Genomic DNA, 72089 nt, shown 5'->3' with positions numbered 1-72089 from the left:
CTGGCTAGACCTTTCCTGGATCTGTTCCACCTGCCAAAATAAAGATAGTAATCAGATTAAAGCAACTTTAGGATCGTTAGCACCTAGATGAGCATTTGGGGCACAGGAGGTACTGGGGCCTCCACAGAATGGAGTAGGTGCTGACTGTTCTTGTTAATGTGGGACAGCAATGATTCAGAGAAGATTCCCCCAAACTCCTAGGTAAAGGAAATATCAGAGGGCTTTACATTGTTGGCAAGCAGAGAAAAAGACAAGCAGACCTTTCGAATGACAGAGCACTAAACCCAGGACTCCAAGGCTCTGTCCTGAAGTCATAGCAAGCAAGTTGGAAATTTCATGGCGGAGTTCTTGAAAAGGCAAGGTTTCTCGCAATGGTCAAGCTGATATTTGAAAAAGACCACGCCCATGGGCAGCAAATGTTCCTTGGAGTCTGAGAGTGATGGCAGGCTAACCGGGAAGACCCAAAGGTGGTGGCAAATGTTGCCTTGGGCTATGCATCTTTTGCTGTGCCCCGCCCCACCTGCTTCTCCAGGGTTCTCTCTTTCCTTTTGTCATGCAAACAGATTGTATCTACCTGACTTTATTTTCCTTTGGAATCTGAACTGTTCTCGACAGAAGAAAAAAAATCCCTTAAGCTAGGGTTAATTCCTAACACAAAATAGACACTTCATAATCAGTTATGGAATCACTGGACTAATGAATGACTACAGGAGGACACTAACCTTTGACCTTAGTCTCACAGAAGCTCTCTCAGGGAAAGAAAACATCCTGAACGCCATCTTGAACTGAAGTCTACTGAAAAGAATCATTGCTCTTACAAGATACCAGCCAGCTCACAAGGGAATCTAAAGTGAAATGGTTTTTACATGCAAAGAGGAAGGTGTGTTGTGACAATGAGTGTTGCGACCGCTTTTCCTATGTTTCTTGATTTATAGACTGGGGTAAAGTTCAGGGATTAAGTAGTTTAGTGTCATAGAGAACAGACAGGCTAAGGATTGTGATTTGTAGGCTGGTTTCTTTGCTTTATGTTTAAAAACTATTTATGAGTGAGTACATATAACTGTCTTTCTGGGTCTGGATTACCTTACTCAATATGATGTTTTCTAGCTCCACCCATTTTCCTGCAAATTTCAAGATGTCATTTTTTTCTGCTCTGTAGTGCTCCATTGGGTAAGTGTACATTTTCCTTATCTATTCTACAGTTGTGGGGTATTTAGGTTGTTTCCCGGTTCTGGCTATGACAAACAATGTTGCTATGAACATAGTTGAGCACATGTCCTTGTGGCATGATTGAGTATCCTTTGTACATATACCCAAAAGTGATATGGTTGGGTCCTGAGAAAGGTTGCTTCCTAATTTTCTGAGAAATCACCATATTGATATACAAAGGGGCTGTACCAATTTGCACTCCCACCAGCAATGCAGAAGTGTTTCCTTTACCCCACAACCTCTCCAGCATAAGTTGTCATCAGTGTTTCTGATCTTGACTATTCTTACAGGTGTAAGATGGAATCTCAGAGTTGTTTTCATTTGCATTTGTCTGATAGCTAAGAATGATGAGCATTTCCTTAAGTGTCTTTCAGCCATTTTAGATTCCTCTGTTGAGTGTTCTCTGTTTAGGTCTGTACTTCACTTTTTTTTTAAAATCGGACTGTTTGTTCTTTTGATGACCAATTTCTTGAGTTCTTTGTATATTTTAAAGATCAGACCTCTGTCCTTTGAATATGACTTGGTGGCTCTAGATCCAGTCCTTGTTATGGACCTCTGATCAGGAGTTGAGACCAGGTCCAAGTTTCATTGCAGGAGTCTTGGTGGAATTCCAACAACACCAAGAGAAAGCCAGTGCTATTTCTGTGAAGTAGAGAACACATTGTGAGTCAGAAGTCAGCACTTTAGAGTCATTGGCTTAAATCGGGAAGGTCTAAACTTTACCTCCAGACTTCTCTTTGCCCAATGTCATCTTTATGGGTCCTCAGCTCAGCTCTAACTGTTCCCAGACAGCATAAATGTTAAGCAGGATGGGAGTGCACCTACTCTGGAGACAACTCACTGTCCTCACTCTTTATTCTGACTCCAGTGTCCCCTGCCAGCATGACCCCATATCTCCAAGGCTCAGTTTCCTCTCCCATGTACTTAGAGAACTAATATGGATCACACTGAGTTTCCATGAGAATTAAATTAACCTGTAAATTAATTAACTTAGTCTCCACCTTGTTCCCAAAAGCATTCAAGGTGGTATACAAGGGCATGATAGTATAATTTAAGAATAAGGCAAAAAGACATAAGAACAAGGTAGACAGAAAGGGGAGTCAAGCCAGGGCAACGGTTAAGAATAGGTGACCTGTTTTTCCCAAAGCTGTCCTGTTGCCAACCTCAAAAAAGAAACTTTGGCGTTTATGATGCTTGCCATATTCATGAGGTTATAGAAAACCTGTGACTAAAAGGGAATCCGATGTTTAAGAGAGAGGGTGGGTTTCAAGTTTCTCCCTCTGAGGTATAAGATACACTTCTGTTAGTCCCAGGTTCCAGGTACCACACAAGGTGATGTTGGTCTATGTGTAGCATAGGCAAGCAGAATCCCTCCATTGTCGAGGCGGTCATCTTTACAAGGAGGACACAACAATAGAATGGACTACTTTAAGGAATGCATCTTTACGTAAAATGAAATAAAGCTATAACACATAATTAAACTATAATATCCTGGTCATTATCTTTTCTATGTCCTAGGGATACACAGTACATGGAGCAGTCAAAAATCCCTATCGATATTCTGTTTGAGGAGAGCAATGGCAAAGAAGATTATTGAATGAGATATATTACATATTGACAGAGAAGTGACAAAGAGGGGGATGAAGGGCTTTAAGAGGAAGACTAAGGGAAAAACCAAAGGCTAACAGGAACTTTGCAATGCCTTGCCTCTCCCCAGTATAATGAGGTTCTTTGTCCACTAGAATAGCAGAAATTCGAGTTAAATCAGTTTGGAGTAATGGATAAGACTTAGGTGGTTCAAAAAACCCAGAGCTGAAATTAGGGAGGACAAGGAACCTGAACTCTGCAGTCAGGCACATTCTCACAGTTCTGCAGACTGAAAGAGAATAAGATTGAAACTTTCCCCTGCCTGCTCTTGTGCTTTTAAAAAAAATTTCTAAGCACAAGGTCACTGAGTACACTGGGCAGGACACTATGTGATTGGGTCATCCTGAGTCATGTACCCACTCAATGATCTCCTGAGAAAAATCTTTCATTGCCATCAGATAAAGAAAAGGTAGCCAATATCACTAAAACCATAGCGATTAAAAGTCCTGAGTGGAGCAAACAACCTTCCCAAAGACCAAGAGTTCATAGACACCAAAAGCAGACACCGCATCTTTCTATGAGGCTGGAAATCACTGACGTATTGTTAATTTGACATATGGATACAACCTTGGATAATTCTATTGTTTTTCTGATTCCCAACAGATGTTTCGTGGCTTCCTTTGTTTATACAAAGGGCATTTTTTTTTTTTGCTGCTGTCTTGCGCATCTAAAGACCTTATATCTAAAATGCTTTAGGCTAAGGATCTTGAATGGTTTGCTGTGATTTCCCCACTTCTTGTTGTCATTATAATTTTTATGAGACTTCAAAGAAGATGGAATAGGCCACAAACACACATAATATCATACAGTCATGCACTCATTAAGCTTATTCATGGTCAGCCTTTAAGACTCAATGACTATAATTGAAAAGAAGTACAAAAGAAATGTCCAAACTATAGTGAAGAGATTTATGCGAGATATTCTTGATGAAGTAGCTCTGGATATGTGAGTTTCTGATAAATGTTCAGGAGTATGCCAACAATGTGCCTGTTTTAATCAATGCATAGTTGTGCCCACAAGCATAGTTGCGTTAGTGTACACACAAACTGTAGAAATAAAGGAAGATGCTGGCGAGATGCTAGGAAGGAAAGGGAGTGGCACATGAGGTCACTCAGAACACTTCCGATTTCCGACGTTTGTCTTTGAGATACTCCTTTTTTATATCTTCTCTCTCTGGAATCCACTGTCTCCTTCATGGGCTATGGCATTCAGAGGGAGTCTAACGGTTTCAGGTCTTATGAGCTCTAGAGTATTGTGCATCCCTTGCCCAAACCTTTGTCAATGGCATTGTTTCCCAGCAGAAATCACTCTCCCATGTCACAACTGGAAACACCAGACACATCTCACTAACATAGTAACTCATATGAAAAGCCAACAATGGTGGCATTTATTTTGCTCAGCTTAAATCAGTTTGTCATTTTATCTGTCATCTTGTTTCCTTATGACCTATGAAACTTGGTAACATGCTCAATTCCCGTCTAGAGTGCTGAACCTCCAACTCTGTCTTCGTTCCTCATTATTTAACGACTTCCTCTTAGTTACTACAACCTCCTATGGAAGTCTTACCTCTTACAGGAGACTTTGCCAGTTCTCCCAACCAGAAACAAACTGCTTGCTGTGGAATTCCGAGGCTCTTGATTTAACTTTTGCCGTGGCCCTAACTTCTACTTTGGATGACTTTTTGTTTGACACATATCTCATCCTCTTTAACTAGGCACAGGCCTTCTCATTAACTAGAAAGCTAGACTCATCCCTTCAATATTTTGCTTCCCAACAAGAAATGATCAGGACTCCTAGCAATTATGATGCTTTCAGAAACTAGCATTTGAATGAAAGGATGATAGACAGAAAAAACAGTGGATAGTTGAGAGACATCATTTTAGAGCCATCCTTATTAACATTTATAGAGGACCTCCTGGATTCAAATAATTTTAAAGGGCAATAGTTTAGTGTCAGATTCTCATATCCTGCACAGCTTGGCCCTAGAAACCTGACCGAGACAGCAAAGGAATGAGGAAAGGACAGAGGCATAGGCACACGTACAGCAAACTGGGATCAGGTGAACTGCATTTTCTCTGATGGAGGATAATGACTATAAAGCAACTCTGAATGTCAGTGCATTCATTTTGTATAGCATGGCGTGGGGTGGGAGGAATTAACCTCACAGGAGGTGTCTATATCTGAGCAGTCCTAGACTGTGAGCATCCAGAAGGAGGGAGCTGAAGCTGCTGTGCTCAGCCATTCGTAAACACTCATATTTGCACGCACTGTCTACAGTCTTTCTTATATCAGCAGAAGGTTTTGCCATCCCCAAGGGTTTGAGGTATTTGGGTCTCTTGCATGCCCACGTCAATTTTTGCTCAGGACTTCACCCACATTTTAGACATTCACTCGCGGCATCTTCAGCTCCACATATCAGATAAGAATTATGTTTGTTGATGATATTCACTTCTGAAAACAGCTCCTATTGATTTTACCTATATAAAATACATGGGGATGGGTTTGTAGTAAATCTTTAATAACCTCCCATGATGGTTTCTATAGCATCGAAGTAATTCTTCATTCTTAATCATCTTCAGAGTAAAATCAGTTTTGTGTGTGCATGTGCAATGTGTGTGCATGTACAAATGTGTGTAAATACATACATGTATGTGTATGGGTGGGTACATGTGTGTCATTAAATGTGTTGAGGTTAAAGAACAGCCTCAATATCAGCCCTCATCTTCCTTGTTTGAGACAGAGTCTCCTTGTAGTGTGCCACTCTATGAGACCAGCTGGATGGTCCCTGAATTTCTGGGCATCCTTGTATTTCCTACTTTCTTCTTCCATGGCAGCTCTGGCATTAACACTCTACCTACTGAGCCATTGCCCAAACCATGTCTTCATCTTAGTAGTTTTATAGTAAACTCAATTTAAGTGCAGTTTGTACACATATAGAGATACGAGACCCAGCTTTACTGTTGCTAACACAGTCACAGAGAGACTTTAAAATATAGGTAGACTCTAGTTAATGTAAGTTTCTCCTTTCACCATAGGCATGTGTGGTTGGCATTGGGTTGGCAGGGCTGACTGATTTGAAGTCTACATGTTCACTATTGCCTTTGTTGCTGCTGCTCTATTTGTACTCTGCTAATTACTAACTTGTTCAAGAATTCATGCTCAGAAGACACTACTTTAAAATATATTTTCTTCCTAAACAATCCCTGAAAGAGGTGGAGGGAAGCTTTTGTGTGTTTAATAGGTAAGAAAATGAACTTTTCAAACTCGTAAGTCAATGGGAAAGATAAATGAGTGAGTGGCTAAATAAACAACACACGCAAGCACAAATATGAAAGCTGCGTGAGTGTATTGAAAGACATGTCTAATCCTGTACAGCAGCAAAGGAGACTAGAGAAAGGCAGACCCTCTGGGGCCCTTGGGAGCCCTGACTTAACCACACTACCTGGAATGTCTTACCATATGAGAGATAAAGGAAACAAGGCCTCCCTAGAAGAGCAGCAGCTAGCATCAGTCAGTGGAGTAGGAAGACATGTGTCAGTCATTCAGTATAGTCTGTTCCCTCAGGTCAGCATGGCACCATGAGGAGTAAACATCCATCTAGAAGCTTCTCTCCAGAGAGGAAAAAGAAAATCAAAACCTATCCACCACGAAGACGTTGTGCTGGGGTTGTTAGATAGTCACAGTTTTATTCACCTAAAATAAGAAAATTCTAAAGACCTGCTTCTAGCAGTGTGCACGGAGTTAACATTTTGCAATGTGTTTGAGACTCTGAGAAGATAAAACTCATGTGTTTTTACTAGAATTACAAAAATAATATGTTCATGGGGCTGGAGAGGTGGTGCAGCAGGTGAGAGCGGATACTGTTCTTACAGATGACCTAAATTCAGTTCCTAGAACCCATGTTGGGAAGCTCACAACTTCCTGTAATTCCAGGTCCAGGGAACCTCATCTCTCTGGTCTCTGTGAGCAGCTGTCCTCATAAGCACATACCCATACACAAAATTAAAAGTGATGTAAATAACTATATTAACATGTGTTTTATAGTGTTAGTAGTCATGGAAATATCAAGTAAGACCATGTGGAGGTGTTAACTGATACATAAAATATTAGCAACAAGTCAGAAATCAGGTCTACCAAGAATAGGAACAGGTAGGGTTCAACATGATTCACATATATTCCGCTATGGGAGAGTACACTGGTTTAGACATTTGCAGCACAATTTGACAACACTCCATAAAGAAACTTTGCATCCCATCAAATCCAGCAACTCTTAATCTAAGTGTATATATATATATATATATATATATATATGTTCTCTAATAGGCACCAAAACACATGTACTTCAAAGAAGGCATATGCAAGGTTTTTTTTTTTTTTTTTTTTTTTTTTTTTTTGGTTTTTTGGTTTTTTGAGACAGGGTTTCTCTGTGGTTTTGGAGCCTGTCCTGGAACTAGCTCTTGTAGACCAGGCTGGTCTCGAACTCACAGAGATCCACCTGCCTCTGCCTCCCGAGTGCTGGGATTAAAGGCGTGCGCCACCACCGCCCGGCCGCAAGGTTGTTAATAGCAATTGCAAGGTGAAACAATCTACCTAAAAATCAACAGGAAAGTCTTTTTTATATATTGCATTTTCTTCACATGATGAGAAATTATCCATCAGACAAAACAAGACATTTTCAGCTATTTCAGTAAAAGAAGTACCTCAAGAACATGTTGAATATCTCTTATTGCATTACGTTTTTATATGGCACAAACAAGCAAACAGATATTTACATGTATAACAGTATATATTTTCTTTTTTCAATTTTTTATTAAATATAATTATATACTTTTCCCCTTCTTTTTCCTTCCCCCAATACTTCACAACTCCCCCATTGCTCCCTCTCAAAGACATGACTTTCTTTTTCTTTAATTGGTATTGATACACACACACAAATGATGTGGGATTTCCCTCTATATGCTGTGAATACCATTGATAAATAAAGGAACTGCTTTGGGTCTACAGCAGAGCTATAGGGGAACAGAGCTAGGAGGGGGAAACTAAACTGAATGCTGGGAGAAAGGAGGCAAAGTCAGAAGAGAAGCCTTGTAGTCCTGTTGGAGCCAGATGGGAACTTTACCTGGTAAGCCACAGCCATGTGGCGATACACAGATAACTAGAAATACATTAAATTAAGATATAAGAGTTAGCCATTAAGAAACTAGAGCTAATGGCCCAAGCAGAAATTTAATTAATGCAGTATCTGTGTGGTTATTTCGGTTCTGGGTGGTCAGGATGAACAATCAGCTCCCCGCAACACACAAATATATAAATACATCCTGTTCCATATATTTAATGTTACATGTGAGTATATGATTTCAAAAATGACTACTTGGTACTGAGTAAACAATTAGTATACTCATCCCTGGGGTAGATTATTTATCCTGCTCTTGGCTTTCTTTAGTTACCTGTGGTTCTCTGTCTATGGGTGAAGCTGATGAGAATTTCCTCTTCCACATCACCATATCCTTTGGTGTCATGCTTGCTCAGGTTTGATTAGGCTGCCATAATGCTGAGGTGCGCTGGTAAAACTCCCCTCTCATTTCTGGAAGACATAGTCTCACTGCAGATTTCCTGGTTGGTTTTCTGGCTCTTAGGATGTTTATGCTCCACAGTGTGAGTTGGACCTGCTTACTCCTTTGTGATCACTTGCTCTCTGCATTTGAACCAGCTGTGTGGCCCTGTCTGCTGCAACAAGAAAGGTCTTTGATAGCCCATCTGTTGGAGAAAGTGGAGTATTGCAGTCACTTACTATTAAAGGGTTGAAGTTAATCTATGTCTTTAATTCTGTTAGCAAACTTTTTGTGAAATTGGATAGAGACTAGTACATACAAGTTTAGGATTTTAATATCTTCTTTTTCTTCCTTTTATTGAAAAGAGATTTCTTTCACATATATGTCTTGATTATGATTTCCCCTCCCTCTACTCCTCCGAGTTTGTCCCCACCTACCCTCCCAGCCAGATAATAAAATAAAAAATAGAAAATAAAAAAGCTTCTAATGGATAATAATGAAATAAAACAAAATATTATAATAAAACAAAAAGTAACACATCAGAATAAGACAGTGAAAACATACAGCAAGAAAAATGCCCAAGAAAAGGCTCAAAAAGGAGGTATGGGAACAGAAAACCGGTTGTTTACACACTCAGAATTATATACAAAGCTAGGTGGAAATCTTTACCTGTAAGAATGGTGCTATAAGGATCCGTGACTTAAATGTAGTTGAGCATACTCACACATCAATGTTTCTAGTTCTTAAACAGGGGGTGCATTCATTAGCGTTTGTTACCTTAAGATATACATTTACCTATGTATTATTAATTCCAAGTGTGAAGAAGACTCTGTGTGTGTGTGTGTGTCTCACATTGTCACCAAGGAGAACGGTGACACTGCAAGGTAATGGTGAATGTTCCAGCCTATGATCCTGAAAGAGAGTGTGGGCTCTTTGCCAAAACATAAGAAAGAAAAATTATTACTCCAAAACCTTCTCTGAAGGTAATTTTGGCATCCCCGAGGACGGCAGGAAAAAACATGGAGACTATTGCAGTGCTTTTGTTGAGAAATGGCGCTCGGAGACAGCTGCTGAATGTGCTGATGTGTGAAAGTTCTCTTTTCTGATAAATTAAAGATGCTGTGGTATTGATGAGGTGGCGACGTCTAGGAGAACCAATAATTGGAATGTTTCAAACTATTTTTGGAAATACAAGACTTAAGAGTCTATAGTTTAACTAGGCAATTGGTTATCTACATTTTAAGAATCCATGCAGGTAACTGGGCAGGGATTTAAAGCATGGGTGTATTCCTCTACTTGTTGAAGACTGGGAAGTAAATAAATAGTGGTACAGTCCAGTCCTTTCTCATAAGCTATTTGTCCAGTCTCCGTGGGTCTACAAGGAATTGTGGGGAAAAATAGTGAAATTGTGGTCAAAGAATAGGGATCTAATTTCAGTTCCCATTCTCCACTTATCCCAATTATCACTTAATTGACATTTATAAATTAATTGAATTTTCTTCTGTCTTAGAATTCTCAACTGAAATTGGTCAAGGGAATTTGAAACTAGTATAATATAACATTTTTGACTTGATATTTCGCATGAATTATTACAGTCTTCTCCAAAAGCAAATAGTGCTTTTTAATCCGTCTTTTATTGATAAAGAAGTCAAGTCCATGAGTTTAGTAGCTGGAATGAAGCTATATAATTAGATTCTTGGTCCCCTGATTTCTGTAAATAGTCAGTAAGTGACTCTAAAACTTAACTTCCTGGACAAACAACGTCAACATCACCCAGAAAAGTGATGGAAATGAAAATCTCTTTCCTTTTCCCAGACCTACTGAAACAATAACACACAGGGCCCTAATGTTTATGAAGTTCCCAGAAGATTATGATAGGCCACTGACTCTTCCAAAGCATGGGCAAAGCAGACTACTCTTGTGCCTTCACTCTTTTCCCTGTGATTTACCCTGTTGGAGGGGCAATATTAGAAAAGTGAAATACCATTAAACTTGCTATCAGGTAGAACAAAGTGCAAAATCACCAGGTAGCTGTGCTAATAACTAGCTACTAAAAATACACAGAATCAATGGCTTGTCAATGGTGACAATTACTTTGTTTTCCTGAAGTTGCTTTTGATCTCTTTTTCCTATGTAAATGGTAATTGTGAAATTGAATTCCCATGAGAGTGACTGAAAAAGTGGCGGTGCATGTTTGTTTTGTGTGGGAAGAATATCTGGCTACAGAATAGAAACATTTCTCTGGGCTAATTAATTCTGTGGGACTTTTGTATTTCCTCAGATACTCCCATTCCAGAGACTCCCAAAGTAGAGGTTGGCTTTTCTTCGTTCATTTCAGTTGAGGTCTTTGCCAAACCCATAGAAAAATGTGGGACAGATAAATTTAATATCTAACCAAGAAACAGACTGGGAGAGGCAAGTTCAAAAATTCTTTTACTTATGCAGAGTTCATCCTAAGTCATTCCTTGCCTACCATCCTTCCAAAGTCCTTCTACACTACCATCTCGATGTTCTTTGTGGGTTATGACCACCTTCCTGGGCCTTCCCACATACATAAGAGATACCTGATACTTAGCTCATGTTTTATTCTAACTTTCTAATTTTAATATAACACCAAATTTGTAAAAATGCAAATATATGTCTTCATGGGTGATTCACACAGTCACATTATCCTACCTTTCACACCTCTGGATTCTGATGGCTTTTGAGCTGCTCAGCTTCAGGTTCCAATTATGTGGCTGCCCTCTGGGCAAGGTTGTTCCTGGGGCTTCTTTAATCTTTTACATCTACTGCAGATGCTGTACTTTCTTCCCCACTCCCCAGGCTTTTCAGTTCTCATACTGAGTGGTTCCCACTATCTACTCCCATAAAACCCTTGACAGCCCAGGGGTTTGTAACCAATTAATTCCTCTATCTGGACAACGTTATCTATTCCTTATGGTGCCTAAGAATCATCTTACATAGCTTTGTGCATCTTACAGAGGAGGTGGGACTTAATGAAACTTTAAGTGGTGAGCTTAGTAGTGGAACACGCTAGATGAACTGTGATCTAAGGGCAGGTCTATTAGTTGATTTACTAATTGCTGCGACAAATACCTCGGAAGAAGCAACAGGAAAGAGGAAAGGGTCACAGTGGCTCCTGGTTTGAGGGCAGCCGTCCTAGCAGAGGCTGGTACGTTGTGCCTATCCTAGTACATTGTGTGAATAGTCTAGAAGCAGGGGGAGATAAATACTGATGCTTGGTTCACTCCTAACAGCTCCGCAACTTCTCCAACATCTAGTCACCTGCTGGGAAACACGCATTCAAAACATCAAGCTGGATGACGTTTTGTGTTTTAATACTTAAAATAGTAAGGTTACTTTTATATTTATTATTCATTATTTGTCATTTTGTTGCTTATATTTTGTTTTGTTTTTGAGACAAATTCTCCCTCTGTAGTCGAGGGTGACCTCAGATTCACAATCCTCTTGCCCTAGCCTCCCCAGTACTAGCATGGCGCACGTGTATCACCGTGCCAAGCTAACTACTTGTTGTGCCCTCGTTACATGAGTGCTTTCTCAAGCATGACCACTTTCCCCCTGATTTAGCCCACGGGTTTCATAAAAACATGAATAGAATGGAATGGAGGTTATGGAAAGCTTCATGAAAAAGAGTATCCTAAGAAATCAGGTCACAAGTGAATTTTGTATATAGAAATGCTTCAAAACTGGGGCTGTGGAAATGAGAAGACCTAGTCTGAGAAGCCAAAATGTCCAGGATCATTATCAGTCAACAATGTGGTCACAAGGTTTCTAAATTTCCAGACAGATGTTTTTTGATTTTATTTTATATGGCGTAGAATTCATAGCAGAACCCCCAAGAAACTCATAGGGCCTTCTTATATCCGAAAGTGGAGATCTGTAATAGAGCCACAACACTGCAAACCAGCTTTACTGGGCTAGTTGAGAATATGGACAGCCTTAGATACACTTGAAAATGAATGGGCCATTGTGGGAACTGCCTTTTTTTAATTTTAAAATTAAGTTAAAGTGAAAACAGAACTTATTAGAATAGAACTTCAAATTCAGATTAAGAGCATAACCAGGCATGGCACTACAGTACTGCATGAAGGACAGTCACCCATTGGAATTCCAGCTTGCAGTGAGGTGTTTCAGACATGAGGGTTCATATAATATGGTTCATCCCATCCTGTCTTCAAAACCCCTCTGAACCTATTATGTGACTCTTGAGGGGTTCATCCATTTTGTTGCTGTTGTTGTAACCAGTCTCTCCTCACTGCCCCTGTTCCCATGCCCTGGTCATTGTCTCCCTTCTGAGCAGCTGTCTCCGCCCGGGGACTATCAGCCCTGTCTCCTGCCACATGACACCAGGGCTGGTTATCTTGGAAGAAAATTTGCCCTTGCTCGTCCAAAGATTTGACCACCCAAACTCAAATTGGGTTATTGTTCTTTGGATTAAGGATAGCTTTGATGTTTTTGGTTTTAGCATGAGATGTCTGTTGAAAAATAAATAGATTAAAACTATAAAAGCCATTGATGAGGTAGAATCTGGTCTCACTGGACATTTTTGTCAAACATCCTTGGATGAAGGTGGGGATCTAATTTTTGTGCCACATTTTTCAGGGACACTCTTTCTTTCAACTCGAGCGCAGAATGAGTACAAAAGTCTCCTGCCATACTAGACTGTACTCATAGAGGTGAAGAAACGCCTACTAATGGGGGTAGGAGTAAAGAGAATTTGGTTGAACAGCCAGGAAATCTGGTCTCATTATTAATCTACCTATTGATCATATGATCATGAGTACATCTCATAAGTTTTTAGTCATATTTTCTTCATACTTTGGCATGCCTGCTGATCTGATGCAGATACAGCAAGAATCTTCCATAGACCCTAATCAAGCATCTCAGCTGGGCGAGACCGTGCATTATTAACCATCAACAGCTGTTGCTGGTCCATGTATCTACTTAAAAGTGTAGCTCGAGGTTACCATAGTTTGACTTGGGGAGGAGAAGAGCAGAAAGTATTCATCTTGCTACTTTGAGTTGCCTTCATCACTGTTCACTTTCTGCTGGATGGTTGGGTTGGTGCATGGAAAATAGCTAAGAAAGAAATTAGCGAAGTTCTTCAACTGAGCTCTCTGTGGGTGTGGGGTGAAAAGCAAAGGAGTTCAGAAGAACTGGGAAAGAGTTTTGAAAGCCGGGCAACTGAAAGAAACTCCACAGAGCAGTTCATGTTGATGGTGGACACTGTGGATTGGATGAGGAAGGCTGAGAGATAATGAATTCAAATAGCACTGCACGGAGTGTCACGGTGTTTCCATCTATTTTTGGAAGTACTTAAAGTTCCTTAGAGTTTCTTTAATACAATCCCTCTCTTCTACTCTAAGACGATTTGATTGACATTAGTTTCTAGCGTGAGGAATGGGCAAGGTGCAAAGGTCCTTTGAGCAGCTTGCCAGACAGAAGCCTGATCTCATGCACAGCTGCCTTCTGAGCAAGAGACAAAAAGAAGAGGAGGGCGGCGAAGATTCCTTTAAGCAAAGCGGAGAGAGATACACTCTGGAGGGAGTTTTGAGTTGAGTCACGGTGCCAGTCGTGAACAAGGGGTCTGAAGGGAAATGGAAGAGCAAAAGCAAGGGTCACTCTCAGTTTAAAAAGATGGAAATTGAGCATTAGAAACGTAGAATGCAGAAATCGCAAAAATCGCAGTAAGAGAGTGACAGAATCTGAAACGAAATTTGCTGATACCGAGGCCCAAAGTCTTCTGTTTCCAGCCTTTCTAAAAATCAGATGAGCCCAGAGGCAATAATTATAACAGCACCGCCTCACAAAACACACACTCCAGGGAGCACCCCTCACCTGTGCACACATTACATCACTCCAGCACCACGTAGCCTGCTTCACAGGGAGGATGCACATTGGTAGGCTGGGTAATTTGCCTTTGGTTATACAGCTGGTAAAGTTTTAAATCCCAGCGTGATGGCTCCAGCCTGTGCTTCCAAACAGAGTTAAAGAAAGGAGTACTGAGAGATGATGAGAGAGATGGCTATCTTTTAGATGAGTCAGCTTCTTCCAGGAGAGAGAAGCCGAGAACTTGGGCCAAGCATTCTGGCTTCCTCTGTGTCCTGAGTCTACCTTGGATCAGGAATATGGCCCTCCTTTCCTTATTTCCCTCACTCCTGAAACAGGGAGAGCAGGGAACGAATCCCTAAGCTAAAAAACAAACTGTAATTAGGATCCTTATCTCTGGAATTCAGAACAAAAAAAAATTAAAAAGAAGTTGAAAGGCCTCCTTTGAAATGTAAAGGCAACTATTTCAGATTACAAAAAGTATGCTAATTAAAAATGATTGATATGTTATTTTGCTGGTGACTCTTGTTACCTTGTTTCAGTTTTATTCATTTCTTGTTGACTAATGAGCACATTGAAAGGAAGAGATGGGTTTAGATTGCATTTTAATTTTCTTTAGGATTTCCTGTGTGTTTATATTTTACTTTAGTTGTTAAGCAACCCCTCAAGTTTGCCACTGCGTCCTGATTAATTTGAAACTAGAAAGACAAAGGAAAGAAAGGAACTTCTAATCTGACTGAGACACAGGGCCTTGTTTGTTGGTGCGTGTTGACTGCTCAAATTAATGGAAATTTTCCTCCCTTAATAATAAACAATTATCATCAAGGAAGCAGAATCATCCCTGGCCAAGTGCGATCACTGATGGATGACGGGAAGCGTCCTCAGGACTGAAAGCTTTTCTTATTTCAATTAATTTTTTTTTTCATTTATCAAAACAAGACTGAAGCTAAAAATGCTGGGCCCTGTCTTCTTTGGTCACTTGGCAGGTGTTTGGGCTTGGCCTTGAGACTTGGCATCTCTGAGCCTCCAGTGGCTTTGTTAGGTGTCTGTGCTGCTTTCTTCACCTCAGTGCTGTGAGGTCCCTGAGAGACCACGTGAGGAGTGTGCTCTAGGAAGTGTAACAGGGCACTGGGAGATGGCTCAGAGGTTAAACCAATTGGCCCAGTAATATGAGGACCTGAGTCTAGAGCCCCAGAAATGGGAGTAAAGTGCCACGTGGGTGTGGTTGTACGCCTGGTAGCATGCCCCTATTCCAAACCTGGGAACGTGAAGATGAAGAACAATTCCACAGAGCTCCATAGCCAGCAAGATAGGGAGAGCAGGGCATTTGTCTGAGAGACACTGCCTCCGTGAATAGGGTGAAGGGCTGCAGTGGACAATGAATGCCAGCATCAACATCAGCCTCCACATTCACATGCAGGGATGTGAGTACACACCTACAATTGTGTGAATGCACGCCTACAATTACGTGTCCATGCAAAGGAAAGCATGGATTCAAATACACATGTACATCATACATACAAATGAAAACTGATCAATTAGAAAAGTAAAATGCAATATGTGTGTGTGTTGCATTTTACTTTTACACACACACACACACACACACACATCTCTCTCTATATATATATCCACCTTCTGTGTCAACCAATGAGGAAAACAGTGCAGTATGGTTGACCAATTTTTTTGACATTATGATATAATATTGTCATTTTTGATGGGCCACATGTGTAGCAATTCTGCCACACATGCCTGCAAGCCTCAGGTGGAACAAGCATGCTTGTAGAAATCTGCAGTTTAAGAATGACCCAGTGTTTGCCAGAAGAACCCGAAACAATGCTCCCCACCTACTAAAAGAGCCTGACTACCAACCTAGACCATTGCACCCAACTACACTATCCAGTATCCCTGGCAGACGAAGAAAAGTCACTCGCTGACAGTTTTTACAAACTATTTTCCTAGGAGCTGGAGAGATGGCTTGGTGGTTAAAAACATTAGTTACTCTTGTAGAAAACACAGTTCTGGTTCCAGAACCCATATATAAGCTCATACCTGTCCATAATTTCAGTCCCAGAGAATCTAACATTGTCTTCTGCCCTTCGTAGGTACCAACCACAAATACCGTGTGTGTGTGTGTTTTCAAAAATCAAATACATTTTTGAAAACATTTTCTTTGGGTTGGAGAAATGGTACCATGACTAAGATCAAAGTCCAGAGCATCAAGTTTCAAATCCTAGCAACAACATGGTGACTCACAACTCTCTGTAACTCCATTTCCAAGGCATCCAACACCTCATTTAGCCTCTGAGGGTATCAGGCATAAAAGGCATGCACAGATATACACGCACAAGCAATAATCATATAGATATTTTCTTTTTTTTTTTGTTTTTTTTTTTGTTTTGTTTTTCGAGACAGGGTTTCTCTGTGGTTTTGGAGCCTGTCCTGGAACTAGCTCTTGTAGACCAGGCTGGTCTCGAACTCACAAAGATCCGCCTACCTCTGCCTCCCGAGTGCTGGGATTAAAGGCGTGCACCACCACCGCCCGGCTATATTACTTTTCTTGATCAGAGAGCCTAAGTATTAGCAAATTACTAATGTCTACAAGAAGCTCAGTTTTCTCCTTTTTTTTTTTAAATACTTTCCCCCCTACATATCTTTCACAATTTAGGGTTCTCTGATAGATGTCTGAGGTTCTCAGAAAGCCTAACACTGGATAAGCTATGCTATCCTATGCAGCACCTACCGCATATGCCGAGCAGCCCCACGCAGCTTCTTGCCCATAGCTTGCTTTGCCCTCGGGTAACTGTGTATCACGCCTCAGGTCACTTAAGCCACCACCAGTCTTCACGGCTGTGGGATGAGCTCTCAGTATGCTTTGAATATGCATGCCTTTCATTGGTTAATAATAGAAGTTGCTTTGGCCTATAGCAAGGCAGAACAAAGCTAGGCAGGAAAGCCAATCTGAGAACAGGGAGTAAGAAGGATGGAGTCAAGAGAGACACCAGCTAGCCACCCAAGAAGCAAGAGACTACCAGACCAGTAACAGCTACAACTACGTGGTGATACATACAATAAAAAAAAGGGTTAATTTAAGTTGTAAGAGCTAGTTAGTAATAAGCCTGTGCAATATGTCAAACAATTTGTAACTAATATTAAACCTCTGAGAGATTATTTTAAAAGTGGCTGCAGGACCAGGCAGGACAGAAAAGCCTCTGTTTACACTTCACACTCCTGATATTCGGCCCTGAGCACATTCCTTTTCTTTAGTGTTTTGCCATTCAGTTGTTATACGCTTGTTATACTCTAAGCTTCATAGCTAAAGTGCAGAAGGTTCCCTTAAGCGGAGAGCTCGGCAGCACCTGACTCCGGTTGGCTGCGTGAACACCCACAGAGGACACCACTCTGCTGCTTACTGTCCACTGTCTTTAAAACAGCTTCCTCCTGCATTGTGTCAAGTTTTATATGCTTTTCAAATATTTGTTGCTATTTCTTTGTCAATGGATGAGAAAGTCCAGTACCAGCTACACTCTCCCGTCCAGACAAAAGAACCTTTATCCTTCAAAAAACTGAAAGATTTAGGATCCCAGAACTCAGAGACTTAGATTCTACAGTGTCTGTTCTTTGCTTTATTGATTTATTTGTCTAATTGGTATTATCATCCTCATTTATTTACTCATAAGGTCTTGATGAAGATAAATTTCAAGAGTTGTTACAAAATAGTTTGCAAATTTAAAGTCATATGGTACAATAATAATTAAACATGCTTGTTGTTTCATTCAGCATAGATCTTTTCTAGATATATGTTTTAATTCATTCTTTGAGAATTTCATAATCTATGCAATGTATTCAGATCATATTCACCCCTACCTTTTGCTCCAATTTCTCTGATACCTCTTACATCTGCCTTCCACCTTCATCTCCTTATTAAAATTTTTTATATATCACAATGAATCTTATTAGTACTTCCATACATACATGTGAATATAAGACTGCCCAGGAAAGTATGGTGAACAAACCAGGCCCACCCTAAAGAAAACTGACTCTCTACTCTATAGCAGCCATTACCTATTAGTAGTTCCTCAGCTAATATGAAAGATTCACATGTCCCTACTCCATCCATGCTGGGATGGTGAGTGGCTTGATCTTGGGTTGGTCTTGAAAAGACAGCCGTGGCTGCTGTGAGTTCAGGAACACCAATGGTTATATCATATCCAGAAGACAGTGTTTCATCCCAGTTATCCCCACCCTGTTGCTTTTTCAGTCTTTTCAGCATAAATTCTTAAAGAATGAGTCATCACATGCAATGAAATGGCTCTTTCTGGCACCTCAGAAAAAGGTATCTGAACAGAGGAATAATGTTCATAGTGAATGACTGTGCCCTGAGCTGTGCTTGTTGATGTATTTGTTGGATCCTCTCTATAGTCCTTTATTCCTATTCCAGAAATAAAGAAACAAGGGGGAAAGGAGATAAATTTCTACACAGCCAATAAATCGTTAGTTGAAAGCATAGACGTTCCGGAAATTTAGATCCTTGGTTCAGTGTCTTCGTGGACCTATCAAGTCTGGGTTTCTTAGCCACTGCACAGCACCACCCACTTCGGGACTCTACCACGTATGGTTTTCTTCCCTGTGCTGTGTTGATTTTATTGATTTTTTTAAAATTTTGTTCTTCCTTACATATGATTCCAAAATATGAGCATCATTAGTGATGTAGCACCTTAAAATAGTAGCGCTATATGTGGGTGATGATTAAATTAAAATAGTAAAGTTATTCATGTGTACGTGTGTGTGTGTGATTAAATGTCTTTTTATGTATACTTCTAGAATGGGTTGGAAGTCAGTCACAGAATCATAGACAATTGTTGCTGGGTTTTTTTGTTTTTTTTTTGTTGTTTTTTTTGTTTGTTTGTTTTTTTACTACAGAGGAGTGCCATAAAATATAATTATGGAATTCTGCATAAGCATGAATTAGTAAATTGAGAATGGTAGTATTTAGAAATTGTTTTCTGCCTTTTAATGTGTTTTCCCTGCCTAATTATCATGCTGCTCAATATTTATGTGTTAACATGACCTTTTTATGATTGAATGACTTCAGCTGAGTCTCAAGTGCTAGCAATGTTGTACTTTTTAAATTAAATTACATTATAAAATGATGAGCAGATCACATCCCAAAGAGAAGCAGGGTGGGCAAAGGGGCCACCACATCTGTCAGAAGCTCACAGCTACCACAGAGTCAGAGACCCAAAGAATAAAGCTAGGGCACACATATCCTTTGAATTGTTACCATGTAAATACTACATTTGGAATAACAGTGTGTACATCGTTCAACATTTCACAAATTCAGGTAAGAAAAGAATTGGTGTTCTTGCCTTAAAGAGAAAGCACACTCACGAAATTCAGCATGAAGTCCTAGAGCTTTCTGATTTACCCACTCGAGTCATTCATTGCTTTGGATTGAACATTAAAGGTCTCCTTAGAATCAGAACTTTTACCTGGATTGTGCTGTCATTTGCCTTTAGCTCCAAGAATTGAGAGACAGGAGAAAGTGGATCTCTGTGTGTTTGAGGATAACCTCATCCACACAATGAGTTCCAGGTGAGCTATGGTTATATAGTATGAGCCTAACTCAAAACCAAAACAGAATGAAAGTAGAAAATTTTGATGTCCAACTTTTACAAAGAACTGGAATATATAAAATGTTTCCTTCATGACTATATCACATTGTTACTTAGTCTTGCTTGTGTGGATTGACCCTTTCCTAGCTATTCCATGACCCACCCCAGAGTTACTCAACTTGACTGTCACAATGGTCCTTTAGAGTTCCAAGAGCCTTTCCAAAAGTAAAGTCTACAGCAACAGAATAAATAATGGTTTCTGTTTCAGACTCCAACCAGGACTGATAAAGATAAGAATATCATCTTTAGGACAAGAGTCCAGGGTTCTCACAGTAGTGGTTTCCCTTCATAGTAAACTTGCCAAGCCGTCTACTATGCCACCTTAAAGTCAGTCATATGTGCTACTTCATGTAACACTGGTGGCTCTTCATCATTTATTTCCCAAAGGCAAGTATATTACTGTTGACAAATATGTACTGACCATAATGGCTGGTATTTCCTTGTTACTTACCTGTGGTATCAAATGTCAGAGCAGAAAGAGGACAAGCTTTTAAGTCAAACAAAGTCTGTCTATCTAAACTCTGCCGCCTGCTAACTGCGGGGCTTTGCAAGTCACCTGACTCGGCATTTTCAGTCTCCATTGCATCATAGAAGACATTGAAGTGAAAATAGCTGTCTCAGCAACTTGACATGGAGAACTCGGAGAAACTGTATCTAAAATAGTTGAAAAACAGCTATAACTTGTACCCAATAAAAGCCAGATAAGGAAAATCACTGTTGCACTGAGACTCAGGGTAGTCAAATGTTCCTGTCATTCTGAAACACCTGTTGCCAGGGGTCAGGTACTCGGCAGAAGTCTGAGCTCATGTTCTTTGACCTTTCCTACCCAGTTATATAGCCACATTACCACTTCAACATTCCCTGGCCCATTTCCTGTGGCCTGTCTTGTTGACTCAGGTGTTTCTACATCTTTTTACTCTACAGATCTGTAATACCTTTCTTAATCTGATCCTCATTGTGTTATCTGCCCCATTTGTTTAACAGCAAGCATCTGTGCTGCCTTCTCTTGGAATGTACTGCTTAGGGCTACTTAAGCCTCTCCTTCCCATGGCATTCTCTTTCTCAACTCTGATCCTTCTGCAGTTTTATCATGACCTGCATGGACATCCTCTAGGTACATCCTTCAGCAGAAATGATTTCTTTGGCCTCTTCATTACACAACTGAAAGGGCATGCCCAGGTATACCATTCCTGTACATATCGGAGTCTTCATTTGCCTGACTTCTCTGGGGGAAATGGGAGTTCTGTACACAGTCATTTAAGGAGCCAAGACCATAGAAGTCAGGAACTAAGAACCAGTTTTCACCCACAGACAGCCTTGTTCCTCTTTTCCTCTTAAGGTTAAGATGAAAAGTAAAATTGATGCCCCTCCTTCCTTGCTTCTCAAAGTGCAAGATGGCAGTCACTGGTTCATGTCTCTTAGTTCTCCTAAATTAAAGCTAACTGAAGCTGAGTGATGGTGGTGCACACCTTTAATCCCAGCACTCGGGAGGCAGAGCCAGGTGGATCTCTGTGTGTTCGAGGCCAGCCTGATCTACAAGAGCTACTTCCAGGCAGGACAAAAGCTACAGAGAAACTTTGTCTCAAAAAATAAAAGATAACTGAAGGGTAGAGAGTTTTGTAGGCCAAGAAAACTTTGCTACAGATTATCCAGGTTTCAAACTAGAGGCACTCCAAAGTAACGTTGCTTAACAAAACCTGTTGACAGAGGTTTCTATCCCACTTCATCCCGTGGCCATTCAATTCCAAAGAAACGCACAGAAGCCTACATTAATTATAACTGGTTGGCCTATTAGCTCAGACTTTCTTATAAACTAACTCTTACATCATTCATTAACCCATTATTCCTGTCTGTGTTAGCCATGTGGCTTGGTACCTTTTATCAGCAAGGCATTCATCTTGCTTCCTGTGTCTGGGTGATGACTACAGACTGAGCCTTTCCTCTTCCCAGAATTCTCTTCCAGTTGCCCCATCTCTACTTCCTGCCTGATTACTGGCCAATCAGCATTTTATTAAAGCAATACAAGTGACAAGTCTTTACAGGGTACAAGACCATTGTCCCACAGCACCTGTTAGCTGTGCTTCTGTTGTCATTTAATAGGCCTGTGGCAGTGAAGTCTTTTAAACATTAACACATCATTAATTTAAGAGAGAGAGAAAGGAGAGGGGGAGATGTGGGGAAGTGGAAGAAGGAAGGAAGTGTGTGTGTGTGTGTGTGTGTGTGTGAGAGAGAGAGAGAGAGAGAGAGAGAGAGAGAGAGAGAGAGAGAGAGAGGTGAATATTCAGTAGCAGTTGCCATGTCTCTTGAAGTCATCAGAATCACCTACAGTTTAGTCTGGGAAACTAATAGTGGTGCTGATATCTCCAGAGAAAATGATGCTGTTTGTCTCAAAATTTATCTTTGCTCTACTAAAGCTGATGTTTTCCTTCTCTGGCTTCCTCAGAGTCAAAGCAAAAGAAAATCCTTCTGAATCAGCCTCTGTCGTGTGTACTCTCCTGGCTCCTGTCTGTGCATTAGTTATTGATCTTCATGTGAATAATCTTTCATTTATCAAACTTGGGAATTGATGCCTGTAAGGAGTTCAATAACTAGCTGACTTAAGCTGCAGAGGTCATGTAGGAACCACTTAATGTAGTAATCAGGCAGGCAGCTCTGGCCAGAACTGTAGAGTGCTCAAAATATGATCCATACACTGCAATGATTTGTATTACAGAAGAGCTGGTCAGAAAGGCAGATGATCAGGATCAACACTGAAACTAAAGTGTCGGGTGACTTATGTATTTGCTAAAGTTGGAGAAACCCTGAAAACTAAAGTCAATTTTAGAAAGAGATCAGAAACAGCTTTTAAAATGTGTGGCTAGAGCAGGTTCCCAAACCTCTTGGTCATGCCTCAGCAGATGCAGAAGAGGATAACACCAGAACATTGCATGGGACTTGCATGGACTGGTATTCTTGCCGACGTATAATGACTTCCCTGACACACTGTAAGTGTCTGACGTATGCTGTCTCATTGGCATCTGAGAAGTAGTGTTGACATTAATGCCAGAACTCAGATTTGTTTAAGTTTGATTTCTAAGTCCAATCTTTCATTATACTACAGGTCATTCTGCACCCTGGGAATTCTTCCCTTCCCACACATGAGTTATGAATTTAACAAAGACAACTTTAGCCACTGATGTGGCTTTCCCCTCTGTATACTGTGAATATGTTTTATTACCGTTAGTTAATAAAAATCTGCTTTGGACTTATGGGAAGGCAGAATATAGCCAGGTGGTAAATCCAAACAGACCAAACAGAGATGTTAAGAGAGAGTAGACAGAGTCAAAGACACCATGTAACTGCTTGCCGAAGGAGAAGGACACCAGGACCTTAGGAAACTTACCAGTAGGCCACACCCTTGTGGCAATATACAGATTGATAGAAATGGGTTAAATTAAGATGTAAGAGCTAGCTAGGAATATGCTAGAGTCATTGGCCAAACAGTGTTGTAATTAATGTGGTTTCTGTGTTAGTATTTGGGTCTGGGCAGCTGGAAAACAAACGAGCAGTCTCCACCTAGAAATCACCAGTAATCTAAGGCCAGCTTTACTGATGCTTTTCCTGTTGGTGAGTTTCTCTGTGGACCAGATTGTTTTAAGTCTCAAATGTGTAGTCTATGCCCTTTTCTCTGAGGCAAAAACAACTTCTGCAATTATCATTGGGAACTAAGGTGTGAAATATGGTTTTGCTCAGCTTCTCTGGAGGCACAGCTTCCCCAATGAAAGACATAGTTAGACACATGAGGAAAACCTGGCAACACCAATCAGCTTAGATTGCCCTCTCAGCAGTGCGAGGAAGGAGTGATGGCCCTGGCCACCACATGATAGAACTCAAAACATGATGGTCATGGCGAAACACACATTTTCTCTTCCCCATGTTTCCTGTGTTTGTTCTTAGTCACTCGGCTGTGAACTCAAAACAGGGTAATATTAAAGAATTGAAAATTTCCTGAAGAAAAATAGGGTATGGTTTAGGGACACTTGGGTGTGAAAATGGAGCCAGCAACTGCTATTGGTTGGGTCCCTACTCTGATCCACACACTCCTTTAACACGGTTAACTGCATTACTTACTCTTCCTTGCAAAATCTTTCCTCATCTGAACTTGAACATCTACATCCTAGAAAATGGACAAGGGTATTAATAAATAGCATATAGAAAACAACCCCTGGTAATTTTGCTTTGCTTTATTTATCATAGGAGCTTGAAATACCCCATGAAATGATGAGCACTCAGAGATTTGGAGATGATTTAGTCAGCCAGTATTTCCATACTTGTACACAGAGTTAAAATCTATAATGGTAAAAGACATAACTACTGTCTCTCATTGTGGTTTATTATTGGGTCTGCCTCTGACCAGGATATGATAGGGTATTATTCCTGCACCAAGTCCAACGGGTAGCTGATATTCACACAGTAGAAACATGGCCCTCTCAGGACTTGCGGAGTCCTGGGCCTGAGTCCACCTCTTTACTGATACTTTACACTTATTTATGAACAGCCCGGACCAAAGGCCTGGCTCACATGTTTGTACTGAGATTTAATTCTATTTGGATTTAGCTTCAAAGCTCCTCTTCTTTCTGTAAGAGATGTTAGCTATCAGGGCTTCTTAAACTTTGGCAAGAACATAAATCAACTGACTTCCTCGTTTCAATGCGGACCCAGACATCTGCATTTCTGACCAGCTCCCGAGTGACACAGATCCTCCCAGTCTCTGGATCATATTTGGAGCAGGAAGGCTACGGTACAGTAATTCTGGGCTTAAGCTTCATGGCCAGTAATTCATAGCCACATTTTCATAAATTAAAATTTACGAGTAGATTTCTCCTTAATAATGCACAAGAAAAAGGCAATGACAGGCAGCTTTAATGGAATAAGAGACATATGAGCTTAGGTAAGTGTTTATCCTCGATCCGAGTCTCCTTGCTCATAAAAGGAGTGTCCTGTCCACTTCCTCACCACCATGAGAGCCCAGGCCTATACTAAGATCTTCCTATGCCCAGAGTCTCATCTTTTGTAGGAGCTCTTTCAATAAGGATTGCTAGTGAGTGAAGCAAGGGGCAAGAGGCCATCAGTGGCTTTGATGCTCTGAGCCTCTGCTGTCTTCAGGGTTATTTACACCACAGTACAAGTCTTTGGGAGAAGCCAGGCCTCCAAAAGCCACTGGTAACCAATGTTTCAATTTCAATGTTGCATCTCTGATACATGCCGGTCTTTGTTGCTTTTGTTCTTATTTTATCTTTTCCCCACGACATCTACCATGAGTTCAGGCTTTGAGGTCGGACACATGGTTGGATGTTGGCTAGTTTGTGGATCTAGGCTTTCATGAGGGATATGTCAGGCTGATCATTGAAGTGAGGATCGAGGGAGAGGAAACAATGAAGGAACAAGAGAGAAAGAAAGGAGAAGGAAATACCATCCCTCGGTTTCAAGAAGATAGAATGAAATCAGACACAATGTCTAGTTGTATTTAGAGCTCAGTAAATGATAATTCCTCCGCTTGGCCTGTCTATATCCTCCTTTGTCTCCACTTTCCAATTTTTATCTAATTTTTTTTCCAAGCCCATACTTACATTAACTACATCAGTCAAATATGTGCGGGTATAAAGGAAATGTATTGGCTCAAGACCCCCAAGACCAGGCTCTCAGCACAAAGGAGATTTATTTGCCCTAGAGGAACAAAGCGCAGGGAATAAGAGACAATGACAGGAGAGGACAGGAAGAAGAGGGTGAGAACAAGAGAAAGAGGGTAGGCGTATTTGTCCCTGGGGTACAAAGGATTGCCTCTGGATAAAGGGGAGACAAGACGTGGCATATAGGAAAATGGCAGTTTATAAAGTAAAGGGAAAACCCCATGTAAGGATAATGTGTTTAATTTTAATTGGATAAGTTAATTAGGTGAGCTAAAGGGGGCTTTGATTATTGGATTTCAATACTTGGATAGCTGAAACTTGATAGTCAGCCCCAGGAGGAGGACGTGGACAAATAAAGAAATAGACCATGGTGGACAGCTTTAGGAATGTAATCTAAAGGCTTCGAGCAAGGCAGAGAGAAGAGTAAGGCCTACCAGAGCCTTGTTTGCTGGGCCCTGGCTGACAAGAGTCCCTTCGTGGGTCTACATATGTATATGAAATAAATGAATAGATGGATAAAAATGAGCTTATACTTTATAAAGGTATTTTGCACTTTTCTGTGCTGTTTCTGCCTTTTCAAATCTCTGGAACATTTTCTTCCTTTGGTCTCATGATGTTCATACATTACTTTTAACCATTTCGATAGGCAAATTTGCCTCTATCCATTGTTTGTGTGCTCTTACAACTTATATATGACTGAGAACTTTTCATGGACCAAAGATCGTTCTTATTCTCTCTGAACCAACTGTATAAAAAAAGTTAATAGTGTTCATTGAGGTAACAGAGAGCAGAAGAAAAAGAAGAAAAAGGAAGGAGGAATAAAAGAAGAGACATGAAAATAGCCCTACCTTTACATATTAAGAGTGACCTATCCTGTCTGGCATGCAGGAAGGGGTCAGTACATACTCACCAAACATACTTATCACCAAGCTGTGGGCAGGTTCTCAAATGCAAAACAGACAACAAGGAACATTTCCTTCTGTGGCCTGTGATAACTAACACCAACAGTATCCAGGGAAAGTAGGAAGAGGGAAGCCAAGTTTATTCCAGGCAATGATGTCAAGCTGTCAAGTTAGAGTCTGTCCTGCCTCTGCAGGATAACGGTTGCCAGGGCAACAAGGGTGCCAAGGCTTTGCTTTCATAGAGTTTTCCATTGATAATTGCTAATGTGTGCAAGCACTGCCTTGTACTTTACACCTGTCTGGCTTGTAAGTCTGCTTTAATTGGATGTGCCAAGACTGAGGAAAAAGTAATCTGCCCTTTCAGGACGACTGACAGGGAGATGAAGTGTTGTTTGGGCCTTTATTGTTACAATTTTGCTGACAAAATTACTATGAACTGTCTTCTCTGGATGCATGGCCTGCCTCTGTTGACAGAACCCTGGCATTTCTCTTCTTGGGGTAGTATATTAAGTCAGAAGAAACGGATGAAATGTTGCCAGCAGTTTCGTGGAAATTCACTCTGTTTTATTATCTCACTCTGTTTTATGCTATACAGGTTTTAGAAACAGTGAGAAATAGGGCATTGTAAAAGACCCTCTGTTGGGATGGCCTCCCTACCGCACATGGTCCTCCTCCTCCCAGCAGACACATAGGTGGATGTTTCTGTGTTCAAGCAGGAGACAGAAAACTGGCTCTGGTGCTGGATTCCTTGGTTTAAGTTCTCAGAGAGAAATGACGATGTGTTATAAGCATTGAATTCAGGTCTTCCTGATGATAGGAATTGGTTCCTTTGTCGGTTTCAACCCCTTTCCTCCCAGCAGCATCTTCCCCTTGTGATATTCTTTCTCTCTCTCTCTCTCTCTCTCTCTCTCTCTCTCTCTCTCTCTCTCTCTCTCACACACACACACACACACAATTTCTCTTTCTCTCTCCCTCTGTCCCTCCCTCCGTCCCTCCATCCGTCCCTCCCTCCGTGTCTCTCTCTCTCTCTCTCTTTCTGTGTGTGTGTGTGTTTCTTGCTGTTGGAAGCCATCCTAGAGTATTCTACTCCCTCCTGAGTGACAGTTTCCACTCAGAAAACATCCGGAAAGCAGTTAGGTCTTGTGCTAAGTGCTAAAGAGACAAATAGAGAATTCAGGTGGCTGTGTTCGAGCGACTCATGTAAAGGGCCTTCTAGAAGGTGAGATGAAGATGAAATAAACACGTTCCTTAGGAAGAGCCAGTTTAAGGACAAAAACTCTAGCTGTGTGCACTTTTGAGCATCAAGAAAGAGGAAAACTCAGAGAAGATACTGAAGGATTCCTGGAGGTAAGGGTTGTTTCATTTTGCTGCAAACAGAGTGTACTACCAGGAGAGGACGGCAGACTGTTTGATATTCCAACAGTAAGGGCTGTGTTAGAGACATAGGGCAGAGAGAAGCTTGTGATGTATATAGGGGTGTAGACATAAACCAGAGAAGCAACATGGCATTCTTTATGACCCAAAAGGCCCTCACATGTTCCCGCTTCTGCCGCCTCCCAATGGGACTTCCCGTTCTCCACAAGCAAGATGGCAGCACAGTAAGTCAGGAGCAGCTCTTTGTTTGCTTCTCTTCCCTTCACTGTGTAAACACTCGAATGTTACTGGTCAGTTCATATTGGATCCCGGTGTGATCATCTACCACATTACCCTGGAGACTCTTGTGCCCAGAGACATTTGAGTGGGCACGACTGGGCCCTGTCGTTCAGCCTTCCACCTTCCACTGTGCCCTTCCAGAGTCATGGACTAGGGAATGGGATCAATATGCTCACTGCATTATTGAACAGCTCTAATTGCTGGGGGCAAATCGAATAAATGAAAGAAGCAAACACATGTTCACCACCCACCAGCAATTAGTGTATGTAACCTTATTCTTCAAACGTTTAAGGATAGTCTAGTCTTGTGTTTACTTTACAAACGGGAAAAATTAAGATTCAAGAATATAAACACACACACATATATATTATATATGCACACATATACACATACATACACACATACAAATATACACACATTATGTGAAAATTCCCTCTGTATGCTGTGATTACCATTAATGAATAAATAAACTGCTTTGGACCTATAGCAAGGCAAAACCTAGATAGACAGGGAAAGCTAGGCTGAATGCTGGGAAAAAGAAGGGCGGAGTCAGAGAGAAGCCATGGAGCTGCTGGAGACAGACATGCTGAAACTTTGCTGTTAGGCCACGACCTTGTGGTGATGGAACTGAATTGAAAACCCTGACATAAACCCACAAACCGCTGAACAGGCTCTCCTTCTAAACTCAGTTCCAACTATCTCCTCTTGACACTCTCCACAATGCTCTTGTCTTTCAGAATTTATTTTATCTCCCCCAGGAATGCTAGTTTCACCAATAACAGGAACAATAATTAATGTTCTTTGACTCTGTTTCTTTATCCATAAAATGAGAATCGAGCAACATATTGAAGAGGACTCTTTTGAAATAGTCTTGATCATTCAACCAGTGTCATAATCATAAACACTGGGCAAGTTAGTTCCAGTCATCAAGCTTCTGCTCCTTTCCCCTTCTGCCTAGAAGCATTCACTGAAAATATATGCAAACAAACAGGCAGGATAATGAATATATTCAAGCACTCAACCATTATTTATTAGCTGTTTAGCTCGTATAGCATTTGGTTTTGACATTGAAGGAGCCAAAAGAATATTTCTATACATTATAAAGGAGAAGAATGAGGTGAGTCAGTACGGTATTGGGAATTCTCTAATGTTAAAAAGCTTGGAGTTTCTACTTTCGTGTTACTCTCACACGTCTTTCTTCAATGACTGTTAGTCTTCCATTTGGGTGTTGGATTTTAAAACTTTCCATGATTAAGTATGTGGAGGACACTTAGGAAGTTACCCTCTGGGTGGACTTCAAACCAAAGACTTGGATTCAAATCTTGACATTTTAGGTATCATTATTATTATTACCTAAGATTTAGTTGCTCTGGGGTTTGTTGGTTTTGTTTTTCATACAGAGTGGGATTTACAGTAACTACTTTACATTAGTTATCATTAAAATTAGGTTGCATACGAATCATTGAACTGAATTCCAATCTGCTAAAGGTGACAATTGTTATTGATAGATACGACAGACCTGCATTTTAATACACATACCTCTTTTAGATGGATTTTTACTCTGAGCCAAGAACAAAGGCATTGGTTTCTTTACCTCCATCTTTGTGTGTATATTGTTTTAGAAATTTTCTACAAAACTTTACTATGTTACAGCTGCAATTCACCCATTCATTTGCTCACTCCATTTGTCAGTGTATTCTCAGTCCTCATAGAGTACTAGCTACCTAAGCAGCTTATGGTCTGGAAAAGGAAGCATCGTATAAGCAAAAGATATTTATTTGAATAGCAGGGTAACAACTGTTACTGACCAAGGGCCATATAAACTTCTGTAGGACTCAGAACCCCAATATTCTACCCCACCCTACCCCATCTCCCTCTGCCCCTTTTCTTCTGGCCCCTCTCTTGGGCCTTGCTCTGTTCTTCTGCTCCCATAGTATTTGGTTGTCATGTTGCTTCCCACCGTCCTTCATCCTCCTTAAATGCCATTCTACAAGAGAAACTTGATGCCAGCCATTCGCCTGTGTGCCCTCGGTTTCCTCTCTTCCAGCACCCTCGTCAGTTCCTGCATAGCATAAGCAGAGTGTGTGCTGGTATCGACCTCCATTAGCTGTGAACCTTGAGCAAGGGGGAAAAACCAAGTTCAGTTGTTCTCATCAGTGTTCATCCAACATCTGCCTGCATGTGTCATATGAAGATGCTTCATAAACCAAGTGTTCAGTAAATGAAAGGCAAAGGTGATGCTATTAGGGGCTGCATCTCCCCAAAAGAATCAGGATTCATGATGAGGGACAGGAGTAATTAGTGGTTTGATGTCGCAAATCTGTACACCAGCATACAAATTTGGGAGAGATTCAGATTCAAGTTCAAATCCCAGGTACGAATCAGCTCCACGGATCTGAGCACAAGTCGCCTCATAAGTGCCATACTGATTTGTAAAGTGGAGCCAACGGCGTGGCACTCCAGAGTTGTGAAGAACGGACACAAGCTATGTGCGCCCCGTAGATAAATGGAAAACCAGTGCATTCCCTGTTTATTCTGCTGTAGGAAGGGAATTCGTGTCTGAGCACACCGAGAAGGCTTTATCACAGTGGTTCCCCACATCTCAGCCGGAGAGCAAGAGACAGTGGTGTGACCTGGAGCACTGGGATGCTGGGAGCAAAATTGAACTGTCGTAAAGTCTTTGAAAGTATAAAGTGCCTATAGCAAGTTTCTGGAGGTCAAAGATTTACAGTTTCTCCTTCACACTATCGGGGGCTGTGGAAATAATAGGTGATCCTTATATCAGATACCTGCCTGAATGGTCTAAGATAGCTCTCATAAACTGAAATGTCTATGAGCTATTCATTCTCTGATTTTACAGAGGGGAAACTGAGGCACAGAATGTAAAAATCTTCCATCCGTGTCTCCAAGATTGTGTTTGCTATAGCAGGCTCTTTGAGCCAAACTTTGTGACCACAAAATCCATTTCTACTGCCTGTGTGTAGAGTGAGCCCTGGACGTGGTGAACGCAGAGTCAAATCTCACTCCACTATTTCAAAGTTGCATGGCCTTGAGGAAAATTTCTAGCCCTTCTGAGTCTGTTTCTTCACTTAAAAAGACGGAAACAGAATGATATCTATTTTGAAGGGGGCTGTGACATTCCATGAGTTGGCATATGTTGTGTGCCAGCCTTGTAGCTGATGTTCAATAAAACGCAACAAATGTAATTTCTCTCGGTGGCACTAGTTGATCCACTAGCTGACTAGACAGGGTTGAGGTTTTATAAGACTTGATGGCTTTTAATTGAGAAATATGCATCCATGACAGATAATCAATATGTTCATTTGGCAGCCAGGTTCTAGATGAAATAAATCTAAATGACGGTGTAATTTGAATATACAAAGTAACCCCGGCTGGAGCCAAATACACTTGCCTGCCTGCTCTGTCCTTCTCACTGGGGCTGCTTTTATTTTTTGGAATGGGTCCCTAATACATTTGTTTTCCTCCATGAATCTGAGAACAACTAAACAAACATGACATCTTTCCTGCTTTTGCTCTGTCCTTTTCCTGCTCTCTCCTTGGAGCTCAGTTCCCCTCTGATCAAGAAGCATGGGGAACGTAGGATGTCAGGCAGACTTCAGGCATGAAGGACACTGTGTGGATCTCAGTGACAAATAGAATCCCTGAAATACACTGTGTCTTCTCTTTCCTTATCGTCACATTGAATGACAATGGCTGGTGGTTCTAACAGGGAAACAGCACAAAAAGCAGGCTCTCGACAGGCTCTGACAATTCTTTGTCAGAGGTCTCTCTTCTCAATGGTGAAGTCTGTGAATAACTAACTGACCAGGATGTATTTATGGCTAACCAGCACAGACAGGAACCCTGTCAGTGTTCCTGCCCGGTATTCACAACGATGGTTATTACCTTTAAAATGCAGTCCAAACCCCCACGTGCCTGGGAACATCAGCTGACTCACAGAAAGTTTAGTTGGTTTTAGTTGAAACCATAGATTCCTCGCTCACAGGATCTGTGACTTGGGTAAGAACTCTCAGTATTGTAATAAATTGCACACCTACGCACAGAGGATGACCACAGCATATTTGGGTTCCTGGGAGGAACAGAACACATGTCAACTTGTGACTTTTCTGGCTCTCACATACAATAAGCTAACGCTATAGATTAGTTTTATTATTATTCGTGTAAACTTGAGTCAGACTTCTTATAAATGAACTTAATTTGAATCAATCATTTTTCTATATGCCATTTTCTAGTAGGCATATTTGAATTTTAATTGTAGTTAAAGCCGTCAACTTTCTCTATGAAGCGGTAAGTCTTCTGTGTCCATGAAGATCTCATAGGAGCATGATCTAACATTGCTCTCCAGTCAGTTGTAGGAATGATTAGCTGCAAAGGGTTTTAAGTATCATCTAATTCACTCATTTTACAGAGAAAATATACAGTTTTCAAAGAAATTAAGAGACTATGCTGAGAGGGCATTGCTAAAGGGTTAAAATATAGGTCTGAGCCCTAGAGGAAAGCCCGCTATCCTGCAGTAATGCACAGTTGGTCCTGGTTTATCTAAGGAAAAAAACTATCAAAATAAATAAAACAGTAAAATAAAAGGTTAAAAGACACTGAAGGAAAGGAAAGAGGAAGAAGGAAGAAAATGAGGAAGAGAGGAGGAAGAAGGAAAGAAGAAAGAAAGGGGAAAAAGGAAGGAAAGAAAGGAGATGATAGGAATAAAGAAGCCAAGGAAGGGGAAAAAGAAAACCTGGAAAGGATTCCGCGGCCTCCATGAAGCACTTGGCCATCCTTTGCTGTACGGCACTGTGATGAACATGAAGAACACCAGGCTCCATGGCCTTCCGTACCACTCTGCCTTAGGGGCTGTGCAGTCAGACAAAAGGCTCTTGACTTCTCCATCCTTTATCCTTCTACTGGGGCCTCTGTGAAATATGTCCCTGTGAGGGTAAAAGAAATGATTGGTGTCACATTACAAACTTGCAGTTATTCGTTATGAGTGCATAGACCACACACCTAGAACATCCAAGGTGTGAGCATTCCGATATCTTCGTGTTTCCCACACCTTCAAAGCAGTGGGTTTGAAGTCCCTGAAGGGTTTTTGTTTGTTTGTTTGCTTTTGGTTTTTCTCAGTTAGACATCATGGGGATGTCACTGATGAGAAGCTGAGAGCAAGTGTTGGAGGATGAATGGAGAGATGGGGCACGGAGTGCAGAGGAAACTATTAGGAACATGTGTGTACTGTTTACTGTGAACAGAGCGCTACTGGGGAATTCTGTGCGTTGGCTTAATATTTGTCATAAACCAAAGTTTTATGTTGTTGTTTAGCTGTGATTACCTCCATTTCCTGGATAAGGAAACTTTGGGTAATAATTTTACTAAAATAGTTTAAAGACTAATTCATTTATTTATGTATCCAGATGTGTTTGTTTGTGTGTATGTATGTATGAGTGTTTGTGTGAATATATGTGTATGTGAGTGTTTTATGTGTGTGTGAGTGTGTATACGCATGCTTATACATGCATGGAAGCTGGAAGAGAGTTCAGGTTGTTTCCCTCTACCTATGATTTTGACTTACAGAGGGGCTCTCTGTAACCTTCGATCTTGTGTTTTCTTGGGTAGGCTGGAAGCTAGCAAACCTAAGTGATTCATTTGTTTCTTCCTCCGCAGAATAGGGGCTCCAGGTGTTTGCGTGGATGCCTGGCTCATTACATGTTCTGGGATCTGAACTCTGGTCATCATGATTTAACAGCAAACACGTTTCACTGCTAAGCCATGTGTCCAGTCCTTTGACCAAGTCAGTTTTGGTTTGACCCTTTTTTTCTTGCTCCATGTAAAGGCCCTTCCCTCTAGGAGTCCATTCAATTTCCAGTATGACTATTCTAGATAGCCCAAAATTTTCTATGGAATAATCTTTATGTAATTTGACAGATCAGAAACTCCTGCCTACAACTATCCTTAGAAGGAGAGAAGATGAAGATGGGTAATAGTTGTCTTCATTCTGGGTCAGATGAAGAATCCTTTTCCATTCCCCCACCCTCATTCCCTTCTACACATATAGATCAGCAGATTTTAAGCTCTATGTTGCCTTTTGTTGTTCCCAGGGTAAACAGCAGCACCTGAGACACCTGGATGATGTCGCTCTTCTTAGACACCGGCGGGCTTGTCTAATTAAGGTAAAATACATGTGTCTTTCTTCAGTTAAAAATTTGACTACTTTTTTTATGCTGTTGGTTTTCAAGATTGTGTTTGTCTGCAAGATGGAAGGGAAGCAACCATAGACAGCAGTAGTCATCCTTTCCTGTGTGGCCTTGTGTAAAAGCCTAGAGGGTGGAATGTGCCTATTTCACTGTCTCCCTCGCAGTGGGCTCTGTCCACGTGTGCAGAGGTGGCTGACATCAAATGTGCCAATCTGCTGGGTTTGAGTAGATCCATTTTCTCTCCTGGGAAACACTTTCTTAACCTAAGGCAAAAAAATACTGTCATTTGCTTGCTTTTCCTGAATTTTTCTCCATTAAAAAAAAAATCAAATCCTGTCAAAATATTTCTTTCACAGTAACAGATGAAATTTTATCATTTTAAAACTTCTTCTCTTCAGAATTTGGGACTGTTTCTTATTTGGTCTTCTGTGTGCACCTGCCAATGACCAAATTCATGAAAAAAAAATTAGCCAGCAATGGTAATGGAAAGACTCCAACGGTCAGCCTCCAGCTATGATGTGTGTTTTTACATAGGTTTGGATACTTGATCTGGTTTTCAATTGCACTTATACCTAGCAATATATGCTCATATTTTCTGCTCGTTAAACTCTCACCAAGTTGGGGTTTTGGCATTGTGTTCTTTGTGCTGAGGCTGTGCAAGATCGTGGTGTTTCGTGAAGTCCAGGTGTCCTGCGGAAGCACCACTAGGAATCATACTTTCCATACGTGACTCCAACCCACGGATGCAATGTTTGCTACTGTTCATTCTGTTTCCTAAAAGCTCATTCTGGTGAATTTCATTCAGAATCCAAACATGCAAAACAGGCGCATGACCTTGCTTACCAGGCCGAGCTAGGCTCGTAGATAACCTAAACAGTCAAAAAGAATACAACGGGCTATGCATGATTTGCCCACCATGTTTCTCTCCCTTCTGCCCCCAGGAAAGGGCAAATGGCTTACCCCATACATAGAATACAGAGCCTGTAGCTCAAGATCCTTCATGACTACTTTACTAGGTCTATAAAAAGACAGCAGTTCAAAAACGCTTATTTAGCAGCTTCCCTGTGCTTTAGGCAACTGGGGAGCAGGGTCTCAGGGTCGTCCTTTTGAATTAGAATAGCCAGCTTTTAGGAGAAAGGAGCCAAGATATGAATTAGGTCAAGAACCCACAAACTGATGGTCTATATTCAGTTCTCTACCTCCCACCAGCTGAACCGGGACAGTAAAATCCAGGTGCGGATTCAAAAATGCAGTTTGCCTAAGAGACTAAGGCCAGGCCAAGGTTTTCACAGACAAGTCTTATAGGAGTATCCAAAGCCACAATGTGTCAAGCTAAAGTTCCGGAGAGTTGCCCTGGTACCATTAAACCTAGAGCCCAATAGAAATTGCAGGTCTCAGGGGAAAGGTCTTCCTTTACTTAAGACAGAAAAGCAGAGGCAGGGCCAAAGCTCAGGTATCACAGGACTAATGAATGTGTACAGATTGTCATGTTCCAGGAGTGACTAACAATTTAGACACATGTATGTGTAGATGGGATGCTAATGCAGATGCAACTGGTGCTGATGTAAAGGTCCCTTGCAGGCAATAAAGCTGGTGTGCATGGAGTGTTCAATAAACTCACGTTTGCATAGTGAGGAACTTAGGGAGCAAAAATTTGAACAGGCAATACGGCTCTGCAACATGCTTCTCCATGGACCTCTCCCATTAATGACCCTGCATCGCCATTGCCCTTACATAGGATCTTGTTTGACTTTGGTGTTGAACAAATGAGGAAAATCCAAGATGATGCCCATCTGCGCCAATCACATCTTGAGTCTATGTCTTTGTACTGTGTGTGTGATCCGTATCGGTCAGATGGGTGTAGCTAGAGCAACTGGCTAGAGAAAGCTTGATGAGTAGTTAGGAATTCAGCAGCAAAGGCCAGTCACAGATACGGAGAGTATCACGGTTATAAGTGGGTGAGGTTGTACTCTATGAAGATACCTTCCCTATTTAAATGTTCTTCCCTTGGATTATCTATAGGTGGTATCTATCTATCTATCTATCTATCTATCTATCTATCTATCTATCTATCTATCTATCTATCTATCATCTATCTATCATCTATGTTAGCATACACATTCAAGGTGATGCACATTTGGCTCAGGAAGGAGTTGAACTACATCTCTTTCATGATGACCACCATTCGTGGTTTCGTCTGCTCCAAGTTGCCAGCCCCAGGGACTCGCTGCCAAAAGACACACACCTTTATTCAATCACCTCTGACTTGGTACCAGGTATTTTCATTCTTCAATTTCTTTTATTGGCTCCATACTTGTGCATAGCTGATGAGTTACCGCTCCTCCCTTCCAAGGAACCAAAAAGCACCAGAAAATTTGCCTTATGGTTCAACTTTTAAGAGAGAGAAAGAGAGAGAGAGAGAGAGAGAGAGAGAGAGAGAGAGAGAGAGAGAGAGAGAGAGAGCCCAACTAGAATGCTGTATGCAAGGTTTTGGAATGTCTATTTAAAACAAGTCTGTAGATATTGCAGCTTGCTAACAAAACCTTGGGAAATAAAGCCATGTTACATTTTCCTCACCACCAACTACCTCTTTTATAAATACGGGACGGTTGCCGTTTCTCTCAATCTTCCACACTAGTTTTCTTCCACCCAGAATGCTGGCAGGCATTCTCTTTATCCCAGCATCATCAGGAAAGCACTGGCTGACAGGTGCTGTTATTGCTTCTGATCCCATTGGTCACATCGTGTAACATCTTCACTCCTAACCTAATACGATGGATGCAGCTTGACAGGGCATAGCAAGGATATGGTACTGCTTTCCCTGCGCAGGCTTAAGCTCCTGCCTCCCTACCAGCCCCCAGAGACTGCCTACTGCTCAACTTTAGGGCGTATTTATTGGTTAAAACTGCCATAAACTTAGCATTCTATTCCTAACTGACTATTCCCAGGCTATATTATGTGAAATAACTGAAGTCATTCCTGCCTTCTTGTCAGAAGGAGGCTAATGATCTTAGAGTCATGACAAGAGGGGAGGACATGTTTAAATGGCAGAGGTTATGTTGATCCCCAGGCAAGCATGGAAAATGCTTCATAGTCAATAAAATTCATCAATAGAATGCTACATACCGTCAAGAGAATGCCAATCATATCAATGTCATATCTCCGTGAAAAATAAAGGGGATCAGACAATTTAGTTCGAGTCACCATCTCTTGTCCTGGAGAAGCTGGACTTGATCTCTTGCAGGAAATGGAAGCTAAGAGGAGTTCAGTTCTCTGCCTCAGTCCTGGATGGAAAAGTCTGCGGAGTTCTTGTTGCAGTATGGTTTCATGTGGTAGTGCCCAGGGATGTCCTGTATTAGATTTGACAATGAATATCCACGGAGCCTGCTCCTGCTCCCCAAATGCTCACAGTCTAGGTACAGATGCAGCAAGCAAAGTCAGGCATAGGGATGCACATCTGTGACCTCAGCACCAAGAGTATGGAGACAAGCAGGTTCCGGGAACTCCCTGGCTAGCCCTAGCCAAAGCCCTGTGCTCCACATTCAGTGAGAGACCCCACCTAAAGAATTAGGTGGTCAGCTTTGGAGAAAGACGACAGGGTCAGCCTCTGTCCTCCATACATGTGTACAGTTCTGCCTTGCACAGACAGGCACACATGAGCATAACTTGCACACACACACACATACATGCACACATAACACATACAGACACATCTTCACACACATGCAAAAATCGGTTGCCTGATGAATCAAGAATAATCAGGCAATTATGAAGTCAGTAGTTTACTTTTGTTTGCTTATTTGGGTACTGAAGATTAAACCTGAGTCCTTAGACATACTGATCATATATGGTTTATTCATCTAAACACAGCCCCCGATTACACACACACACACACACACACACACACACGTTTTTCTCCTTTTTGCCTCAGGGGTTACAGTGAAGGCAGGAGGCATATGCTGTCTGACAATGGAAAGCTGGATGAAGGTGCGACCATTACCCGCTGATGGGAAATCAGGTTTTAAACCCAATTTGTTTCCAAGTGTCTCCACGATGTGACTTTAGGAGGTGATGGTTGCAGCTCTGGGAGGCATTCGTCCTGATCATATTCATAAATACACTTTGTTAGGCACTTATGTCGAATCCATCAGGTCTCCACTCCGTCTCTGAAAGCAGGCTGCCTTTCAGCTGCTTCATTTCTCTCACACAAATAGGACGGCGCTGTCAGAATTGGGAACTCGGGCATAAGACATGGAATGTTCGGTCTGTCAGCAGAATATTTGTGTAAGAGGAAAAGCCAAGAGGGGACTCTGGGGGCCCTAGGGGAATTCAAGTTCTGCAGGATAGCATTTGTATTTGAGCCGGCAGGGGTGGAGAGGAGCCACCCAGCAAGTGAGAACGGAGGTTAATTGCTGGCAAGCTTGGGTGGCTGGGGTTTTGTAGTTTAAGCTAGTAGAGATGGGAGAGAACAAGGTGAGATCTGGCAGTCTGCCCATAGGATTCTAAGCTCTTTGGGCCTCAGTTGCTTTGTCTTGTGGGTGAAAATAACCCTACTCACTTTTTGAAATTATTCCAAGACAAAGGGAATCAACTTGGCCTGTTCTGGTTCAGTTTTAGCTATTCATCTTTGGCAGCTCCACAGGTTGGCAGCTCACCTTTGCTCTTCTCCACTGCAAAGGCTGAGTGTAAGAGATGGCTGGTGTAGACCGGCTCGAATGAAGCCTACTTTAGTGCATGGAGGCACACTCCAACGTGCACACGTCTCCCTGGGGAAACTTGTTCAAATTTTTATTATTTTTAAAGGGTCTTAAAGACAGTTTAGGGTTTGCTGCCAGAGACACGGGGCTTGTTCACCAGTGGACCTTACTTTAGATAGGGTTGGGTGATGTATAAGGCAAAGTGGAGTGTATTAACCTCATCAAGCAGCATGCAGTTAAATCAGGCTGCATTCAAAGGATGAATTAGACAAGTCAGGTACAAGATGGGCATATTCCTGTGAGAAAGGAAGTTCCATTCCATGCTTGTAACATGTCTGTGAATATTGTCACCTTGAGATGATCTGGAAGCACGATCTATAACCATGCCAAATGCAATGTCCTCCATCAACTCCCAGCTTCCTTTGCATCACAGTTCAAATTCCTCGACACACTTGGCATGGTCCTCATGCTCACACTGCTGTTGGCCCCTGTCGAGGCTGGCCGGGCTCTTGGCTCCCTTCTGCCAACTCCACCTGCCTAACTCTGGTTCACCTTTCACTTTCCTTTTCAATCTGAGCATCTTTGTGAAAGACACACAACTGTAGATTTCACATATAAAAGTCCGTGCTTACATTTCTACAGTTTGAGAAGGTGCAGTGCTGTGTTTTCATCCCTAGGAACTTTTGAGTGCTAGGTCTTTGCTTGTTAGTTTCCTTTTCATCCTGAGACTCAGCACAGTACTCAACCATACCAGCCACAGCAGCCACTCAGTAAATTGTAGTTAAATGGCCTGGGGGGTGATAGAGGAAATTGGGGGAGGAATGTGTGATGCTTATAACTGCTCTCGAAAAGACCAACAAAGGTGAAGAGCTTTAAACAAGAAGTCTGAAAAAGAGATGACCTAGGGACTTTATCTAAAACAATGGGCTTCTTCTGAAAATTAACTTTCTACTTTCTTCATATGATCGACAACATTATATGAGGTATTTGTTTGTATGTACATGACTTACTTCGCTAAACCCAGTGTCCTATGCATTTATCTGTGTTCCAGCTGATGGCGAGATTTTAACATTTTTGTTATTGAACGGTATTCCATTTCATTTGTGTGCCATATTGTCTTTATGCATTCATGCGTCAACAGAAATTTAAATTAATTTCTTTGTTTATTATGAACAGTGCTGTGTTAAACATAGGAGGACTGATATCTCTTTGATATAATCATTGTATTTAATTTGCAGAATAGCTTTGTTCTCTTAGAAATTGGTTGCAGAATAGAAGGGCCTGGAAAGAAAGAGCTGGGGAAACATGAGATCTAGCCAACTGATGCAAAAATGATAATTAGTAAAGAGAAATAAGTTCTGGTTTACTATTGCATAGTAGAGTGAATGAAGTAATAACTAATATAATATTGTACATGATGACTTAAAATAGACAGAAAAGAGGATTGTAAGTGTTTCACAGCAGCAAGTATTTGTGCTGATAGATATATTAGTTACCTTAATTTGTTACAAGGGAGCGGGCTGCTTGTTCATCCCGGCTGCCCGGCTAGCTTAGCCCCGAAATAACCACACAGAAACTATATTAATTAAATCACTGCTTGGCCCATTATCTGTAGCCTCTTATTGGCTAACTCTCACCTCTTTATTTAAGCCATTTCTATTAATTTGTATATTGCCATGTGGCGGTGGCTTACCAGGAAACATTCTAACTGGCAGCTTCCGTCTCAGGCAGAGGATCTGTAACTCTGCTTTCTTCCTCCTGGAATCCAGCTCTGTTTACCCACCTACCTGAGTTCTTTTCTATCACCAGGCCCAAAGCAGTTTCTTTATTCATCAACCAATGCAAGCAACACATAGAAAGAAGGACCTCCTACATCATTAATTTGTCCATTGCACAATGTAGATATGTAGTGAAACATTAAGACATAATTCATAACTTACAAGGTTAATTAATTAATTAGTTAAAGGGGCATGTCCTAGGCAGAGAAAATTTTGTCAGCAGACTGGGAAATGTACTCTGTGGGGCATCAAGAGGGATCCTACTCTGGATTTAAGGATCTCTCAGTAGGGAAGAGAGTCAATGTTGCTCTGATGTTCTTTAGTGGGGTCCTTGCTGAGCTGACTGCAAACCTTCGGGTTCCTTTTCCAGATCCTGCCCTGTTCATAGGGGAAAAGACCATCACTGAATAACTCATATACCCTTGACATCTTGAGTAAGAAGTCAGTCTGAGTACCTCTGAGTTATCTACAACTTGACTAAAAAAGAAATCAGGGAAAGGAGGACGCTTACCCCTCCCCTGTGGCCGCCCTCCCAGTCCAAGGTTTACGTCCTGAATTTGAATCCTTTGTAAACCTTCTCCCTGACAGATGCTGTTCCAGTTGTGCACTTTCCTCCTCCCTGTCCTGTCCTCATTGTTGGAAAAGTATCATCAGCTTCCGACACACAAGACTCCATGCATCATCTTTGCTATTGTGGTCTTTCCCTACATGAGTCACACTAATAATGGCTGGAAACCCTTATGCACAAGACAGATGAGGGGGTGGCTTCTCACACACCTTAACTTTTGAGTCAGCAAGCTTTTCATTAGTGCTTAGCTCATCTAGGACACACGATATTTTTTTTGCTCATACCATTAGAATTCTCACTCCAAGAAATTATTGTAAAATTAAATAAAATATTATTGTACTCTGGCTCTATGCATTTTGTCAGCTATACCCATATCAACTACTAAAAATCAATTTTTTCTTATTTGCTGAGTTCCTCTTTAGTCTATTTCTACTATACCTCAAAATGTAGTTTCACTGTGGAAAACATCCCAATTCCTGAAATGAAAAGATTATAAATATCAAAACCTTGTAAGAAAAATCCTTCCAAACAGACCTAAAATCTACAACATGTTCTGAAGACCATTAACTATTATAGACCATTTAAAATAAGCCAACCAATGGGGCAGAGATCAATTGAGGAATAAACGGCTGGAGGAGGTCTAAAAAAAGTGAGTCATAGAGACAGAAACACAGCCCAGATGTATCTTGAGCTCTGAATGTCACTCTCAGTGTTATCATCTTACACAGAAGGTCCCTCATCTGCCTGAGATCCCTGAGCAGGGATGGATGAGTACAGTGTGAACCAGCTTTGTCTTCCAGTCACCTGTCCTTCAAAGTCTGCTCAGAGTTTTTCCTAGTTGTTTAGATTTTCCAAATACATATTTTCATCAACCTTTTTTTTTTGCATTTTAAAACTAAGATAAAGTAAAACAAAACACTTATCCCTGTGGACATAGGAAGAAAGATTATGTGAAATTTGTGTCTCTCTTTTCCAAAAGAGAAGATGTAATGGCTTTCTTATTTTCACATTCAGGTATTATTTTAAAAAATAAAATGTGAAAAGGTTTTGTGTCTATGTGTGTGGTGTGTATACGTGTTCACATGTGTGGGTTCAAGTGTTGGAGTCACATGTGTGTACATACACACACCCACACATATATGCCTCTCTCTCTGTGGTTGTGTGTCTATGTGTATGTGTGTGTGTGTCTGTGTGTATAGGATGATGTTAAGAGTCTTCCTTGATTGCATTTTACCTTATTCACCAAGGCAACATCTCTCAGTGGAACTCAGAGATCTCCTATGTGAGTAGTCTAGCTAGCCACTTTTCTGCAAGAAGACCTGCCAGCTTGCTCAGGGGAATCCCCCATTTCCACCTTCCCATTGCTGGAATTGCTGCAGGTCATAATACCCAGCAGCATTAACATGGGAGCTGGGCTTTCCTCACACTGTGCTGCATAAGCTTTATCCACTGATCCATCTCCGCAGGTCCTCGTTTACTCTGTTGTTGTTAGAGACAAAGTCTCACTACGTGGCATAGGCTAGCCTAGATCTCGCTGTGTGGACCAGACCGGCTTCACTCTCATAGAGAAGCCCCTCCTTGTGCCTTCTAAGTACCAGGATCAAAGGTCTACACCATAACATTCAGCATATTTAAATTTTCAAAGATGTCTCTGTTTTCCTTTTCTGTATTAAGCAGTGGTGCCAAGCACAAACGAGCATGAAATGAACAAAGCATAAACCGCATCCAGAACCACTGTATTGGTATAGTGATGAGAGATCTGTAGGCAGCATCAGCCTTTGTTTCCTGACTACAGCTTCTTATATTAAATATCTTGCCCGTTCCAGCTAGTACTGATTTACAAAATGACCTTGCTGTCAAATCATGCCGTCTGCACCTAACAGAGTTGCATAGAAGTTACTGAGGGCTATCTGTTTTTTTCTGTAGAATTTTGAATGTTCACATGAAGGTATATCCACATCTTACAAAATAAAGAATAACAAAGAAAAACTTCATTAATATCTGGAGATGAAACCATCATTATATAGTAATAATTCAAAAGCAGTGAAAACATTCATTCTAACTAGCTGTACGTAAGTCTGGCTGTTTTTGCGTCAAACGAGAGATGCAGGTCATTCTATTTTCACAGTTATGTGGGCTTCAGAATTGTCATCGAGGCTGACAGCCCATGGATCCTGTGTGCCTGTGTGTGTGTGCATGCACACATGAACGTGTGTGTGTGTTGTTTGTGTTTACTTTTTATCTGACTTGAAGTAACTAGAACCACTTGGCTAATATTAAGCAATAGTGAGCACAGTACTCAGACTTGTTTTATTTCAAATTGAGGGACCCGTGTAGCTAGCGTCATTTTCTGGAAGCTTAAAATAAGAATATTTATCATCTTAAGACACGGTTATTTTATTTCACATAAAATGAATATGTTATTAAACATTATCAAATATTTTGGGAGCTATGAAAACCAGCCTTCTTTTGTATCATTGGTGAGCTGATAAGCTCGTTTTATATTATCCCATTGCATCCTATTGAAATGGAAAGCATTCCTCTTAGATTATTTCATCAGTAATATTGGGTTTGTAAGGTTTTTTTTTTTTTTTTTTGATGTAGTTAATTTAAAGCGTTGAACACAGACGCATGGTTTGGACTGTTTCCTTGTTTAATTTTACTCTTTCTGCATAATATTTTATCACCTTGGGGAATCAGAATCAAATCTTCCTTGTGGAACAAATTGGATGGTTCTGCTTTCTTCAGACTCCAGAATGCATTATAATGAATGTGTTTATGTGGTACTTTTTGAATGTATGAATTAAATCACTGTTAAATCTCTCAGGATCTAATGTGTTTTGGACAGCCAATTCGTAAAGACTTATCTGTAATTCTGGGTTATTGGTCTGTTCTGATTTTCCATTCCTTCTGCCACTTTCAAAACTCGATTATCCTTTATTAAGTTGGCAAGATTAGAAACTGAAGAAGTTTTTACCCTTCCCAGCTGTGACTGCATATGTCTTTGCATTATTGAATTTATGAGACTTTTTATTTGCTCTTTTAATTGTGTTTTTTTTTTTTCTTTTTTAACTTGGGACCTCATTACAAGAGATTTCATTTGGGACCAAAGGCTTATCAATTTATTTTTTACTGTTTATCTCTGAAATTATGTTTCGGAGTGCAACTATGTTTCTTGAAAATTACAATTTGAAATAACGTGAGAAGTCATTGATTCTTCTCTGGGAATACAGATGGGGAAACCAAGGACTGGCAAAGGGACCTTTACAAGTTACGTTCTCAAGAACAAAACCAAACTCGGGCTACACTGCTGCATGAATATCTGGAAATTCATGGGGCACAGCACATGCATTTCTTCGTGGATGGTAGCATGTTGCCAGTCTTCATTACCATGTGTGATACTCCAGTTGTGAGCTACCTGGATATGGCTGCTAGCCTTTCTGATCCAGTCTTTGGGATTCTGTCATCAAATGAATACATGTTTTAAAAACTAGGAGACTGGGGAAGCAATGTCAAGAATACATTGAAGATACCAATGGCATTACCTATGAGGCTTAATTTTAGCATCACCTGGCCCCTGCTCTTACTCATTATAAAGAACTACTTGAGACCCTACTAAAGATACTGCCCACTCGTTTGAATATGCCTAGGAAAATCATTAAATATCAAACAATAGTACTTTGTTCTGTGAGCACTGCTGTCTGGCTAGATAGAGGCTGGACGTACAGGTGGAGGCACTGGCTGTTTATACAGGGATGGATGTTTAGTGTTTATTGTTCTATAGACCAACCGTGCCAGCCAGCATATTGTGGTTAAAGCAAATGCGTTTTCCTACATTTCCCGAGACCAAGGCACTTTACTGTACGCGTGCCCACGTCTGAAGAACTACTGAGTGAGCCCATCTGGTTTTCTTCCTCTTAGAGCCGGACTTCATAAAACTTCTATTGTTTTCCTAGCATCCACTTGAGACCTGATTAAAGAACTTTTTGTTTTTAAGTTTTCCTACACAGTGCAAATCACTTTGCCTGTTCCTTCATGCATAACGAATGTACGCACCGTAATTAAACGCACGATGCTGAGAACAAGAATGCCAGGAATAGAGGTGCTGATCTGCTCCCGGGGGGTCTGGGTTGGCAGGCAGGACAAGGCTGGAAGGGCAGAGTGATTATCGGAGGAATATAAGAGCCAAGAAACAATCGGAGCGTGGGGAAGCCCCTCTGAGAAACTAGAGAGACTGGCAATTTTAACAGTTGAATTTTTCACTAGTTTTAATTGCTTAATCCAGAGTAGGAAAAGGGAGACAGCATCCATGAAGTCAAAATCTACTTTCACAGAGTCAGCAGCCAACAAAAACAACAAAGCCAGGAAGCTAAAAGAGGAGATGGGACTGGGGAAGGAGGAGGGGCTCCAGGGAGAGGGTGTGAGCACAGCAGGCCAAGTGGGATCAGAAAGGCAAAAGGAGAGTTTTCAGAGGTAGGGGTCCAGTCGAGAAAGGAGGCAGGCAAGCTACATCTGAACTGAATCTGTGCGCTTCTCTGGTCCTCAGCAGTGTAGTGACATAGCCTTTACCTTCTGTTGGGTACAATAAATGTGATAACCTAAACTAAAAACTAATAATCAAATTAACCCAAAGGATAGAGAGGAAGAGAAAGGCATCAAATAATGTGATGAATGATGGTGCAAAGCAATCATAGCCCAAGGGTATGGAATACAATGCCCAGTGAATGCTGGCTACTAAGAAAAGCACATCCTAAATACCTGCCCTTTCCTGTAAATGCTTAAAACCCATCAGGTTTTCTGTCCTTCCATGAAAATCCATCTTCTCACAGCTTCAGGACCCTCTCCCAATCTGAGCTTTCTTTCCATTGCCAGGTTTCCTGGCGATGAACCTCTCGTTCCCTGGTGTTCCCTTCATTGTGTCCATCCCTCAAGATAGAAGATGAAGGCATTGGCTCTGAGAACCTGTAATTCTCAGCTAAAATACGAAGGTGCTCACACCTGCTACGACCCAAGGCCTCCACATTTCCTGCTCGCTGGTTGCTCTCTCAAATGCATTTCTTATCACTTCCCATCACCTTATTTTGCCTGTATTTCTCCCAACAAAACAAGCAAACTGATACCATGGGCCCTTTGCCCAGGTAGTCGAGCTCTTCTATTTGCTACTGCATCCTCTAGAGATAAATGCCCAACACAATGTAGGTGCTAAGCACTGATTCCCAGAAGAATTTGTGGGAATAGGATACGAAGTCCAATCAAATAAAGTGCAATAAGATAAATAGATAAGAGAAGTAAGGGGATGAAAGGAAAGGAAGTTTACAAAATAAAAATTAAGGTAGTAGGATAGGTCTTCCATGAGATTTATTCCTAGTCTCGTTTTGCATACTTACGATGTAGAGTTATACACCTGATATTGTCGATACTTATTGACAATGTACTATGTGCCAGAAATATTCAAATATATCAAGTGGCATGTGTGTATAATTATATATAAATACTTAGTCTGTGTATAATTATATATATATGCCATGATATATGTACTATATGAATTCACATATACAGTAATGTATATTAATATATACATTATATGTAAATGTAGGGAAACTGCAGCATTGTCCCCTCTGTCCTCTGGGAAGACAGGTACTCAGAACGGTATGTTAATATTGAATTGAGAGAATCTAAATGACAGCATAGCTGAGGGTTCCTCATGTCCACGTTCACATTTGGAAAAACTTCCTCCCAGCCCCCCTTCTTCCTAGTTGTGTGATATGATGCGGATTAATTGGCACCTGTGATTTTCCCTCTTGTTGGTAAGAAAGAAAGCAAACTGAGCCTGCCTGTCTGGGAAAGCCACTCCCTATTTCGAAGAAGTCGTGGCTGTGAAGCCTTTACTAAAGAGATTCTCTGCAATCGCCAAACAAGGAAGAAAAGCCCTCTGCTTCTAGTGGGCCCACACTAAACCCACGTAACCAGAGGAACGGAGAAGGAAAATAGTGAGAACAGCTTGATGTGGCATGGGTCCTTGGATCCAACTATTCCTGGCTTATTCTTCATTTTCACTATGAATATACAGAAATCTCCCTATTTGGCTTGATCTGTCAGAGTCGCTGCATGTGTGACATGAAAGCCACATACACAGCACAGAACGCTTCACTTGCCTTCTTAGGATTCTGGTCACGCCGTTTCTATCACACAGAGCATCGTTACTGCTTATCCTATTTGCCCAAGCTCTGAAGAGTCTACCTGGCAGCAGGATACAGGAAGGCATGTTAAATGACTTTTCCTGCTTCTACAAATGGCTAGCCATCACTAGAAAGCTGACATTTAACAGAAACATCCACAGGCTCAAGAGACCGCTCAGAGGTTAATCATACCATCTGCTCTTCCAGAGGACCTGCATTTGATTCTCTACACCCACATTGAGGCTCACAACCATCTGTAAGGTCACAGTCCAGGGCAGTCACCGCCCCCTTCTGGCCTTTACAATGGCCAGCCATACAAGCAATGCAGGCATCCATGCAGGTTAAATATTCATACGCATTGAATAAAGTTTTACAAAGAGATACATGCATACCACATATGTATAGAGAGATACTGGAGACTGGAAGGAGAAGTGGCATCTGAAAGGGACCTGGAGGACAAATGGAGTCCATCCCAATGTGTCCATGCTGCTCTCTTCTGAAAGGAATGATTCTAATACCTTTTGCTAAATCTTGCCGGCCTCACCTTTCAGGGAGCTATTGGCATCTCAAGTGAGTCACTTTAGCTTCACTCTACTGTATTAAAAACAAAAACATAATGCGGCTTCCTGCGCAGTATGTCCACTGCAGGGTTTCTCGGTTCTTAAGGATTCATGGACACCTTACAGAAATCCATAGGACATTTTTCAAAGAAATAGAGTCATACAGAAATAGACATCCAGTGTCAGTTCTGGGGCTTACAGTGATGACCACCTGCCAATCGCAAAGACCCACTGACTTGGCTGATGTATTTCATAGGAACCCGGACCCCTAGAATTCAACCCATGATCAGGTATTAATTATTGCCTGTAGATAAATAAACAGTCAACATAAAACAAGGCATGACCTATTAGACAGCTTTTGCAAACTCGATTTTCTGTCAATACATCAACAATTCATTGTTTTGACTCACTAGATGAAGCTTGTAAAGGAAAATAAGCCCTTCAGCTTGACTTGAGCATCTGAGTGTGCTGCTCTAATGATAGCAACAGCCTCCAGCTCCACCGTCCTCCCTCAGGCACCCTCTATCGCTAGAGCGTCCTGCCTTTCCTCCCCAGCACTGCACAAGGCTTGCCTCTCAGCCAGAGCTATTGAATCAATCAATCAATTTTTATTTTTATTGCACCATTCTGGAAAATCCACTTATACCCCTTTCCAGTAACACCAAAGAGAGAAATAATCTATAGCACCCAATTAAGAATAAAACATATGTCTTCTTGATGATGTCTGAACGGCGGTGGATCCAGTGGTCATTAGCTCTTGAAGTTATTCAACATTAAAACTGAGGTGGCGTAGCATGGTATACTGTAAGCGAAGTTTCATTACAACCACTCAAAAAGAGAGAGAAAGCATTTGAAGGTAAGGGTTCTCAGATGCCCCTGTGTCTGTGGCCAGAAGCAGAAATAATAATGAGTGTATATTGAGTACTTTCCTTTCTAAGAGTTCAAAGAGCTCTTCCTTGTAATGCTAATCCACCTCTACCACAGCCATGTGATTTATGGCTTTTTCAGGGCACAGGCTGGAAGGAGGAAGATTGCTCTGGCTTTCCACGGTGGTCTTGACTGGGTAAATCGCTGAGAGCATACATTTCCTGCCATAGAGGATATTGATAGAAAACCCGGAATTGAGGGGCGGAGTGCTGACGTCAAATCAGAACAGGGGAAAAGAGACTTCTTCCCCAGGATGCTCTCCTAGGGACTCCTAGGGCGTGGGAGTGCACCCTGTCAGCAGACCCTGCCTCAAGGTGGCGCAATCAGCCCTGGAGCTAGAGAAACTGTCTTTTGGGTAATCAAAATTGCAGGACAGGGACCTTGCCTGATCTGATTTCAAATCATGAGATGCAAATTGAAGTGAAGCAAGAATGCATGTCACTGGGTTCACAAGGAAATCCTCTCAAGGGAAGGTTTACTTCCTAGGCATCTGCCTTTTTCTCCAGTATGAAAACCCAACAGAAAACAAATGAAGAAACACTGAAATAGTGATTGAATCAATTGATTGCTTGGTCAATGGATAAACAAAGCAAATGATGCTTTCATTCTTTTTGCTTTTTTTACTCTTAGCCTCTTTCTCTCTCCATCTCTCCCCCCTCTGCTCTCTTCCACCACACTTTCTGCTTACTTCCATTTTTCTTTTTTATTTTATGTTATGAGTATTTTTCCTGCATAGTTATCTGTGCACCATGTGTATGGCTTGTATCTGTGGAGGCCAGAAGAGGGGACTGAGCCTAGAGTTAAAGACTGTTGTGAACCTTGATGTCTTTAAATATGCAACTTATGCCACCCAGAGTTATTTTGATAACCTACATGTACACAGACATACGTGTACAAAAATGCACACGCATGCATACTCACACACATGCACACACTTTGCTGACAAATTCCTATCATAGGATAAGTGCTAGCTTCCTATGAAGGATGCTCTGAGTTCTTCATGTAAGCTGAGTTCTATGTTTCTCCAGTGTCATAACAGCTCTTTCCTATAACATCCTGTAGCACTATAACTAATATATTCTAAATGAGACTATGAATTCTACTTATTAAAGATTGGTATCCTGCCATTTACTTTTCTATCCATACCCCATGAGAAAGAATCTGGAATATCTAGGCCGTGGGGATCTCTTAACAACACCATACAATGCTTAGTCAAAAGGCTTTAAGCATTTAAATGGGCCAGGTACTATGCTAATTGCTTTGCATGAATATGATTATATAATCTTAACAACTTGCAACTGTGATCAGAGAAGAAAAATTGAGACTGCTAAGTTTGGATCCCCTTTGCTAAACAAACCCTGGAAATGGGATTTAAGTACAAGCAAATAAGTAGATGATCCCAGAAAGTATTTCTTGAGGAAAAGGGAAGCAGGCCGGGAAAGGGGTGAAGCCTGGGAAAACACACATTTTCCAGCCTGATGCTACTAGGGGCAAGAAAAAAACCTGCTTGTACTGGCACTCATATTCAAATGCCTCTGTGTGAGACAGCCCTCTGAGAGCTATCTCCTCGGAGACACAGCAACTCAGGTCAGCTGGAGGTGATTTCCTGGGCTGTTATTCTCCAGTCCTTATGGCTTTCAGTGCAGAGGCAACAGAGTTGCCACAGCTCTCTGGTAAAATGCTGAGCAGGTGGGAGGCAGGTGTGGTACACCGCAGGGCCACTGGATCCCACAGACTCCAGGCTCCGTTGTCAGTCAAGGCTACACGAGGGTGTGAATCTGTTTCTGTGTGGGTAGACTCAAGAATAAGTTCTTCAGTGAAGATGTTTGTATATGTCTGTCCAGTGAGTGGATAAAAACAAGAGGAAGGAGCCAGGTGAAGAAGTAAAGAAGGTTATGAATATTTGTTCATTGGAGAGAAAGATTGAATCTGAGGGAGCTTTTCTGTCCCCAAAGAGTATGTTCTTCTAGTGGCTACCGCATGCATACCGTCTGATTTCATATTTCTACAGCATGCATATTGTCTGATTTTATATTCTTACAGTCTGGATACTGTCTGATTTTATATGCTCTTCTAGTGCCTACAACATGCATACCATCTGATTTTATATGCTTTCCTAGTGCTTACAGCATGCATACTGTCTGATTTTATATGCTCTCCTCATGCCTACAGCATGCATACCGTCTGATTTTATATTGTCTTCTGCTGTCTACAGCATGCATATGGTCTGATTTTATATGCCTACAGCATGCATACCGTCTGATTTTATATGCTCTCCTCATGCCTACAGCATGCATACTGTCTGATTTTATATGCTCTTCTGCTGTCTACAGCATGCATACCATCTGATTTTATATGCCTACAGCATGCATACTGTCTAATTTCATATGTTCTCCTAGTACCTACAGCATGCATACGGTCTGACTTTAGTACCTCCTCTTGGAGTTCACTGCACCGCACTGTTAGTTTTCTTTCTCTGCCAAGGTGAACCTTCTACCTTGGCTCTCTATGCTCTCTTTTAAGATCAGATATCAGTATTTGACTGAAGTCAAGATTGGATTTATCCTAGGAATTACCCAGCTTCTATGATGGTCATCTAGTATTTGTTTATAGCTCTTATGCATTGATTATATTGGTCCAAAGTTCAGACTACTAAGGCTATAGCTTTCAGTTTCCAGAAAGCTCTGTATCCCACTCTGGTGGCTTCTTTAATCCTCCCCTCACGTACACTATCATGTTTTCATGGAGACTTCAAAATTAACATGGAATCTGCCATATCTGCAATCTCTTTCCTTGGTAAGGAAAGGGTGCACTTTACCTAATGCAGGGCAGTGCTTGAGGAGACATCTGTCCCTTCAGATCTGCTGCAATGTAGACATTAATGTCCTGGGCTCAGCATGTCGCTTAGTTAACACTTCTATGTGAAATAAAGCCTCACATTCAGCTTATTAAATGTTTGTTGAGCACTTACTGTGTGCCCGGCATCAAAGAGTGACTGAAAGATAAGTGAGGTATGTTTTCTGTAAAGTCTAACAGGAGATATAGACTCCCCAAAGAGGTAATGCCAGTATCCATCCAGTCATATAATATAATCAGATTTAACCCTAAATTCATATGAAAACAGCTGGTACAAGATAAAACAGATAGCCTAAAGGAAGGAGAAGTCAAAAGATTACACAGGACACGACGTTTGTGTCACTATGTTGAAAAATAACCCAACCTGTGCAAAAGTCAGCAGTGTGAGCATGAATATTTCATTCAGCTAGAAAGCAAGGGTTCCATTTGATTTAAACAAAGGTTAGAACCCGGCTGGCACATTGGTCATTCTCCATTCGACTTCTCCGATGCTCTCCCTCGGAGGATCAGATCAGTTCCATACAACAGGACACCCGCTCTGCTAGGTTGCCTTTGTGATGTGATGTCTTTGTGTAGATTCTTCTACTCTGGGGAAGCTAGTGAGTTGATGACCAGCTCTCTTCCTATGTGAGGATGCTGAACTTCACTCTCCTGACCACCCAGACTTCAAACTGTGCTTCACAGACTATGTGGATTAGAGAGGAAGGGATGAAACAGGGATCAGGGGGTGGGTAAAGGATGCTGTGTTCCTCTTCGTCCTTGCTGAGGCAGCTTTGCCTACTGTAGTTTGAATCAGAGACTTGGGAGACAGAACCTGCCCAACAAAGAATACTACAAAGGAGGGGAGAAGAGGCTGACAGGATAGCGAAGTGGGTAAAAACACCTGCTCCTGAGCTGGGGATCTCAGTTCAGTCCCTAGGACCCAGCTGGAAAGGAAAGAACTGACTCCCACAAGTTGTGCACGTGTGCACATGCAGACATGCAAACACACACAGAGAGAGAAAGAGAGAGAGAGAGACAGACAGACAGACAGACAGACAGAGACAGAGAGAGACAGAGAGAGAGAGAAGGAAGATATATTTGACTTATTTTGAGGCATAGAATTCCACAAGTTTCATATGGCGCTATGGGATGGGCACGGTTGTGATGGAGAGAGAGAGAATGAGATGGAATGAAGGTAGAGAATGCATGGATGGTAGGAAACAAGAAAGACCCGTGTGAACATGAGTTTGGAAACGCTCTAGCTTAGAGCTGAGAACATTGATCCGGGAGTCATTCTGAGGTTCTGCAGAAGATGGGTTGGATCTAGGTATAATGAAGACATACAGTCAGCAGTGCTCGACGAGGGACTGGATTCTGGGAAACAGCAATAACGTATGCCTGTAGGGTTGTTGCAAGGGTTGTTATTATGAAATGTGTTTTAAATTGCACTGAGTAGTGCAAATATTAATTATGAGTGTTAGCTTGACTAGATCATCGTTCTCTTCATTCCTCATCAGTGCTCTTGTCACAGGCCCCTCCTATGATTCATTGTAAACTGAGCTGTTCCTTAATTGGATTTGCTGAAAGCAATAGAGAATGCCATTTGGCTAGTTCTTCTCAAGGGAATGTTGATATTCAAATCTCCAGGTCATTATTTAGAAGCCCTATTTCCAACACGGGAAATTTAAAATTGGATCACACACTAATCTCTAAAGCAAGCTCTCCTTTGCCTCCAGGATGAGCAAATATTTAAACCTGAGAAAGAGGATCTTTTCTGAAACCCACACGTGTATCCCCAAGGGGCACCTAGGAATCCTGACTTCTGCCTGGTGAGGATGGTGATGAGGAAGGCAATGGCAATATGAGTCTCCTCGTTGTGCCCATCACATTTTAATACCTGTTCTGTGCCGGTGATCACCCTGAGAACTCTCTATATGTTGGTTACCTCTTTTAGGCAGAACATAAGACAGAATGATCACAGCTTTTCAGTTAAGGAAGCTGAAGCACAGAAACTTGAAGCCACTATCAACCTGTCACCTAAGCAAGAATACACAGAACAGATATTTGGTTGCAGCCCATCTGACCTGTCTCCAAATCTCACGCCGTCTGCTTGTCGGCAGAAGAATCGACACCCCAGCATGGCCGCACTGCTGACCTCTGGGTCTCACTGAGAATAGAGCCATATTCTCAGGCAGAAAGTATGTTCTCTGTGTGCTGTGGCTGTGTTTACATCAGAGTGGATTTCCCTGACTAGGCCATCAATACATTGACACAGTTCTAATCCGAGAAAGTGATGGAGCCTTACACAAGACAAACAGAATGTCACTGTCTGTCACTCTCAGGAACATGAGCTTAATTTGTCAGGCTAACCAGGCTTTGGGGAGACTGGAGCATTTTTTGTAATGTCAGACCTCAGAAAGAGCAATCTGGCAAGAGACTTGGAAGCAAGAATCAAGCTGTTTAACTATGAACCAAGACCCGTGCACCATAGAACATGAGTGCCTGAATGGATTAATAGCAGAAAATAAAAAAAGGAGTTTTCCCCTGAGGTTTATAATTCTGCATCTCTGCTTCTGAAGCAGTTTATTTAATATCACTGCAACTGACCCTCTATCTCTTTCCTCCCTTCTACTGTATAGTGAAGTCTCTGAATTCATTACAGAAATTGTAGTGTTGGGTACTCGAAGAATGGATAACACTTGTGGGTATCTTGGTAAAAAAAAAAAATCTCATACATTTTGTAGTTCACAGGCTGATCTGCCATTTCAACACCTAGTAACCCCATCAACTGACCGACTTTCTGGGCTAGGTGTACATGTGATGGAATGGAACATAGGAAGAGCCTTCATGCCTTTTCTTCTGATATGAGCCAGTCTTATGCATGAGCGCATTCTTATGCATGAAACCTCTTCCTATGTTCCATTCCATCACATGTACACCTAGCCCATGTACACACAATCCCCCAATGGAAAAGAAATCCCAAATAATCTCATGTCTCTGCTGAATTTCTTTTGGAGACTATTTTAAAGGCTTTATGTATTAAACAGGTTTGATAAAATGGTCCTAATAATTAAGGAGCATAGACAACTTCAAGGTACCAGTCCAGGCTGGATCAAAGACTGAAAGTATCCTTAGTGCCTTTCATTCTGAACTTGGCTGAGGCAAGTAAGGGATTTGTAGAGTAAGGGATGAAGGAATTTGAGAAACACAGAAGGTGCCAGGTCCCATCTCACCAGGATTTTCTCAATAGCGCCCAATGTTTTCAGTTCTCTGTTCTTCTGTTCCTCAAGGCCAGCTTTGATTTCCTTATGAGTACCATAAAACAGGAAATACATTAGGCTCCAGCACGGAACACAATGCCATTTTTAGTTGTACACTAATATTGTAGTCAGGACTAATAGGTACTGAGTACTTGCTGTGCCCCTGGTTCTATGTTATGGAGTGGTACATGACTCAGCTATTTTTGCAACTGAGGACTTTGACGCCATCATCGCCCTCATCCTGCAGATCAGGAAACTGTTCGCTAGGGAGATTGAACCTGATGAGGATTCAGGAGACTTGGATTTAAAGAGTAATTTGACTCCAGATACCACGTCACTACCCATCTTTGTGTGTTGCAAATGGAGCAGCGGGCTTCGTTCCCGCCAGGATCCCGGTTCCCTGGCTAGTATACACCCGAAATAATTACACAGAAACTGTATTCATTTAAACACTGCCTGGCCCATTAGTTCTAGCCTCTTATTGGCTAACTCTCACATCTTGACTAACCCATATCTAATAATCTGTATGCCACCACAAGGTCGTGGCCTACCAGCATGAGTCTAGCCAGCATCCGTCTCGGAAAGGGGAATCATGGTGTCTGCCTGACTCTGCTTTCTTTATCCCAGCCTTCTGTTCAGTCTATTCAACCTATCTGAATTTTGCCCTATCAAAAAGCCAAGGCAGTTTATTAAACAATGAAAGTAACACATAGACAGAAAACCCACCTACATCATTTGTGACACTTTGTCTACAGAATGCAGCCGTCTACCAAACTTCCTCCCTACTATGACTGAGAACGATAGTGAGCCAAGTGTTTGTTCAGAAAAACATCCTATGTCCTTGAGACACTAGAAATCTTAAAGCCGCATGGGTAGAGTTCATTTATTTCTCCATTGCACCCTTAATATCTATTGAACATCCCTTCTTGTGACATCCTAACCTAGAAGACACGAGGATAACGATGAAAGAACATGAGCTTTCAATACAGTAGAGGGATGGTAATTATTGTGAAATAAAGAAGTCTCCATCTTCCTGTCTTCAGTCCCATTCTACTGCGTGGGACTGGTGGGGGACCTGACCTTCTGTGCTCAGATGCAGCTTCATAAGTTTCTTGAGAAAGAGTCCTAATCAGATGCTAGCATTGACTGGATTTGAGGCTTGAAATCAAACCAGTTTGCTCCCTTTATCTTGTGACAAAGAAGACTCAGAAAGAAATATGAGCTTGCATAGGAAGTAAACATACCGTGGAAGGTTAGTCTTTACACAGACATCTTATCATACATTATTTTGGTGTTGTCTTGGTTGTTTTTTAACTTCCTTTTTGTTTATTTTCTGTGTCTTTCATGTCATGTGTCTCCATTCCATTAATTGCCCTGTTTCTTCGTAATTACCCTCTGCCCTTGCAACCTCTCCCTTTGACAAAAAAAATGAATAAATAAAATAAAATAAAGATCAAAAGAAAAATTTAAAAAAAGAATGAAAAATTAATCTTGTCATGGAAGCTATAACGTGACACGGGGGTCACAGAGTAAACCCTTCTATCCATTATATCTTAACTTGCAAGTGTTCATTAAAAAGAGTCATTAGTCTTGGCCCAAGGCCTCTGGTTTCTGCTACATTATAGATGCTGGGCCCTCACTAGAACTCCTCTTGGTTATCTCACTGCTACCCTGTGTGGTGGAGAATCCTACAGCTTTGGGTATGCAAGATTGAACCCTTTATGTGAACCAGCAAATAACAGACAGCAGCACCTGAGGCAGGTAGGAGAGCTGGCCCTGAGGTCACAAGAGCAGGTCAAGCTGTCCCTGACCCTCATCAGCTAAGGCACTCAGGAGAGCAGGTCCCTACACCTCATCTGGGCAACACAATGGAGTTGGCCTGGAAGGAGATCCAACCCTGAGGACGTGACCCTGAGGACATGAAAGCCTGAGAGCGAGAATGGGCCCTGCTGGTGCTCACCCTTGCTAGGGATGAACTCACCAGAGCAATGTGGAAGAGCTCACCCTGGTGGTGAGGGCAAGGGAGAGCTGGCAGGCTGACCAACCTTGCAACTACCCAGGCCCAAAACCTATTCTATATCTTTAACTTTACAAAAAGGAGCTCAAAGTCCAGAGAACAGTAATGAGAGAAGCAAAATTTGGTCAAGGTCCGTTGTCCACTTTCTATCACGCCACCCTGTGTTCTCTCTGACTGAAAGATTTGTTACAGAGAAGTGGAGGTAGCCAGGCCAGGCCTTGTCTTCTGATGGGAAGAGAAGGGCACGCACACCAATACTTGGCAGCAGCAGTAAACCTTCTCAGACGATAAAGGCCAATCGACCCGGACACAGGGAAGCCCAAGGGGCTACTTCCAACTGCCCAGTGCTGAGCTGCTAGAGTCTGGGGCCGTTTCTTTTTAACTTACCCTCTTAATTACCATGTAAAGAAATGACAATCCTGTCAGCTCATGCCAAATCTTCTGCACCTTCATCTTGGCACACTGGGGCATGAACTTGAGAAATCTGCGATCAAAAGTTCAAAATGCTAAAGCGAGAAGCATTAGTGGGTGGAACCACCGTGTGTGCACTTACCAGGATCAATTTTCCACTTAGACAGCTTTTGCCCAGTTGTGCTAACTACTAACCAATCTATACTCCCTAATGGATTAAAGCGGAAAGGTCAGGAATCATAAAATCATCCATTTCCCACTCATTAATATTCAAGTGCGGGTTTCTGACCTGCCCCAGGCTCCACCACTGTGAGTATTTATCACCGGTTAGAAGGAGACCCATAGCCCATGGAAACGTGGATTTGTGTGTATTCTCCAAACTGGGACTCAGTGAATGAAAACACCCACAAAGACGTGATGCTTGATGGTTGGCAAGGGAAAGGGGGTAAGAGCCCGGAATCAGGATGAAAAGAGCAAGACCTCGCAAAGTCCCAGACTGAAAAAAATGCAGCATGAAACAAGCAAAATCAACAGCAAACAAAACTCAAAATGATTCAGTAAGGCAGACAATCATAGTTAATGCAATTGTTTCTAAAAGTTGAATGAATACAAAATGTATGATAAAATATCAAAATTCTAAACTAAGACAGAAGCAGTTGAGGTACATTTCTAAAGAATACATGGGTGCTTATGTGTTAAGAACCCTACAGGAGGCCTGATAGTGGTGCATGCATTTAATCCCAGCACTTGGGAGGCAGAGGCAGGCAGATCTCTGTGAGTTTGAGAGCAAACTGGTTTACAGATCGAGTTCCAGGACAGGCTCCAAAAGCTACAGCAAAACCCTGTCTCAAAAAAAAAAAAAACAAAAACAAAAAACCACCACCATCAACAACAACAAAAATAGAATACTAGGGGATTTTGAGTGAGACAGGAAGTCCAGCGCTAAACCCAGGGCTCTGGAAATAATACGTGTGTTACTGGGGCCTTTCTGTTGCTACTCTTGGTTTTTAGATTCCTCAACGCTGAAAGGAAAATGCCTGTGAATCATTAGTCACTGCAAGGACTAACTACACATAGAGAAGAGTTACATTTATTTCAACTATTTAGACATGTTTCATTTAATACTTACTATGTCTCAAACATCAAATTCATAGTTTATTATCCAGAAAAATATCCAGGTGAGGATAAAGAGGAAACTCCCACAAATGGATGCCGGGGCCCTGTGCTGAAGCAGTCATCTTTGGAGTGGAAAGCATCTAGACAAAGCAGGTCCTGATAGGATGGGACAGATGCTCTCTGGGCTCAGACTGGAATACAGAGGATATCATCTAGGGCCAGAAGTACCAATTACTGAACAATTTGAGTGGCAGGTGTTTTCAGTATGTAATCAAATGCTACCTGCCTCCATACTATATATACAGAGGAATGATAAACTTGGGGGACAACTCTTCGTCCATAGTACAAATGAGTAAACAAATATTCAGGACATTGACTGACAAGACACAGCTAAGAGGAGACAGGCTGAATGCAGACACCTAATAGCCTGCTCTGCCCCTAATCTTTTGTTTTGTTTTGTTTTGTTTTTGAGACAGGATTTCTCTGTGTTGATTTGGAGCCTGTCCTGGAACCAGCTCTTGTAGACAAGACTGGCCTTGAACTCACAGAGATCCGCCTACCTCTGCCTCTGGAGTGCTGGAGTGCTGGGATTAAAGGAGTGTGCCACCACCGCCCGATTCCCTAACCATTTTTTAACCTATGAGAAATGAAAATCTCAAAGGGGTCAAATGCTTCCACAAGAAAAGAAATCCTGTGAGAATATTGAATAGGAAAATATTTGAAGGACAAATGCCAGCACAGAATTCTATCCCTTTAACCTAGCTGTATAAAACCGACCAATATAATGATAATGTCTTTATTATATTGCATTGAATTTAAAATATGAGCCACACCAGCAAAATTGGGCTTTATTTGGAGAAAATTACCAAACAATAAAAACTGAGAAGAAACTCACAGAGGCATAGACTTAGAAAGGGCTAAACCAAAGTGGCTGGGGAGATGGTTCAGTTGAGAAAATGCTGTGAAGTCATAAAAAGTCACATCTCCAGCCTCCATGTTAAGAAAGAAATATAAAATGTCTAGATACAGGAATAGATCTCTAATCCCAGAGCTGGGAAAGAAGAGTTAAGAAGAATCCCTGTGGGATGCTAGCCTGCTGACCTGACTCTGAGATCCAGGTTGAATGAGGAATCCTGATTAAAATATAAGTCTGTATTTTGCCCCTTGTCCATCTGTCTCCTTCTGTATTAAATTGTCATCACTCTCATTAAAGCTCCTCCCAACAGTTGTTTAAAAAAGCCTCAAAGAATATTATTATTCTATATTTACTAAGAAGATACTTAGATGCATAAGCACATATAAACAAAGTTAAAACCACTCGGACTGGCAATGCCTCTCACAAGAACCATAGGTTAACAGACACCCGAGTACCATGCATGAGAAATCTTCCATTTTGAGTTGTTGGCCAGGGTAGTCCAAATGACTCCCTAAACTATATATAATATTTCTATTATGCTTGGTTGCTTCTTAGAGATTGAAAATAAGGTTCTATTGCTGAAGACACCTCACACACAGGACTCAGGTAACTCAAACTGGTTCTAACGTGAAAGTCACCTTCCTGCAGTATAGCTCTCAAGGTACCAGAAAACACTATGGGAGATGCCAATGGGTGTGAATGCCCTACTCAACTGTGATACCAATGGACCAGAGCAGTGATGCCAGCATGGCAACGTGTCAAGAAAGTTGCACTTATGGGCTCATGGTAACTAACAGCTGTCTATTTGGATGTAAGGATCACTCAGCAGGAGGGAAATTAGGCCTGATACTAGAAACCTAGCTACTCCCCCGCCCCGCTCCCTGTCAGGGTAGTAAGGCTCCAAATCTTATAAAAAAATCTACTACTAACACTTGCTAGGCCAGCATAATTCCTAACGACATGTTAAATGTTATTCTTATATCCATGGATAAGAGTAGCCACCATTCCTCGCCAAAGGATCCTTTCATTACAGCAAATGGAGATACAGAAAACTAGACACTGCAGAGATCAGCCGTTTGGGGGGAACTTAGCACCAGAGATACATAGACATCTACATTATGGTTCATTTGAGGGAACATCAAGGAAAAGGAGTGGAAAATTTGTAAGAGCCAGAACACCAGAGTCTGCTATGACACAGTCTCCCTAAAAGTGGCCGCATAAATGGAACCTGAACAATACCAGCAAACATGCTGATATAGAGGATGGCCTAGAGTCTGTCCCCAGACAGAGAACCGTAGGCAACTAATGACTGCTGGGGGCGGGGCTAGCTTCTCCCAGGGATGAACCCCTCTCTTTGGTTAATGACTGCTCAGTGGGGCAAAACTAGCTTCTCCCAGGGATGAACCCCTCTATTCGGTTATCCAATACAGTGTGGTCAGCCCTGGAAGCATAGATAAGCAAACAAAAAACAGGTCCAGCAAGTTACTGTTACATATTTGTGCGTATGTTTACACAAATACACATGCGTACAATTTTATAATAATAATCAAAAAAGTTGATATCAATCTGGAAGTGGGTATCAGGGAAAGAACTGGAGGGAGAGGACTTGGGAGGCACTAGAAGGAAGGGAAGGTGGAAAGTGATATAAGTACATTTTAATTAAAACATAAAAATGGACAAAAATATTGTACAGTGATTTATGATTGAGGAAAATAGCTAATATTAATGTTCTACCCCTATATATATACATACATACATACATATAGATTTATATGTACCACACTCACACACACACATACACACACATGATCATATACACGCAGAGAAAACAAAATCTAAAATAAAAACATAATGACTAAGATCTCACAAGTTGTTCTTACGCAAGGGTCGGGTGAGACACTGTGCAGCAAAGGACTCAGATATAGTGATTATGATTACTACTTTTATTTGAGATCAGGCAGAAATGTATTTCAATTTTATATAAACCATTCAAAATTGTATCATTCTAATTTTTAAGTTAAATGTCACAGATATCTGTAGCTCCTGGCTGGGTGTCTTAAACATCAAAGACGCTTGGAAATCAATAGTGATCGCTGATGTATTGGAACAGGAACTTATCATTGCTTCGTGTTAAGCTGACAATAGCTGCTTTTGCCTTCTCAAAGGCATGGTAGCTGAAGTCATCCTGACAGAGAAAATAAGTATCAAAAGCATTTTTAGAAAATGATTAGAAAAAAAAAGTAAAAGATACGGAACTTCAACCCTTAGCTGTGCTTTCTGAGCAGCCGAAGGAGCCTATAGTAGAGCTAGACCTTCTGTGAGCAGAGACACTAATGAGTCTTAGCCGCCATGGGAAGCCAGCGGTGTAAAAACTATGCTTGATTCAATGTCACCTCAAAGCTCAGAGCATCACAGCCGTAGCCCAAGGCTATCTGTGTGCATCACACATCTGGATCCTGCCAAACATATGGACGGCTGACCACATGTTGCAGCTTTTACAATTTTACCCAAACATGTGGGATCAATATCAGAAAATAGGAGGCAGGATAATGTCCAAGGAAGCTGTCAGACTGAATGTCTAGAATTGAAGTTTGGAAAAACAACACCCTGCTCTGCTATGTGTCAGAAAGGAACTGAGAGAAGGAAATTGCCTGTGAGCCAATAAGGAAGGCAGGTGTGGTTGTGATTATGAGTGATTTTCTCCCCTCTGATTGTTGTCAGGAAACCTGTGAGACATCAGAGCCAGGGGAGGGGGATGATTGACATCTCACTGATGAGTTCCTGGAGCCATGTGTCAGGAAGACCCCACCATGGCTAATTCATTTCTGGATCGAGCGATAACTCATGTCTGGAGCATAAGCAAATAAGCAACAGTTCAGCCATTGGATGTGATATCCTGGATTAGACATACATGGTATTATCAGGAATTCAAACTCAGCTACTGGGGAGACAGGCATCCTTAATAAATAATCCATCAGAGTCACTCAGAACAACATGAAAAGCATTTTAGGCAATCCTCAACAAGACTAAGAATTAAGCAAGTCTGGTGGTAACCAAACTGGACAGACAGCAATGTTCCCAAAGCACTTTGTTGCGTCCTCACCTCGGTAACACCTGGACTAACACTCATGCACGTTGTACCCAACAGCCACAGAATGCGGGATGAAAAAAGTCGGAAGTGATGGCTGCTGGGCTGGCAAACAGTGAGCCTGTAGGACAGGGTAGCTCCGACTCTCAGACGGAGAAGTTGTCTTCGGCATGCTTCGTGTTTAACAAAAACAAATAGCTGCTTAGAAATCCCTTGGACACTCTGAAAAGAACCACAGGCCCCAGTATACCCTCCTGTATAATTCTAACTGCCTTTATTCACTTAGCATGCATAGAATGTGTTGTCCCATGTGATCTACATACTTGTTAGCATGTGTGTGCACCTCTACATATGGGTGCACATGCTTGTGTGCCTGGGGGTCAGAGGCCAACATTGGGTGTCATTCTTTGATTGTTTTCTACATTTATTCTTGAGACAGGGTCCTTCACTGAACCCGAAGCTCTTCAGTGTGTCTACTAGGCTATCTAGCTAATGACCTTCATGGTTGCCCTGTTGCTGTCTCAGCCCCAACACTGCCAGGCTCAGCTCTGTACCTGTGTTCAGACCCAACTTTGCATGGCAGGTACATACTTCTCTCTGCCCACCAGCTACCCTTACAGTAACATGACAAGGGCACTCAAAGCACTTTGTCTTGCATACCCCAGCTGTCATTCTGTGGCTTGCCAGATGAGCAATCTGATGAAGACATTTGTCCAAACAGTCATTATGCATCTGCTGCATGTCTTGGCAGCTTGTAAACTCCTTAATGCATTGATACCTGCATTCTGGACTTTGCAGTCAAGTAGGCAAAACGCTCAAAAAGGACATAGTGCATGGTACATACTCACTGCAGCTGTTTCCCCAATCCTTTGGACTTTAAGACAAAAGAGTTACTCTACTTCTTTGAGTGTCTTATTATTTTTGTTGCTGCTGTCGTGTGTATGAGCTGCCAGTCTGTATGCTGGGAAGCTGGAGGTAACTTTTGTTGTTGAGATCAGGTTGCACAATGACCCAAGCTGGCCTTGAACATATAATCTTCCTGCGTGCTGCAATACAGGTCTAGACCATCATGCTTGACTCCAAAGACTGCAGGTAGCTCCTCATACACTGAGGCACAGTTTATGTATAGGGTTGACAGTGACAGATGGTGCAGATTCTGTGGAGGAGAAGTATGATTTTGAGAAGTATGATTTTGAGAAGTATGATTTTGCACAAAAAACTCTAGGCTTACCCAAAGGCCATAGATAAATAGAACATGTCCCTGAAAGCCCAGTTCCTGGCTGCCTGTATTCAACTACATTCAAAGAAATGTTATTTTAGATGAACATATCCTTTAAATTATATATGTGTGTGTGTGTGTGTGTGTATCATATTATTACTGAAGACTTAAAAGGGTAGGTCCACTGCTATTTTGATTTGACGAATTGAGAAAACTGGGGAACTAGGAGTTGGTATTTTTCCCCATCCACTCAGCTGCCATGTAGAACGGACACTGTGGTGTGAATCCGAGTGTTTGCCAAGCTCCTGAGCTACCCTGCTTCAAGGTCCACTTTGTCTCTGTGGGCAGGGAGAGATTGTTCCTGTGAAAGAGGTCAGTCATGGCAAGGCCACGGCATTGGTATACTGTGCACTCCACAGCCGCACTCTCTGGGCCATGACAAAGGCGTGGGCAGTCTGATGCTTTAAAGCTGGAGCTGGAAGAATTGAGAATTTCTGTCTCACTCGCCATAACCTTTGCGCTGTTGTTTCGTAGTGAGTGCTTTCTCTAATTATATTGAAAAATTGGGATCACAGGAGTGAAAAGTACTCCCGGCACTTCAACAAGAAGTGTCCTTGAAGTAGACAGTTATGGAGTTTTAATTTCCTCTGGTCTCTGTGACTGTGTGTCAAGGAAAAGGTAACATGGGATGACAGCAGGACCTCAGGGAAACCCCAGGCAGATGGGAGGTCTGTTTCATGCCCCCAAGTGGAAAATCACCATGCTTTTTCCCCCCTTTTCTTTCTGAAATGTTTAGAACTATCATTGACCTTACAGATGGCAAAATCTCTAAACTAGCAAAAAGATGTTGAGCAGTCTTTGGATAGGTGATAGATGCTGACCTTCTGGTTTTGATGGGTATTTCATTGTTGTGACAGTCATCGATGGGGTTTGCCTAAATGTCTTTGACCTTCCCAGGGTACACAGTAATCTTGTTTTTTATGGCATCTTACCCTTAATGAGAAAAACTCTGGATTAGAAGCTAGGAACTGCACCATAGCAAGTCAACTCTAGAGCCCCATCTCCCTCCAGTTCTGAGCCCAGCAACTTTGAAGTCTCTTCTCACTTCACCTCAGTACCTATGGGATGACACTCAGCAAGACCCATCCCTCCACTGCACTGCCAGTCACCCACAGCCAACATGCAGAATAGACTGAGGTCCTTTCTAGTAAACCATCCTTACTTTAATGACAAGCTCAGTTTTTAAAGGCTGAACACAGGCACTCCACCGCCTCCTCTCCCAACCAGACAGATAACTTGCTTGAAGTGAATGTCAGTGTCCACCCATCTTATCATCTTCATTCTAGTTATTGTTGCTTTTCCCTGGACCATTTTGCCGCTGCTTTGCCTGTGAAAGTATGTGTGTTTGTGTGAGTGTGTGTGTGTATGTGTGTGTGTGCTGTAAGCATACCCATGTCTGCAGGTGCCTACACCTCTGTACATGCCATGGCCAGAGGAGAATGCTGGGTGGCCTGCTGTATCACATTCCATTTATTCCTTTGAGACAGGATCTCTTAGTAAACCTGCAGCTAGATTAGTGGCCAGCAAGCCCCAGCCATCCTCCTCTCTCTGCCTCACCCCGACCCATCCACACATAATGCTGGGGTTACTGGCCACATGTGGCCCCTCCCAGGTTTTTGTGTGATTGCTGGGGATTCAAACTCAGGCCTCCATGCTTATACAATAATTACTCTCACCCACCGAGTTGTCTCCCCAGGCCTTTGTCGAAGCCTTAAAACTAAAGAAATGAAGCCTTCCAGGAGCATGAATCCAATAAGAAGAAAGAGAATACACGCAGAACCCAGATAAAAGGACAGAAGGGTAAACGCTGGATGAGAAGCACAAAAACCAGAACTAATTAAAGTATTACAAGAGACAGGACAAGGGGAAAAATGAAAGTACTCACGAATTCAACATTAATTACTTACACAGTAGTCACGAGTTCAACATTAACTACTTACACACGTAGTCACGAGTTCAACATTAACTACTTACACACGTAGTCACGAGTTCAACAGTAACTATTTACACACAGTGTTCCATTTAGTCCTATAATCATAGCCCCGCTTCTGAGCCAAATAATCATCCACTCAAATAATTTTGATAAAAACCTAGGACATGATTTGCCATAGAGACAGTTGGAATTGAAATTCTGGTCAGCTAGACCTCATAGCATAACAGTTTCTTCCCACTATACTCGGGATTTCTTGAAGTTTCCCCAACAAACCATCCGCGCTAGAACTTCCTGAGGGTCTTGTAAAAAGGAAAGAAATGACTAATTCTACATCTCAGGCTCGTAGAACCCCAGGTTTCAAAGTTTTGAATCTGAAGACTTTAATTGAAACAAGTCCCTGTATGAGGCTCTGGGTGAGAAGGGTCCCTTGCTCTGCAGAGTGTTGCCTCCTAATTGAAGAGACTCAAATCTGTATTATTTGTCCCCACACTACATATCCCCTGTGTCAAGGGGACACAGGTTTGCTCTCCCAAACCCAAACCCAATTACAGACTATTAATTTTACAAATTGATGAAAATCATGAGAGCAACATCCCTACAAATAAAAAGAGAGAGATCGTGTGTGTAAATCTGGAGATCTGGAAGCCTGTTTGATTTTTGCTCTTAATCTTATTCGTCTCTGATAATCCCCAAGTGAAAGGACATCTGAACCTTAAATAATGGGCATTCAGCAGAGCCAGTGGAATGAGAGAGAATGTCTTTACCACCTGGATCTTTTTCATCTGAACATCTAAGCTGAGAGGATAACACTGATGTTTTCCCGAAAAATACAGTTCTCCACGGGAAAATGAAAGCCAATCACGGCAAGCGCTTCCTCTTCAGTCAGAATGACTCCAGCGTGGCAACGGAGCTTTGTTTGATAATAAGTGCACTTTCCCTCATGCCTGCTTCTGGGGATCCCTCGCTGGGTGGTGATCTTTAATTAGGAGGTGTCAGCAGCTGAGTTTGTAGCAGTGACTCCTGATGCTCTCTGGGTCTCCTCTTGAGATAAGAAAAGCCAAGGCTCCCAGCTGTGAAGTTCCAAGATCCTTTCGCCTCTGGCTCCTCCATGGGAGAAGATACAAGCTGTGATCTTGATTTAAAAAAAAAATGGGATATTAAAAAATGTTAACCTTTTACTGTCTTGTAACGCACGGCTTCCTCATAATCTCCAGCAGTACTCGCTGACATTAGCTTTGCTGTCTGAACACTCTCACTCAGGTATCTCACCCTACCTTGAACGCAGCGTATCTGAAGCTGAACTCATGGCAGTGTTTTTTTTCTGCTTTCTTTTTATGTGTTCATCAGCCATCCTGCCATCCCAGAAAGAAATCAGAAAGTTGTATACCATCGCTTCTCACCACCTTAGCTGACCAAATTCTCTCCATTACACCTCGTGCTTTGTCTATAACGCTGTCCCCTGTGGGCCTTCCTGTCATTTTACCTTTCTGATTAGATTTCAGGGTTTCCCATGCTGGCTCTACAGTCCAGCTTGGTGTTTACAACATAGATCTAGGCAACTGAGTTGTTCCACACATTCAAGTTAGAATCTTCGGTTGAGATGACCTATGCTGTCCTTCATGTCGAATACAGCATTTCAAGACTCTGCCTTTTCCCACATTGTTCTCTGTCTCTGAAAGAGCCTTCCTCAACTTTGTCCAGTTTCTCTTGGGACCTTAAAGACCAGCTTTGGCACAATCCTCAAAAGCCACTCTTTTTTTTTTTTTGGTTTTTCGAGACAGGGTTTCTCTGTAGCTTTGGTGCCCATCCTGGAACTAGCTCTTGTAGACCAGGCTGGCCTAGAACTCCCAGAGATCTGCCTGCCTCTGCCTCCCGAGTGTTTGGATTAAAGGTGTGCGCCACCACTGCCCGGCATTCAAAAGCCACACTTGATCCTTGGCAGTCATTTCATCATTAGCCAGGTTGTGCCCCTCTGGCCTGTCCCGTCTCGTCTCGCTTTGAGTGGTCAATAGTGACCCTTACATGTTGTCTCATGCTTCACTTCCAAATACACTGAGAGTCCCTTCAGAAAACGTGAATATTTCTCTCTCTCTCCATTCTCTGATGGGATGTTTGGTCCGTAGCAAGGGTATGAAGATTTAATATTTATGCTGCACATGCAATTTTAGCAATGCAGTACTGTTGGTTACAGAAAAGACAAGCCTTTCCGATTCCCACATGCTCACAAGAAAAACCATTGTAAGAGAGATTTCTTCTTTCTTATAGCAGGCTCACAAACTGCTTTTCCTGTTGAAGAAGCTTTTGTAACTAATGTAAGCCTTTGGATGAGATGCACACCTAAGCTGAGGTTCAGAGCAGTTCACAGTCTCATCTTTAATGGACTTTTTAGCTTCCCAAGCCCAGTCTAAGCACAAAGGAAACCTTTACTAAGAATTCATTATGGACTGGAGAATGGGCAAAGCCTCTTGATACCGAACCTGACAATTTGTGTTTCATCTCCAGGACCACATGGGAGAGAGAACTAACTCACAAGCTGTCCTCTCACTTCCATATGGATACCATAGCATACACACATGCACACGCATGCACACGCACACACACACACCAAAAATAATTTAAAAATTTATAGAATAGGTTGTATGATACTTGGCTCTTAAGCGGAGTAACCAACCACTTCCTGGGTCAGCAACCTTCCATCTCCAGATACACACTCACTTGTGTGAGACCAAAGGAACATAACATTGAGACTTAATATTCCGTGAAGAATTTTGGACTTATCGTCTGTTTTCACAGTTGCTAGGATGAGAGAGAGGAAGATGAGCACATTATGTGGCTGGCATCTGTCCCAGATTAGAACTGTCTTGCATGGATAGTGCAGGAGACTTCTCAGCAGAGAAGCTGTCGCAGAGGGAGACAGAAGCACCCAGGACAAGGGAGTGATCCCTGCAACCCTTTTCTGAGTCTGGGTTTATTTTTTTCTGCAAGATTTGCTTTTCAGGAATAGTCTGTAGGACAATAACTTTAACAAAACATTTACAATAGCAACTAATTTTTCTCATTTTATATTATGTATATGACACATAATCATACTATAAAACGGATATCAATTTCACAGAAAGTGTTACCATAACCAGGAGCGTGGTAGATAATTCATTCCCACTTCTTTTTCATACCCAAGATTCTCCATTTTCTATAATAAGTGCCAGTTAACACTTCTCTCACATATAATTGTATTCTAAGTTCTTACCTCTATATTTCTATTCATCCCCTTTTCTTCCCTCTTACAGCCATGACTGCAAGTCAGCCCAATTGTTGGGAAAAAAAAAGAAACCATGTTTCTCGATTTCTTGGCCATTTGGCACAGTATGTCTGTGTTATTTTTGTAGGTTTCTTAGTACCTATTTTAAACAGGTCTGAGGAACACCTGTAGAGACTAGATTCCTAACTATCTTTCCACCTCTAGCAGCTCCAGCTCAGCTCAGCTTGGCCACCCAGGCCCCAGCCCTCCTTCATCTTGAAGTCTCTCCGCTTCATGGAGCAACCTCTCTCATATTCTCTACCTTCATCTGGTTGTTCATTCTTGAGGTCTAGCTTAACTCCCTTCCACTCCAACTCACTTCCCAGCCCTGTTTCAGGCAAAATTTGCTGCTTTCGCTTCTTCTATACTCCTAATGGTTTGTTGAAGCTCGCCACCACCAGGTTGTGAGAATCCGTTGTCAAATATCAAGAAGTTTGCCAGCTGACATTTCAGAAATATTTTGTAAATTTTTGTACTTATGTTCATGTGGGGGGGGCGTATAGGGGTGGAGTGGAGTGTGTACCTGAATGCCAGAGCCCATGGATTCCTGCAGAAGACATAGATCTATTGGAGCTAGAGTTGCTGGTGATTGCCAGGTACCAGTTATGGATGCTGGGGACTGAATTCAGGTCCTCTGCTAGAGGAGTAAGTGATCCTAAACACGGAGCCATCTCTCCAGGCCCTGAAATCTGACTTTTGTTTCCACAATCAAAAAAAAGGAGAAAGAGAGGAAGGAAGGATGGAAAGAATGGAAAGAAAAGACGAGAAGAGAGGAGAGGAGGGGAAGAGAGGAGAGGGGGAGGGAGAGAAGAGAAGAGAAGAGAAGAGAAGAGAAGAGAAGAGAAGAGAAGAGAAGAGAAGAGAAGAGAAGAGAAGAGAAGAGAGGGAAGGGAAGGGAAGGGAAGGGAAGGGAAGGGAAGGGAAGGGAAGGGAAGGGAAGGGAAGGGAAGGGAAGGGAAGGGAAGGGAATAGTGCTAGGCTCGGTTTGCTTGGTGGTATATAGTTGCAATCAGGGCTCTTGGGAGGCAAAGAAGATGGATCCTTGGTATGCACTGACTGGCAAATCTGCCCTACTTTATACACAACCCCGTCTCAACGATAATAACAACAAAAATAATGGTACCTACAGAATAAAATCTACAGTTGTCTTCTGGTTTCTATGGTTATACTCAAATGTTCCTACTCATACACATGGACCAGCACAGGTATCAAAGACACACACAGACACACACACACACACACACACACATGATAGATAGATAGATAGATAGATAGATAGATAGATAGATAGATAGATAGATGATAGATAGATAGATAGATAGATAGATAGATAGATAGATAGATACATACATACATACATACATACATACAAAGTGTTAAAAAGCCTTTGGATAAAAGACTTGAAACTATGTGCAGTGGAAATCCTCACACCATGGGAACTAGCACGTCAACCCTTCGGCTGTGGAGATGAAGCTTGTAGATTCCTACCATCACATCCCTCAGTCACGGCACATATCCTGGTTCACCTGCTTCATAAGGAAAGAACTTATCTGCCTGGAATCTCTGAGAACACTGAGGGTTGGCTATGTGCCTTAATGCTTCCTTTAGAACCTACAACGAATAGAATCCAGCAGGTGATCTGTAAATAAACATTAAAATTGACCCTGTTACTTTGCCAAACATTAAGTTGTTATTTGGAATTAAGCTGTGATGTTTTGTTCCTAGCCCTGATATTATTCAATCTCATTTCCAGAGCTAACAAGATTCGGCTCAATAACATTCATTTTTATTAGCATTCTTAAATATTATAAAATAATTGTTTTTTTTCAGTAGGGCAGTGATGTTGATTAGAACCGAAAATGCATAAGTATATCTTTTTTATTATATGCAGATATGATTACCCTCCTATCTTTACTTCCAACAGCATTGCTTAATAAAAAAATTTCAGGGAATGCCTCAGGAAGGTATAATATGATTTTAATATACTTTGCTTCAGCAAACCTCTGATGTTTAATTATAAAACTTTCATCTTTGAAGTGAAATTAGAAAAAAGGAACTTATTAGCCAAAGAATGTAGGGTCAGTAATCAGACAGCTTCCTTTTGAGCACTCCATCAAATCAATCCTGAGAGACTCCAAATACTCATATTTTATCAAAAAACAGAGAATAAGCATCAATAGGGGATACCAATGGGCTTTGGCCACTTCTTACAAAACAATCATAGACAACGAGCAATCCAATCTTAATCAGAATCATTCTGTGAAATGACACCTCCTGCCCCCCCCCCAAAGGAGCCATTGACCAAACCCCCAGAGTAAGAATTACAGGGGTGGAGTAAGAGCCCCCTATGTCTGAATTTCAAAGTTTATGTCTGTTCTCTCAGTCAGAAGAGACAAACAGAGAATCTAGCATCCACACCTCCACATGTTCACTGGCTTGCCTACACATCCATCCTGCTCCCCGCTGGGGGTTTTCTGTGAAGAGTAAGCAAGGATGCACTGTGTTTAGACAAGCCTGAGCCATAGTTGCAGGCTGATGGCTTACCTGCACAGCTAACTCCCCCACGGTGAGCTTTGTTTGCCACCTGTAAAGGAAGTTAACATTAACCTTCTGTAGATGCCATGCTTGTTGAGATAATGTACTTTACATGAACGACAGATCTTCAGTAAATATTTCCTTGGGACCCCTCCTCCTTTCCTCCATGAACAGATTTCATTAGTGAACATTTGGATGGTAAAGCTACCACACCCACTCTGGACACAAAGACTGTAATTCTCATTCTTGGGGTCTTGTAGATAGCCTTCTGTTATTAAGTAGCATGAAAGTATCCTAAAACAGTATCCTCTTGAAACAGTGTCTTCCGGTCA

This window comes from Chionomys nivalis, chromosome 23, assembly GCF_950005125.1.
Source record: "Chionomys nivalis chromosome 23, mChiNiv1.1, whole genome shotgun sequence".
NCBI lineage: Eukaryota > Metazoa > Chordata > Mammalia > Rodentia > Cricetidae > Chionomys > Chionomys nivalis.
The sequence above is the reverse complement of the archived record's forward strand: the minus strand, read 5'-3'. Positions refer to the sequence as shown.